Source organism: Schistocerca piceifrons, chromosome X, assembly GCF_021461385.2.
Source record: "Schistocerca piceifrons isolate TAMUIC-IGC-003096 chromosome X, iqSchPice1.1, whole genome shotgun sequence".
NCBI classification, from domain to species: domain Eukaryota; kingdom Metazoa; phylum Arthropoda; class Insecta; order Orthoptera; family Acrididae; genus Schistocerca; species Schistocerca piceifrons.
The window spans coordinates 975,720,558-975,792,646 of record NC_060149.1 but is presented as its reverse complement, the minus strand read 5'-3'; the positions used below and the strand labels follow the sequence as shown (position 1 = coordinate 975,792,646).

Here is a 72,089-nt window from a genome sequence, read left to right as displayed (position 1 = left end):
CGCAATTATGGTTGTTAATTGCTCCATCAAGTTCAAACGTCGCTTCATCTAACCAAATAATTCGATCTTGGAAACATTGCTCTTCTTCACATCTGTTAATGTGCCACTCACAAAATTCGCTTCGCCTATCAGGATCATCCTCGTTAAGAGCATGGAGAAGTCTTGGAATGTAAGGCTTAAAGTTCTGAGACGGCAAAATTGTATGAATGAACACTGCTTCTGCAGATCCCAGCCCCATGAGAGCATTGCCTCACATATTTCTTCGGGGATCGTGTGTATGCCTGGATTACTGCATCAAAACCCTCGTTGTCTGTTGAACTTCTCTTTCGTCCGCTATGTCTCTTCTTCTCATTGTGCACTGTTTTTTCGATTTCAAACTTATCTCTGATTATTAGAATTGTTACTCTTGTTGGTGGTGGTATTCCAAATTCAGCTCTCCAATGTCTCCAATTTTTCCCGAGGACATGCAGCTTTACTGTATGATTAAATGATGATGGCGTCCTCTTGGGTAAAATATTCCGGAGGTAAAATAGTCCTCCATTCGGATCTCTGGGCGGGGACTACCCAAGAGGACGTCGTTATCAGGAGAAAGAAAACAGGCGTTCTACGGATCGGAGCATGGAATGTCAGATCCCTTAATCGGGCAGGTAGGTTAGAAAATTTAAAAAGGGAAATGGATTGGTTAAAGTTAGATATAGTGGGGATTAGTGAAGTTCGGTGGCAGGAGGAACGAGACTTTTGGTCAGGTGATTACAGGGTTATAAATACAAAATCAAATAGGGGTAATGCAGGAGTAGGTTTAATAATGAATAAAAGAATAGGAGTGCGGGTTAGCTACTACAAACAGCATGGTGAACGCATTATTGTCGCCAAGATAGACACAAAGCCCATGCCTACTACAGTAGTATAAGTTTATATGCCAACTAGCTCTGCAGATGATGAAGAAATAGATGAAATGTATGACGAGATAAAAGAAGTTATTCAGGTAGTGAAGGGAGACGAAAATTTAATAGTCATGGGTGACTGGAATTCGTCAGTAGGAAAAGGGAGAGAAGGAAACATAGTAGGTGAATATGGATTGGGGGGAAGAAACGAAAGAGGAAACCGCCTTGTAGAATTTTGCACAGAGCATGATTTAATCATAGCTAACACTTGGTTCAAGAATTATAAAAGAAGGTTGTATACCTGGAAGAATCCCGGAGATACTAAAAGGTATCAGATAGATTATATAATGGTGAGATAGAGATTTAGGAACCAGGTTTTAAATTGTAAGACATTTCCAGGGGCAGATGTGCATTCTGACCACAATCTATTGGTTATAAACTGCAGATTGAAAATGAAGAAACTGCAAAAAGGTGGGAATTTAAGGAGATGGGACCTGGATAAACTGAAAGAACCAGAGGTTGTAGAGAGTTTCAGAGCATAAGGGAACAATTGACAGGAATGGGGGAAATAAATACAGTAGAAGAAGAATGAGTAGCTCTGAGGGATGAAGTAGTGAAGGCAGCAGACGATCAAGTAGGTAAAAAGACGAGGGCTAATAGAAATCCTTGGGTAACAGAAGAAATATTGAAATTAATTGATGAAAGGAGAAAATATAAAAATGCAGTAAATGAAGCAGGCAAAAAGGAATACAAACGTCTCAAAAATGAGATCGACAGAAAGTGCAAAATGTCTAAGCCGGGGGTGGCTAGAGGACAAATGTAAGGATGTAGAGGCTTGTCTCACTAGGGGTAAGATAGATACTGCCTACAGGAAAATTCAAGAGACCTTTGGAGAGAAGAGATCCACTTGTATGAATATCAAGAGCTCAGATGGCAACCCAGTTCTAAGCAAAGAAGGGAAGGCAGAAAGGTGGAAGGAGTATATAGAGGGTTTATACAAAGGCGATGTACTTGAGGACAATAGTATGGAAATGGAAGAGGATGTAGATGAAGATGAAATGGGAGATAAGATACTGCGTGAAGAGTTTGACAGAGCACTGAAAGACCTGAGTCGAAACAAGGCCCCCGGAGTAGACAACATTCCATTAGAACTACTGACAACCTTGGGAGAGCCAGTCCTGACAAAACTCTACCATCTGGTGAGCAAGATGTATGAAACAGGCGAAATACCCTCAGACTTCAAGAAGAATATAGTAATTCCAATCCCAAAGAAAGCAGGTGTTGACAGATGTGAAAATTACCGAACTATCAGCTTAATAACTCACAGCTGCAAAATACTAACGCGAATTCTTTACAGACGAATGGAAAAACTGGTAGAAGGGGACCTCAGGGAAGATCAGTTTGTATTCCATAGAAATGTTGGAACACGGGAGGCAGTACTAACCTTACGACTTATCTTAGAAGAAAGTTTAAGAAAAGGCAAACCTACGTTTCTAGCATTTGAAGACTTAGAGAAGGCTTTTGACAGTGTTAACTGGAATACTCTCTCTCAAATTCTGAAGGTGGCAGGGGTAAAATACAGGGAGCGAAGGGCTATTTACAATTTGTACAGAAACCAGATGGCAGTTATAAGAGTCGAGGGGCATGAAAGGGAAGCAGTGGTTGGGAAAGGAGTGAGACAGGGTTGTAGCCTCTCCCCAATGTTATTCAATCTGTATATTGAGCATGCAGTAAAGGAAACAGAAGAAAAATTCGGGGAAGGTATTAAAATTCATGGAGAAGAAGTAAAAACTTTGACGTTCGCTGATGACTTTGTAATTCTGTCAGAGACAGCAAAGGACTTGGAAGAGCAGTTGAACGGAATGGACAGTGTCTTGAAAGGAGGATATAAGATGAACATCAAGAAAAGCAAAACGAGGATAATGGAATGTAGTCAAATTAAATCGGTTGATGCTGAGGGAATTAGATTAGGAAATAAGACACTTAAAGTAGTAAAGGAGTTTTGCTATTTGGGGAGTAAAATAACTGATGATGGTCGAAGTAGAGAGGATATAAAATGTAGACTGGCAATGGCAAGGAAATCGTTTCTGAAGAAGAGAAATTTGTTAACATCGAGTATAGATTTAAGTGTCAGGAAGTCGTTTCTGAAAGTATTTGTATGGAGTGTAGCCATGTATGGAAGTGAAACATGGACGATAACTAGTTTGGACAAGAAGAGAATAGAAACTTTCGAAATATGGTGCTACGGAAGAATGCTGAAGATAAGGTGGGTAGATCACGTAACTAATGAGGAGGTATTGAATAGGATTGGGGAGAAGAGAAGTTTGTGGCACAACTTGACTAGAAGAAGGGATCGGTTGGTAGGACATGTTTTGAGGCATCAAGGGATCACAAATTTAGCATTGGAGGGCAGCGTGGAGGGTAAAAATCGTAGAGGGAGACCAAGAGATGAATACGTTAAGCAGATTCAGAAGGATGTAGGTTGCAGTAGGTACTGGGAGATGAAGAAGGTTGCACAGGATAAAGTAGCATGGAGAGCTGCATCAAACCAGTCTCAGGACTGAAGACCACAACTACAACAACAACATGTCAGCATACGACACTCACATTCTCTGTTTTCCAGTAACACTTTAGCGTCCATTTCCTTTGTTCAAACGATAACGCCATGTTCGCTGACAATCCTGAAACAGAAGAAATCATTGTTATGTTTTTCACCGCCTTCTTAATTATTACCCATAAAAATTGTATTTCTGTCTCCTTTAATTAAAGATATTCTCTGTTTCAAAGAGCGTATAAATTATTTTGGGACACCCTGTATATTGAGTGGTAGCTAAAAAGCTCAAAATACGTGGACAATCCTATAAAGGACAGCCTGTAATCAAAGTGTTGGTGCAGAGGATACCTTACTATGTCAAGAAAGATATATAATATTTTAGCAGATGACGGCAATCTGTTTATTGACATTTATCAAAGGTATTGATATACTGAACAAAGAATGAGGAGACTACGCACAAGGTGACAACTGCCAACCAGACAATAATGAAGAGAAAGGTATCCACACACATTTTAACGAAAAAGTAATACGAATTATTGTGAAGTAAGGATGTGGAATAACAATAGGAGAAATAATCAAGGAAGTAACGAGGCATAGACAATTCATTCTAGTAATGTAAACAACATCATCCGAAACTAGGTTGACACTTAGTGTGGTGGCTGATGTGAAGGTGGCTGATGTGAAGGTATGTCCAGCAGCTGTCGCTCTCATCAGCCACCGTGCCAAGTGTCAGCTTGTTGCGTGAACAGTAATGTAAGTACTAATATGCTGATTGACTGGAGAACACCTTGCAGTTTGTTGTTCACTTTATTGATCAGATGAACACGAGCTCAATGCAACTCACTTTGCTTATGTTGCACAATAGACAGGGCATCACACAGTTGAGTACCATCAGCTTACAGTCATGTGATGCCTTTTGATACCACTGGAAAGTTGGCGTTGTTTTGTAAACTCACGTCACTAGTTTTGTAAAGGGCTCGTCGATACTGCTGTGGAGGCCGAGTTGCCACCGTGTTACGGCAGGCTGAGTTTGAGAGTTTGTGGAATGGCTTCTGGTGCAGTACACCGCTAAGACAATTTGTCCCTGCCACTATTACACAACTGTGCCCCAGGGTCAGGTGACAGGATAGGTGAATGAAGGTTCAACAACACTCCAACAAATTAGCAACAAAGTCACACAAATTAGTTAAAAAGGTTTACTTGTCTTTGTGACTTGTTGAATGATTAAGTCTGCAATACTGCATATAATATAAGACAAAAGAGGCCCTCAATGGCTAAGTGCAAATGATTGAAGGTAAACTTCACAGTACATAGCAAATGAAATTTTTACAAGAACTGTCTGTTCACTTTTAAGAGTTCACTAAATGATGTTCCCTGTCCGAGTCAGCCCTGGACGATGATCTATAAACAAGTGGGCGAGAGCTGCTCTTCTATCGTCCGAGCAGGCTTCTTTCCGTTGTCCTCCAGTCATTGGCGGACTGTAATCGGTCAGCAATTGGCTGAGGCGAGGTCGATATCTTTACCCTCAGCGCCATGGAGGTAAGAATAAGGGGAGATGGCGCTACGTATCCCAGCCGTACTACGTTTTGAAGCCATGGGGGCGTGGCTCGCTGCCATGTCACTCTGACCAAAACATTGTCAGTGTGCTATAGCGCTGCGTGTATTACAGTGGCTAATTGCACCATATACGCATGTAACGTCATCAGATTGGTTGTTTCAAAGTTTTTGTTTAAAATAAAATCTCGTAAAGGCGAAATTCAGCATGTCTTCTGATTAAAAATAGTTTTTAATGTAATATTACGAACAGATAGCCTTCAATGTAAACGATACAATGTTGTGAATTCAGTAATATACGTGTATCACAAACTAAATAATAGAAACTGAAAACTAAGTTAGCTATACCCTCCCTCCAAAGCCCCATAAATACATCTTGTTTGTAATACGTACTGGGACATTTCAGTTACGTTACACTACTGGGAAACACTCTTCATTACCACCAATATTTACTGAAATGTGGTACATAGAATGGCAAATCTACACAGTGTCCTGTTTAGGCCAGTTAATGTAGTGTTAGCTTTTAATTTGGTACATGATGAAGACAAAGTGAGTTACTCAACACTTCGATTATCGACGATACGTACATATTATACTGAAACGTGAACTTGAAAACTAAGAATTTAATTCTTTGAATTAACATACCTTTTGCAAATGTTTTGGGTGTGTAGGGAAAACTGATGGTACAGCATTTTCTCGGAGCCTTACTGTTGAAACGGAAGTTCGGTCTATGTCCTCTTCTCGGAAATGCTGAGAACATATAGTGCTCCATTTAGACGCACACCAATTCTTCCTCCTCACGGCATTCTCCCACAGAGCTTTCCGACTTTCATTTTTAGGAAATCTACAGGAGAAAAACACGCTATAGTACAAGTACCGATGCAGCACACGTTCATTCACAATGAAGTTGTAAAATCACACTTAACGAGACAACTTACACATGAAATGTTATTCCCTTCGATTTCGCATCACAATCAGAAAGATTCGTACATCCGAACACCACACAAGTCACCATAATAGCGCAAAATCCTTCCAAAAGTGAGCGACAAGCCTATGCACACAAGCTTACAGCAGCAATGTTTCGGTCGGATTGAGATGGCTACCCTCAGCTTCACATAGCTTCACAGCTGTGACGTCACGGCGTCTCCCTCTATTCTTACCTCCATGCTCAGCGCCGACAGTGGCGCAGGTGGAACTCGCGCAAGTGGAGAGTCTCTATGGCACTGGCACCAGCTCCCATCTTTGCACCTGTGTCTTGTTCGGACGACACAGCGCGTTGATGTATGTCAAGTTTAGAGACAACGTATCTGTAAAGAACTCTTTCGCAGTTCTGATAGCACTTTATTAATCACTATCAGGCTCAGAAAAGATCGTCTTGTTTTGGTGTAATAGGTACAGTAATACTCAACAACATTAACCCAAGAACCTCATTGTGTAAGTACAAGCTGAGGGGGAAATGGAGGGAAGCTCCTGTTCTATAATTTTTGTACTCTTAGTGGAGCTTTCACATAGATTATCTTGCTAGAGGAGATCGGTTGACTCACATCAGTGCAATTTAATTTCACCTCTTCTACAGCTCTGTACAATGCGTGTGCAAGGCAAGTGATGTGTGCCACACTGGGATAGAGACTCTGAAGTCTGTAGGCTGCTACAGCCATGTATGAAGCACCATTTATTGGTCTCTATTCACACCAACTAGCGACAGTAGCTTCATTGAGTTGTCAAACGCAAAGGCAGTTGTCGAGCTGTTTATTCTGCTGAGAGCTTCACACCCTTATGAGAAACATTTCTCCAGGTCCGTCAACTTTAAGAACACCAACAAAAGTATTTACAATTTAACCCCTATCCAAATTGGTGATTTCCGATAGACGCCCTAATCTCTTGGTCAACAACTTTAGTTCGTATTTTATCGAGCACTTCCTCGTAGCACACAGATAAATAGTCGTTTCTCAGCGTAGCTTCATCTGGAACTGGATTTATTTTGTACTTCAAGAACTGTCTGAAGCGGGGATTCTTCAGCTTCTCCAATAGGACATTGCAAGACACCACCATCTTAAACAAGTTCTTGCACCTCTGAAGATGGACATGTCTACTCAAATAACAGCGTTCGTCTGCTGTCCTTTTCAGCACTTATCTTCGTGCAGCTACTGTGTTTGGAGGTGTTGCAGTGTTTTTACACGATAAAGCCGTTTCCCCCATTAACCTTAACTTCATATAGTTTATAAAATAATATTTCCTTGTCATTGCTGAAGAATTTCTCCCCTGGTTTCGTCGAATAGGACTAAGTTTGTATTCAAACTGAATGGGGCTACTACTTGTGCTATGTTTATTACGCCAGAAGCCACCCTTGTTGGGTTCGAGAATGTTTTTTAGACTCTGTGCAACAATCTTTACATCAGTGAATGGACTACATAATGTGTTACACTGCTTGTCTAATATAAACCCGATAAATAAATCTTTGTAGTAATTGTGTTTAATTGTGACAACATTACCTCAAACATTGTCATGTGAGCAAAATTTTCGTGTTTATATTCTTGTGTACTTAAAAATACGACAAATATTTGGATTTCTGGAAAAAAATTTGGTCGAAATATGATTCATTATGGAAAAAGTTGTCCGAAATTTGACCTATTACTAAAAAAGATATAAACATAATTTTTGCTACATTAAAGCTTTGTGGATGAATTGTTGTAAAATTCACCCTAAAGTTCAGGAAAAAGATTTGACACTAAGATCCATGCCAAACTAATAATAGAATAGTAGGCCCTCATTCAGAGAAGACAGTAATCCTCACATGGCTGAGACCTATTCTTGAGTAGTTGTTTAAAGAAGGAAAAGTAACAGCTAAGGAAGAACATTGTAAACCAATAGTAGTGAGTGACATTTTTGGAAAGAAAGTTGATGTTCACCTATATTCTGTGCATAAAATATCATTAATCTTACATCATGGCTAGCGCTAATGAGGAAGAAATATTGTTGCCTCCTAGTACCAGTACTGGGAGTGTGTGTTACTAGAACCACCTGTAATAAAGGGAAGCAAATTAAAAAAGAAATATGACTACCAGTTACGATTAAAAAGTGGAACTTCGATCAAACATTGTTGCTGGTGCCATAGATATCCTGTTAGGATAAGATTGGTTACTTGATAATTATTATCGATTGGATTTCAACCAGAAAATATTTGTGTGGAAAATAGGTAAAAAGGTAGCTAGCATAGCTTTCCAAAGTAATCCATTGAAATCTAAGCAAGGCCCATCATCAGAGGAGCGTATTCATTTAGTTGTGTTTACTGATATTATTGCAACAGATGAAAATAAACAAGAAAAAGAAGGGAAGTATTAAATCAAGAGGAGTTGGCATTTAATCGATAGCAAGAGAATCACCTGTAGTGCCAGAAGAACAGAAATTTTAATTAGAAGGTATTCTGTTAAAACGTAAAGATGTGGTCACAGATAACTTGGGACTAATGAAGGAATACTTCTGTAACTTTAAAGTAAAAGATGACACAGTTTTTTTCCTTTTGCAAGTCATATCCACTACCAATAAACCTTCGAATTGCAGTGAGAGATGAAATACGAAAGGAGATAGCAATATAACTCAATGTATTTTTAGGGTCTGTTGTGGGTACTTAAGAGACTTGTGGTAGGTGTTCATTTAGTTTTAGATTCATGATCACTCCATAAACACAAAGAGACAGAAAGGGTTAGAACCCTGAGTACAGAAGAGATGTTATCTAACTTTGATGAAGCTGAATTTCATATTTCCATAGATTTCATGGAAGGATACTGGCAGGTAGCATTACATGAACACTCAAGGCCATACACAGCCTTCTTATTTGAAAGAAAATCTTTACAGTTTAAAGTAAATGCCATGGAAGCATTACAATTCGCCTTGGGTTGTGAGCTGTACCAAGGAGAATGGAATCCAGGAGAGGGTGATCACAGAACAATAGCTTTCATTAGTTGAAGTCTTGGCAAGCATGATTGAATTACTCCATTACCGAATTGGACATTCCTGTGTCGGTTTTCATTCCTGCTCAATATTTATTAGGGAGGGAATTAGTGCAAGAATTAATAATGTATGTCAATGATTTATTAATAGTCTACAAGACTTGGGAAGACTGTTGACAATTATTGACATATATTTTGAGGTAACTGGAAGAAAAAGGGTTACTAATAAAAGTTTCTAAAACATACTTTTGGTGACAAGAGTTGACTTTTTGGGACACAGTGTGGGAATAATGGGAATACAACCACGTCCAGAAAGAATGCAAGTTATAAAAGACTGTCCAGAGACTAGAAATATTAAGCATCTATGATCACTTTTAGATTTGGCTGGATTCTATAGGAGCTTTGTAAGAGGCTAGGCTGTGAAAGATGCTCATTTATCGAACTTATTGAAATAGAAAACTATCTGGAACTGTGATGAAAGTACAAAAGAAGACTTTAGCAATATTAACCAAGCTACAGCAAAAGCATCATCCTAAAGTGAATCAGGTGTTCAAACTAGCCATTGATGTATAATAATTCAACTTGGGTTGTGAGCTGTACCAAGGAGAATCGAATCCAGGAGAGGGAGCTCACAGAAAAACAGCTTTCATTACCTGAAATATTGGCAAGCATGAGTTGAATTACTCAATTACCGAACAATTTGGAAGCAAGACAAGTCACTATTTTACACTGACTATGAACTTCACTACATAATAGGTGAGAATAAATATTTTATGAGTATATAGCGTCCCCAGTGCTATATTACGAAAAGACTTAAAAAACAGTATTTATAAAAGATGAGACATTTAAAAATTGAATGATGAATTTTTATCATGTAGCCGTAAAATAATAATTCCTCTGTCGAGAAATGCAATGCAGAGAAATATAACAAAGTGATCTAAAGAGACAACAAGATACGCTCTTTCATTAATTTTTTTAGTAGTCTTCACTTCTTCTCTTGTCTTGATTGTGTATAGACGGACATCTTACGAGTGCTGGCAAATGTAAGCATCTTTGTATGAGTTAAGCAGATTATATATATATATATATATATATATATATATATATATATATATATATATATATATTTAATATTATTGTGCACTTTTAATTTGTAAGAGGTGATCCCGATTTCATGTCCGCCTTCCTTGAATTAACCTGCATTCAAGTAATTTACAGTTCAACAATTGCAGCGGCTGATGCAGCCAACGACGCCATTACGTGGCGATATTAACTTATGAAAAATTAGTGGAAGCGAAATACTCGCCCGCTATTAACATAATATTAATTTTTCTCCACGGTCGCATGAAGTTGCAGAAATACGTAGCTTTAAGATTCTTATTTTCAGTACCATAGCCGAGAGCCAGAGCCAGGACTCCGACTACAATACAATGGTTAATGGATGTAAGAAAAAATACTCTCGCGCGTGTGTGGGCCGCAATTGTAATTAATAACTAAAGATCTTTTGCTTTAAAGTGAGCTGACTAGCCGAGGAAATTAATATGAAAAGTTTATTACATTGTTCAGCTTATATGCTCATGTTTTAAGATTCAGCGAGTCTAACATTCATTAACGTAACAAATAATTTGAGATTAATATTGCTAAAAAGGAGAACTTCAGGAAAGCATTTAATCGTAAATCAAAATTAAATGAAATATCATTTTTATTAAGGCCCACCACGTAAGTCGGCAACAATCAAAAAATAATAACAACAATAATAATATATTAAATTACGACGGCCGACGGACGCGAGACCAGAAAGAATGCAAGTTATAAAAGACTGTCCAGAGACTAGAAATATTAAGCATCTATGATCACTTTTAGATTTGGCTGGATTCTATAGGAGCTTTGTAAGAGGCTAGGCTGTGAAAGATGCTCATTTATCGAACTTATTGAAATAGAAAACTATCTGGAACTGTGATGAAAGTACAAAAGAAGACTTTAGCAATATTAACCAAGCTACAGCAAAAGCATCATCCTAAAGTGAATCCGGTGTTCAAACTAGCCATTGATGTATAATAATTCAACTTGGGTTGTGAGCTGTACCAAGGAGAATCGAATCCAGGAGAGGGAGCTCAAAGAAAAACAGCTTTCATTACCTGAAATATTGGCAAGCATGAGTTGAATTACTCAATTACCGAACAATTTGGAAGCAAGACAAGTCACTATTTCACACTGACTATGAACTTCACTACATAATAGATGAGAATAAATATTTTGTGAGTAATATCTAGATAAGTATGCATGAGAAGATAGCATTTACTATTAAGGAATTACTCATTACTCACAGAAGTCACCATAATTTACCACAGCTCACATTTAAAAAGAACAAGAGATCAGAAGAGACATCAGAACTGAATAGATTCTCTCTTACATGCATAGCCATCACCACATAGAGAGATGCTAATAAATGGCAAGAATATCCAGATTACATTCTAAGTCCAAAAAGGCTACTCTGTAAAAGGAACAACATATATTTTGTCAAGGACAACCTTGTTCTGTAAGTTCTAAGCTTTTCGATCTCTGATAGTGGCAGGAGCTGAAGTGGTGTAATAAATGAAGAAAATCTTAATATCGGTCTAGATGACTTTACTCAAAATAATGTTTCTTGTTCATGCTGAGTTGAACAAAGAGTAGTATATTTAAGAGACAGTCGTATATTTAAGAGACAGTAGTATATTTAAGAGGAAACTCAGTAATAAGGTGTGAGTTCAAAATACAATAGAATTAAGGTAACTAAAGTTATAAGAGGGAAGACGAGAAAGTAGTGGTTTAATGGGAGTGATGTAATAATGAACAGGCTATGATACGCATATATACATGAATTATATTATGAATAGTGCAGGTGGGATAAAGGGAGTATTACTTAAGTTTAAATGGAGGAAAAATGGAGGCATATATATATAGGGCCAATACAGCTATAAAATTTGAATGGTCTTTATGAAGGATTTTTCTGTAGGAGGAGGAGTATTTATGGGTTTCTGCAGAAGTAGGATACTATTAGCTTTGAGGATTACTCCAAAGTTGCCAAATATAGGAACGAACCTGAGTTTTGTGGTCTAATTCTTATACTCATTTCAGAAATGGATAACTAGGACAGAATTGTCTTAACTTTGTGTGCTGCTCTTAACACAGAAAGTAGGAAGTTAACGAGTTTACTACACTAGTTGTTCTCAACATTTATTACATTTGATTGTTTGGAATTGACAGATTAATATATAAACTCCGAAAAGCTCGAAGTGTCTATGGAAAACTATAATTTGCTGTCAGAACTGAATGGATACATCCAACGACTTGGGATGTTTGCGTGTTTCACAACTATTCCTTAGAATGTTTCGTACTTTTCTTATGGTTAGCAGTACCTTTGTTTGCTAGGAGCTTTTTACGAGGGGAATTTTTACTTATTTTGGATGGTTAAATCACATGATTTAGTTTATACACATTTTTAGGGAATGTTAGCTTAACTTAGAATAAGTAGGTTAACTGCCTGCTTACCTTATCCTACTTGAAGGAAGTGTAGAGGAAATAAGAAATGAGGCTCCTAAGCCTATGTTTCCTCACAAGTTTAGTTGGTAATCCAGATGAAGATACAACTATGATCAATTCATAATAGGAATTAATAATTACTCCATGTCCAGTCAGCATGACTAGGCTACGAATACTCACTGTGTCTGAATAGACCATTGATAATTAAAACAGAGGTACAGCTGGTTTACCAGCCACCATTGTGGCTGGTCCACATACATAAATAGAGACAATGAAAAAATAATATATGGTCATAACATTTTAAGACTATAACTTACTTCAAGAATTCAAATTCCTATTGAAGAATGGTTACTTTGCACCAGTGTTTATCTGACCTCAAGCATAGTATTTGAGATCAGATACATTGAAATGATAAATTTTTACTGAGTCTTTGTAAGTAATCCACAAGTAATCATTAAGTAAGGTTAGGGCTATATCATGAGTAAAGATGTTTTGAAATGGAATTATATGAAATATTACTTAGTGCAAATACCATAAGTAAAGGGTTTTTATTTTACAAAGTTTTAACAATTTTCGTTTCTGAAGACAAATGTACAATCTGAACTAGCAGTATTATTTATTTCTCTATGTCCTGTGGTTGTGATGACATCATTTACATACACAAAAAGGTGACATACAGTATAACATACCACTTGGGTAAGGTAATGTGTTGCACAATGTCTACCAGGCCGACAAATGATGAGTATCATAGTGAGCATACCGGTTTTTTATAAGTATGTTGTTCTAGAATAGCATGTTGTTTGGAAGTTTATGACTGTCTGTGCATGTACATGGGTAAGGATGGGCGCCACATGTCTGCAAGGTGGAATGACGGCAGCTGCTTTACTTTACTTTTGTGGTACTTGCTGGTTCGGCTGTTTATTCCATCGGAGATGTGACTTGCCATGAAACTGCATACTCTGTGACAATATGAATTATTGCATGCAGAGAAAAAAACAAAACAAACATTTTTTATATGTCAAAATGGATTAAGATAACTTTCATTAAGGTTAAGCAGAATGCATGTAACGTTACAGCTCATGTTTGAAAACAAACCTTTATCAAGTGTTTTTGCATCATATATGAATGGTCAGTACAATTGTACTTCCAAAGAAATGCTATCTCCTAATTAGCAGAAAGTTACTAATTTGAGAAAAATATACAGCTTACAGCACCAGAAAAGTTACAGTGAAGAGAAATCCATATTAACAAATAATTACACAGACCAACAATGGAAAACTTTTTGGTGAAAATACCTTATTCTTTTTATTGTTAGGATGGGAAATCTAAATATGATACTTCAAAAACTGTATCACCCACCATTTCTTCACACTTTACAGTTAAATTCATTAAATTAAGCGATTTTTTAAAGAATTTAACAGCTTTTGTATAGTTAAAATAATTTAAAATGAGGTGTAATAAATGTAGATGAGAAACATTTGCTGGCACAAAAGGTCAATTCTATTTTTGTGTTAACAGATGGTGGTTTGTATACTGTCAATCTAACTTCACTTTCTCGTTTCCTGTACATGTGCTCAATACAGTGTTTAATCGTGGTTGTAAAAACTCTGCTGACAGTTTTTGTTATATTTGTGCTGAATTTGTGATTAAAAACACCAAAGAAACATTGTTGACTTTTTGAAAAAGGTTTATCTATCATACTTTCGATCTAAACTTGGTGATCAAGATAAATTTTAGGCGCCACACAAGGTATATTGTGTGTGTGTTGGAGACCTGAGAAAATGGTTCAAAAAGGAGAGAAAAGCCTTTAGATTTGCTGTTCCCATGATATGGAGGAAGCCAAGAAATCATTCCGATGATTGCTACTTTTGCAGTGTTGATATTACTGGTCATTATGCAGAAAACAAAAAAGGTAATAAGCTACTCTAGCCTTTCATCTGCCATCCGACCAGTAAGGTATGGTGTAGATTTGCTGTTTCCTGACCCACCAGATGATTTAAATTCTGTTCTAACAGAAGTATTTTCTGATGCACAATGTGATTTAGATGAACCAGATGATGATGAATTCCAATGTAATACAGAAAGTCTAGAGCCCAAATAGTTTACTGAGACCGAGCTTAACGATTTGGTTAGGGATCTGGGCTTAATGAAAGAAAAAGTTGAATTGCTTGGCTTTAGATTAAAAGAAAAGAACTTATTGGCAGTTGAAACCAGCATATACATGCATAGAAAGAGTGAGCAGCAATTTTCCAACTTTTTTCAACAAGAAGGTGATTTAGTGCACTGCTCAGACATTCCAGGTCTGATGAATGAGTTTGGTATTGAATACAGCAAGGAAGACTGGAGGATGTTTATTGATTCATCCAAAACTAGTTTTAAGGCTGTTTTATTAGACAATTGTAACATGTATGCATCTATACCTGTTGGACAATCTGTACACATGAAAAAAAGCTATGAAAATCTAGAAATAATGTTAAATAAAATAGGCTATTCTGCTCATGGTTGGATGATATGTGGCGATCTAAAAGTAACATGCATGCTCCTTGGTCAGCAAGGTGGCTTTACCAAATTTCCATGTTTCTTGTGTGAATGGGACAGTAGGGCTAGGGATGAACACTGGTACAGAAAGAACTCGTCTGTGAGGAAGTCTTTAAACCCTGGTGAGAAGAACATTCTACACAAAACCTTGTAGATCCAAATAACGTCCTCCTGCCACCTCTACATATAAAGTTAGGCATAATGAAATAGTTTGTAAAGGCTTTGCCTAAAGATGGACTACTTCTTTTTCTCGATCAGTCGATAATAGCTGACGTCGAGAGATTGTGAATAAGATATTGGCCACGCCTTCTTTGCCAGCCTCCTCCACTTTCGTCTCGCACGCCGCTGCTATGTAAGACCACCTTCGTTTTACAACTTATTGTTAAACCTAAATCGCACTACACTGACTTGTGACCGCTTTGAGTTTCCCGTCATTTCGCCTCACACAAAACTCACACACAGGAGTGGGTATGATGACAGTTCGTCATACCGGATATTATCAGATTTCTAAATTACCACGATTAGTCGTAAATTTTTCTTCATACTTGGTGTTTATTCACTCATGCCGTAACTACGGCTATAATGGTTCTGCAAACAAATATGCTGCATGAGTGTGGAAAACCACAGGATGGTTGTTATTTGTCATGATTAACATTTTTTTAAAAACTTTCGAGAAATCGTGTTTTCACTAATAGAAGCAATAGATTTCTTTTATGTTGCCTCATTTGGTAAGAGGGTTTGAGTTGATTTGGGGTGAGGGGACCAAATAGCGAGATCATCGGTGGTCGCATCGGATTAGGGAAGGACGGGGGAGGTAGTCGGCCGTGCCCTTTCAAAGCTGTCACCCCGGCATTTGCCTGAAACGATTTAGGGAGATCACAGAAACTTCAATCAGGAAGGCCGAACGCGGGTTTAAACCGTCGTCCTCCCAAATGCGAGTACAGTGAGCTAACCAATGCGTCAGCTTGCCCAGTCGTATGGCAAGAGTACTGCACAAAAGAAACAGGAAGAACAAAGTCCTGTAAGCTGCCGTCATTCCGTCGGTCACGTGGTGACGTGCTGACACGGGATTGGCTGCCTTGAAGTGGCGTGATACTCTCATAGCAGTACAGAGCAGGGTGTGGTCGCATCCACGTCATCTCAGCACACAGATCGTTGGAAAGAGTGATATTGTATTTCTCTAAATACAATTTTAATAACATTCTCGGATTAACACACCAATTCAAAAATGTAAAATTAGCCTCTCAGACAGTGCAATCTTTATGGTTAAAGCCTAACACAACTGTGAAGCTAGTAGCGGTATCCATTCCCTTTGTTTCTAGCGTCTCAAGCATAGCAATAAGGAAAATATAATAATAATAATCTACCAATAAAACGTGATGTAGTTGTTGATGTGGTCTTGAATCAAAGACTGGTTTGTGCAGCTCTCCACCTTACTGTATCCTGTGCAAGCCTCCTCATGTTGGCTAAATACAGCAACCTCTAATTGAAACTGCTTAACTGTATTCATTGCTTGGCCTCCCTCTACAATTTTTACTCAGCACACTTCCCTCTACTATCAAATTACCGCTACCTTCATGCCTTAGGACATGTAGTACCAAATGGTCCCTTCTTCTAGTCAAATCCTTCTATAAATTTCTTTTCTCCCCATTTAGATTCAGTACCACCTCATTAGACACTCGATCTACCTATCTAATTTTCAGCATTATTCTGTAGTACCACATTTGGAAAACTTCTATTCTCTTCTTATTTGAACTGCTTGTAATGCACATTTCATTTCTGTAGAAGGCTACACTCCACACAAATAGCTTCAGAGAACACTTCCTGACACTGAAATTTGTATTAGATGTTAACAAATTCTGCTTCTTGAGAAATGTGTTTCTAGCTACAACCAGTCTGCATTTTATATCCTCTCTGCTTCCGCCATCCTCAGTTACTTTGCTGTCAAAACAGCAAAAATCAACTAAAACTTTTACGTGCCTCATCAGTAAACCCATCACCTGATTCTTTAAAGATTCAAACTCATATGTATGAAACACCTTCAAACGTCTGATTAATATGCGAATGAGGTAAGGTGTTAAATATTCGACACTAACCATGTAAGGGAGAAAAAATTTAACGAAGATTTAAAATTACGTTTAAAGTTATGTTTCATGCTCTTCGATTTCATAACTGCAATACGGTCTGTTCGCTAGAAGTACATAACCTTCTGCTCTCTGTATTTTATCCCAGCTATCTTTAGAATTTAAAAGACTGTATTCCAATCAACATTGTTGAAAGCTTTCTGTGGGTCTACAAAATTATAAATGTAGGTTTATCTTCATTTAAACTGTCTTCTAAGATAATTCGTAGTCTCAGTATTGCTTTGTGTGTACCTTCATACTCCAGAACCCAAACACATATTCCCCAATATCAGCTTTAATGGTTTTTTCCATTCTTCTGTGAATATTAGTGTCTGTATTTTGCAACCATGACTAAATAATTGATGGTTCGGTAATATTCGGACTTATCTGCAGCCGCCTCTTTTGAAACTGGAATTAATACATTCTTCTTGAATTCTCAAGGTATTTCGCCTGTCTCTTACATCTTGCACATCAGGTAAAATAGTTTGTCATGGTTGGCTCTCTACAGCGTCTAATAATCCACACTGAATATTGTCCACTACAAGGCCCTTGTTTCCACGTAAGTCCTCAGTGTTCTGCCAAAATTCTTCTTCCAGTGTTATATTTTCAGCTCATCTTCATCTAATTTCTTTTCCCTTTCCATAACATTACCTTCAACATAATTTACACTGCATTGCTCTTCTGTGTATATCTTCCACCTCTCAACTTTGCCTTCTTTGATTAGTACTGGCTTGCCATTGAAGTTCTTGACATTTATACAGCAGCTTCCCTTTCTCCAAAGGACTCTTTAACTTTCTGTGGGCGGAATTTATCTTTGCCTAGTTATAGATGCTTCTTAATCCTCGCATTTCTCATATAGCAGGTCCTGTTTAGCCATTTTGCACTTGCTGTCAATCTCTCTTTTTGGACATCTGTATTTCCTTTTCACGGCTGCAGTTGCCGTATTTTTATATTTTCTTCTTCGTCAATCATTTCAATATCTCGTGCATTATCCAGCTATTTCTACTGGTCCTTTTCTTTTTACTTGTTTGATACTCTACTATCTTCACCATTTTATTTCTCAGTGTTACCCATTTGCCTTCTGTTGGGTTTCTTAAGCTTCTTTCAGTCGATAGTTGCCTACTTCTTCCTTGAAATTCTCATCAACCTCTGCTTTTTTCGACTTATCTGTGTCCCATCACGTTAATTTCTTACCTTTCTGCAGTTTCCTCTGTTTTAATGTGCAATTCATAACCAATAAAAATATTTGCAGAATCCATATCTGCACCTGGAAATTTTTTGAGTTTAATATCTGGTTTCGAGATCTCTGTCCTACCATCCGGTAATGTATTTGAAATCTTTCTTGTGTCTGCAGGACTTTGCCATGTGTACAGCCATATTTCATGATTTTTAAACCATCTATTAGTGATGATTAAATTATGATCCATGCAGAATCTACCAGAATTTTTCATTCTTTCCCCCAGTCCTTGTCCTACTACTCTTTTCCCTTCTTTTCGTTTTCCTGCTACCTAATTCCAATCCTCATCAAAGTTAAATTTTACTCTCCCTCAAGTATCAGAATAATTTATTTTATCTCATCATAAATTCTTTCAATCTGTACGTCATGTGCAAAGCTAGTTGGGATATAAACATGTAATTTTGTAGTGGATGTTGGCTTCATTTTTTTCTTGACTACGATAATGTGTTCACTATACTGTTCATAGAAACTTAACCTACACCCTTATTTTCTTCTTCATCATTAGACATATCCCAGCATTATCCCCAATTGATTTCGTATTTATAACCCCGTACAGACCTGACCAGAAGTCCTGTTCTTTCTGCCACTGCACTTCACTAATTTCAAATATATCAATCTTCAAGCTATTCGTTTCCCTTTTTAAATTCTCCAAACTACCTGCTCGATGCACCCCACTTGCATACAGCACTTGGCAGACAGGGACAGTGACACATCCGAGTGCTAGCCAAGCTCTACAGCGCTTAACTTGGGTCATCCAATGGGGATCGGTGTTACCACTGTGGCAAAACCATTGCCTACATGTAGCTATAAAGTTATGAACCCTGAAGTGCAGTAGGCATGTTGCACAATATTGTGACAACCTGGGGTTAGAGTATCATCTTGTTTCTTCAGTTCTAGGCTGTTAAGTCAGTTCTACTGGTTAACTTGAGTTTTTTGGGAGCTTAGAATGCTGACTGTGGGTTGCACATTATCCAAACAAACCAAAAAAGAAGCTTCATTTTACTTTAATTATGCAGGTCAGCCCGAAACACTGGATGGTGTGAAAATAATCTAATAAATCCATTCACATGATCAGACTTTACATTTTGTAAGCCAGATGACTTCAAATTTACTATTTTAATCAGTCACTTTTTATTGTTATTTTTGTGATATTCAACAAGGTTTATGTAGCCTGTCTGACTTTTTCGTTCTATTGCAGTATTCAGTGACAATCTAAACATTATAACTATATGAACGAAAATATCTTTAGTGAATATTGTCTGCCATAATTTCCCGATTTGTTGAATCATATGCAGATGTCATTTTCGATCGTTTAATTGAAAAGAATGTATCCATATTCATTATTACTAGTACAAAAAGATTTACTTTGCATTTATTTATGAAATATGCTTGCCTTTTGGGTTATGAAAGTAGTGTGTTCTTCAAAATATACAGAGTCAACTACCAATGCTTTGAGATACAATAAAACTGATAATACCATGTTACAATTTATTCTTAGGGTATAATTGTCTGCTGAGGGCCATATCAAATACGAAAATTTTAAAACCTTGACCACTCCTGAATAAATTTCTGCAAACATCCACGTTTGTTGCATTTAAATATGGCTGCCATCAATGTTTGCACCGTATCATAGCTCAGAAAAGAAAATACACACTGTCATCTGAAGCTGTCAAACCAAACAAATGTGTCCCTTATTAGTTGGTTAGTAGATAACTGCCTATAACAGCTAATTTTACAATGGTGATGTGTAATGTCGTTCTTATGGCGTCAGGTTATAATTACACAATGACTTTTCAATCAAATTATCGTTTAAACAATTTCAAAGACAACCAAAATGATGTTCAGGTATCCTTACACTCTGTCTCTGTTGTTTGGAGGCAAATCGTGTTTGTAATATATTGACTAAACTGGTTTGGTGTGGGGACAGAAGGGCTAAAAGTTACGAAAACAATAATTACTACAAAACCAAAATTGTACATAATTTAATTGGTATATTAAAAGACTGTATCTGATTAGCACATTACGTATTAGACGTCGGATTTTGTAAGGTTGAGTTATCTCGAAATTTGCTGCTACATCCTTATTTCTGTTTTAGTTAATTAATAATGACTAAAACATCTTCTTTTAGATTAATCAGATCACTTCCATCACGGCATTTTGACCTCACAGTTTGATCAATCTATCTCATATGCTTAAAAACTATATTTAACAAAAGTACCAAAAAGCAAAGTGAAACACACTTTCGTATCAGAGTTAGTGGGATTAGTCCATAGAATCCATCCATCACACACATAATGTTACTGTGGGTGGTTCTGATTTCCACTAAGTGTTAGTAATTCTGATGATAGTTTCTAAATAAGAAAACTTAAATTACAAAGTGAAAGCTGATAAAGTAGATATAAGTGAAAAGATTTATATGAAAAGACACAATAACTTGATAGCATTTTTATGTTGTATTAGGGACTGTTTCTTATGCTATGAGTGACTGAAATCAGGAAGTACCACAGTGTGTGACTGGCATTTGCATGAAATCAGACTGTGACATGATGTCTTTCTCCCACAGTGTAATGTGCTCTTTGTCTTGACTACCACATTTATGAAAGCGCTGCTAAAGATTCGATCATAACTAAATATTTATGACAAAACGTTCAAATATGTGTGAAATCTTATGGGACTTAACTGCTAACGTCATCAGTCCCTAAGCTTACACACTACTTAACTTAAATTATCCTAAGGACAAACACACACACCCATGCCCGAGGGAGGACTCGAACCTCCGCCGGGATCAGCCGCACAGTCCATGACTGCAGCGCCTTAGACCGCTCGGCTAATCCCAAGCAGCATTTATGACAAGCAAAACTATAAATATGGTTGCTGCTCATTTCATTTGCACCAATTTAAGCTGTGCTCTTTGGTTTGTGTATAACCACACTCTCAAAAATCGTGGCTTATTACAAAGAAACCACAAAGTATTGGTAACAAGCAAGACTATACATATGATTGCTGCTCGTTTCACTCGCAGTAACTTAAGCTTTACTTGTAGGTTCCCACCTAACCACACCCTCAAGAATCATGACATATTAAAAAAAAGTCAAGTATTTGTGATAAGAAAAAATATAAATTTCATATGATGTAAATGTCTTTACTGCTTGTTTCACTAGCAGCAGTTTCATCGTTCATTTTTTAAGCTTGAAGCCATGAAAGAGAAGAAACTCATTTCATGTAAATAACATCGAATATTGTGGGACATGCTTCTATTACATAAATAAGAAGACCCAGAATGTGTTACAAAAGCAAAGCTGGAGAGAAAAGGTATTAGTGTGTTCTAGGATATTATCCTACTTCTTTCAGATCTGTAACAATACGTCTCTAACCACAGTGAATGCATTTCATCTTGAAATCTCTTAAGGACTGATGTGTCTAAGAGATATTTAATTATAACAAATCGTATATAGAGTGATGTGTTTGTGATAAATCTTCTATTTGACGTTGCCTTCAAATTGCATACTGTCAAAAAATCCAAGTTATAACATGGAAACAACGAAATATGATGGATACAATAATGTGTCTCAAAATTAGTGAGTGAGGAATGTCACATGACCGATTTCTGATTTCAACCAAACACTAGCCACTAATTTCTGATTTCAGCCAAATGCCAGCCACATAACATAATACTTCCTAATTTTAGTGACTAACGATACGTTATGTCATAACCAGTGATTAGTATGTGAAAATTTATGTTATGATGGTACCACTTTTGTTCCAGCTGGTAAAAATTGAGGAGCATTAAAGCAGTAAAGTAGGGATCATTTCAGTGCAGCCAGTAAGTGGTTCCATCTCACTGAATTTTGTATTAATACTGACAAACTGTAAATATTCTCTTTACCTTATCAATTAAAGAGGATGACAATAACTGCTTCAGCTAAACTTCTTGACTTCTGTCTTCACACGAAATTAACATGGAAGAATTATACCAAATATATCTCTACTAACTTAGTATGTGTTACATATTTGTTAGGTAAACTAAGGTCATGTGTTAATGATAAGCTATTGCTAAATGCATACTATACCTTTTTCCAAGCACAATTGACATGCCATTGTGTTATTGAGAAATTTCCCTGGAGCAAAAAAAGATCACATTTGGCAAAAATAAGGAGTTCAGATGCATCTGTGGGGCTATAAATAATGAGTCTTGGAAACCCTATTTAAAAAAAAAAATAAAAATACCAACAGCTACATTCCTCTTCATATTAAGTTGTCTAATACATACAAAAGAAAACTAGCATTATTACAAACTAAAACACTCTACCCATTGATGTTATTTTGGAAATTTGTGGTACGTTCCTATTGGGACAAACTGCTGAGGTCATGAGGTCATTGGTTTACACACTACTTAATCTAAAACTATCTCACACTAAGGATAACACACCCATCCATGCCTGAGGGAGGATCCGAACCTCTGATGGGGGGGGGGGGGGAGCTGCAGGAACTGTGGCAAGGTGCCTCGACCCCGCGGTGGTGTAGCCACGTGGCCCGTCAATATAATACACACCTAAAACAGAAGACAGACATCACAGTCGCTAGACTTAAGGAAACAGTTACAAATACATGAGGGTAAAACAGTTTAATATGTTGTCACTACAGGTACACAATGTGTCACCAATATGTTTAAAGACGTCGCACAGATGTGGCTTTGAGAGAAAAAGCATTTTATACAATAGAGGAGTTCGAAATAGGCTTTAAAAATTATCTCAGACAGTAATATAGTTTCATTACATTAAACTTATGTATGTGATTCTACAGAATACATCATACGCAGTATGATGAACAATTTAATGTCGAATAGTAATTACGTAAAATATTTTTTAGTCTGTGCTTGTTATTTATGTAATTGTATTGCTATGTCTGTGTACACAAAAGATTATGTTGGTTGCATTTTTAAAGGTGTATAATAAATAAATAAATGAAACATCCTTCATCTGAAGCACTTGATTAGATAGAAAGTGTGTATTTGTAATTGACCTTGATCTTTTTTCCTTTCAGATGATTTTGCAGTTACAGTCATCTCGAATACAGGCTGCTGTGGCAGACTTATATCCATTTATGGAATTTACCAAACTATTCTATTCGTTATGTTTGGCTGACGTAGAGACCCATAAATCTTCCTGTCTATTCCAGAAATTGGGAATCTAGCACTTTCTGCAGTGTTTGCTTATTTTTACATGACATCCATCTTCTCACTGTCGTTTCTTGGGGTGGTAGGTTTCATATTTCCACAATATTATTTTCCAACTAATGAGAACTAATCAAGTAGATATATATGCAAAACAGAACTAACAGCCCCTTGGTTTCCAGAGCTCTTACTTCCATAACATAAGGTGTGCAAAGTTAACGTATCTATAGAAATACCAGTAACTTGATGTTTTTAATTTCTGGATCTGCGTCGTTTACCAGTCATGATTGGACAGACTGTGTGAAGATTAAATATGCAAGAGTTATTTATCATTTTTCATATATATATAAGGAAATATGTATGATACACACACTGAAGAGCCAAAGAAACTGGTACACCTGCCTAATATCGGGTAGGGCCCCCGCGAGTATGCAGAAGTTTTGCAGCATGACGTGGCATGGACTCAACTAATGTCTAAAGTAGTCATGGAAGGAATGACACCATGAATCCTGCAGTGCTGCCCATAAGTCTGCTAGAGTAGAAGGGGGTCGAATCTGTTCTGAACAGCTTGTTGCAAGGCATCCCAGGTATGCCCAAACATGTTCATGTCTGGAGAGTTTGGAGGCCAGTGGAAGTGCTGGACGTGTGGGGTGTCGGATTGACCTGCTGGATTTTTCCAAGTCCGTCGGAATGCACAATGGACATGAATGGAGGCAGGTAGACATGATGTTTACATATATGTCACCTGTCAGAATCGTATCTAGAAGTATAAGGGGTCCCATTTAATTCCAACTGCACACGTCCCACACCATTACAGAGCCTCCACCAGGTCGAACAGTCGCCTGCTGACATGCAGGGTCCATGAATTCATGAGGTTGTCTCCATACTCATACATGTCCATCCGTTCGATACAATTTGAAAAGAGGCAACATGGTATCAGTCATTGTTGACGGGCCCTGGCGAGGTGTAAATCTTTGTGTTGTGCAGTTGTCAATGATACACAAGTGGGCCTTCGACTGCGAAAGCCCATATTGATGCTGTTTCATTGAATGGTTTGCACACTGATGGCCCAGCATTGAAATCTGCAGCAATTTGCAGAGGGGTTACACTTCTGTCACACTGAATGCTTCTCTTCAGTCGTCGTTTCTCCCATTCTTGTAAGATTTTTTCCAGCTACAGCGATGTCGTAAATTTGATGTTTTACTGGATTTCTTATATTCACCATATGCTCGAGAAATGGTCATATGGGGAAATCACCACTTCATCGCTACCTCAGATCTGCTGTATTCCATCTCTCTTGCACTGACTATAACACCATGTTCAAACTCACTTAACTGTTGATAAGCTGCCATTGTAGCAGTAGGTACCGATCTGATAACTGCTCCAGACACTTCTTGTCTTACATAGGCATTGACATATTCTGTCTGTTTATATATCTCTGTATTTGAAATCACATGCCTATGCCAGTTTCCTTGGCGCTTCGGTGTTTGTGTGTGTGTGTGTGTGTGTGTGTGTGTGTGAGAGAGAGAGAGAGAGAGAGAGAGAGAGAGAAGATTACTCTTTCATATCTTGTGCAGTTGTCCTTTTGAATGGTCCTGGTGACAGGAACTGCACTTCTGGGGCAATGAGTTGAATATTTTTAAAGCAACCATTGTATCAATGTTCCTTTCATGATTATGCATGTCCTGCCTCATGCAGATAACACCTTGGTTTTCTTTTACTCTGATGTGGTATAAAAACACGTAATGGATGTAGATTTCATTATTCCTAATTGGGTGAACATAGGCCTGCAGTGCTGCAGTCTTTAGCTTGATGCAAAGATTCTAACTGCTTTTTTTATGTAGCACTGCCACATTCTTGCAGCCTTCAGAATATCCCCATAACAGTAGGCCATGATTGATGCGGCTATTAAATATTGCATAATGCACTGTTATAAGGTATGGGTCAGCTAATACATCTTCTGTTCTCCTCAGAAGGTATATTACTGTACACACAAACTAAGTTGACACTCGGCGCGGTGGCTGAAGCGAGTGACAGTGGAGGCATCTCCCATTTACAGTCATTCCCATAAGCCACGGCGCCGAGTGTCAACTTACTTTCTGCAGACAGTACATCGGAGAGCTGGGAGCACACATACACTGTTTGTTCATTCATTATTAATTTGCTGTCAACCAGGAATCCCAGCAGTTTGATAGCCTCCATATTATCGGGGTATGCAGCATTCGTAAGGCTACATGTAAGATTTTGTTGTGTTATTTCTTCATTCGTTTTCATTTTATTGTCGAAGAACCATTGTTTGATGTTTTGTAAGATCACATTTGTTGTTTGCAGAGCTTGTGCAGCAGTTTTTGTTTTCGCAGATACTAACAGTGCACTGGCAAAAAAATAAGTTAAAATCTATGTGAATGATTGGTGCTGTACAAACAAAACACAGAAGGAAACGTATACTGGAGACTGCCCAACCGAATGAACTGCTGGACAAGGAAATATGCATGTGTGGTTGGACATTTAAAAAAGTAAAATTCGTAATGTCCTGTCGGTGCCGAATTCACTGAAGACATGATACATGCACGGATTGGAGAAGGATAGAACTGTCTCTGTTATTTTCCTTGAGTTATTTAGTGAGATTACAGAATGCATAAATCTGGCAAATGAGTCGAGGATTATACACTTCAGAAAAGTTGCAGTAATATTTTCAGTGATCAGACCACCGCTACGATCGCAAGTTCGAATCCTGCCTCGAGCACGGGTGTGTGTGATGTCCTTAGGTTAGTTAGGTTTAAGTAGTTCTAGGGGACTGATGACCTCAGAAGTTAAGTCCCATAGTGCTCAGAGCCTTTTGAACCATTTTTTGAAACTAGTAAAGAGTATAGGAAGGTGTTTTGTACTGAGTGACTAAAACAGTTAAACAACACTTCGAAAATGTGCCTCTGTTTAATGGTTATGTTCAAATTTAAATAAGAAACTCTCGTGTTACAATGAGACAATAATAGCAACCAAAGCATTAAGCCGTAAAAATCATATGCAAAATTTACTATAAAGATAGTGACATTTATAATAAGTATCCTTTACTTCCAAAGCAATTCGTATTTTCTCCTTGAGTTTCATTCTTCTACACATTTTTCTAACGCACACTGTGGACATTTTTATAAGCGGAGGTAAGTTTCTGGAAATTTCTTGTTTAGTTATTAGTGTAAGATCTACGGTCTCTATTGGATTGGATTGGCTTTGTCAATAATGATTTTTAATTCTGTCATCAAATGCCCCCACTTTCGAAGTCAGTACTTTAATCTAAAAAGCCATGGATTCATGTCAGCAAATAACAACTCTGCTTTTTCCTTCACATTTTAAATTAATCAAATAAACTGGCTTGTTCTAGTGCGTAGTTCTGTTGCTTTGTTGTCTTTGGTTGTCGGTATTATTAAAATCCACTGCTCCGGTATGTCTTCATTTATTAAAATACAATCTCTGAAAAGTAGTTTGTTTGGAGGCGTACGAAATCCAGTGCTGTGTTTATCTAGGTTTGTTATTTTGAGTATGCGTATGGTGTCCATTGTCATGTTATCGTATCGGGTTAAGAAGTTATTTGTGTGTTCGAAGTTTGGTTGCGCGTTGCGCGATTACTTGCTAGTTGCAAGCAGTTATTTTTATCGGTGTACTGCTACAAATTATTCGATTGTTATAAAAGACGTCTCCAGGGCTATTACGAGTCATAACATATCAAAATTGATGAAAATACGCCCTAAAATAATCTTCCCTTCGTTGTCTCATACCATTATTATATATACTGTCTGATGTTTTGGAGCATTAGTAACATCCAGTACTGATATGTAATTTCACTGATAAAATAAAACCATTACCGTCGCACCCCTCCAGTTCTGTAGGACTACGGTTTTGTTGAATACAGATTTTTTAATATTGAACTGTATTAATCATCCCTTTTATGTGTAATCATGCTTATTTCTAGACCTCGGTATATTTATTTTATTATGCATTGTATCGCAGTCATGTTTTACGTGAAGTTTCATTGCTCACATCGAAATAATTGTGACGCATTGGCATTATTTCACCTAAACCAAGTATGTAAAGATCTGTATTTACGAATACCGGTACATGAAATGTGTAGATATTGTAATTGGAATTGTGAATAAGTTTTGTTTTAATTGTAGCGTAACTATGACTGTGTAGCTAATATCTAAACCCCAGAAAGCACCAAGCTGGTATTCTGAAGGGGGTGTGGAATCTGAGAAACAACCAGTATTCAAGAATATTGCTATCAAAAAGATGTTTTTGGGAGTTAATTTGACAAACTTAACCATGATAGCCTCATGATACTTATTCAAGAAACTGGACTAAGCAATAAATGCTTGTGTGTGAAAAAATAAACGTGTTTGGAGTCCAGTGAACAACATGAGCCATAGGTAGTCTATATGAACTGTGATGTCATATGGCATCTATGATATTTTGTTTGTTTCAGTGAAATATTTTGAGTGTGTGTTTTGATCATAATATGAAGTTTATTTTTTGTGGCTGGTAGCTTAGACTGTATTGTTTGCTAGGTGTACTTTAAGTCTAGGCCTACTGGAGATGGTGTTCGACTGGGGGAATGCTTGTGGCATACAAGATGTATATATGTGTTCATTTACATTGACAGGCTGATCTGTAGACTAGTGTAAACATATATCTAGGATAAGTTGGGTTGGTAGGTCATTCCACAGATACATTTAAGGTAGGTCATTCCATAGATACATTTAAGTACCTATGTGAGGCTCCATTTTCGAATTGTGGTCTGGTATTTTCAAGTTTTTAATATATTTGAAGGACTAATAGAAAGAACATCATGGGCCCAAAACTACCTTTTCTCACAGAGATCCTGTTAGTCTCTAGCATTTTATTTCGCTAATGTTTTCGTGTTATTAGTTATGTGAGCAGTTGATCAGTTCTGTGTCTTATATCTCCACCACGTTAAGGGTGTTGTCGTTCATAAGCTTGGTATCACATTTTTAACTAATCCTGTTGTTGGCATTTCAAAGATTGATTTGGACACAACAGTTCATAACCAGTTCTTTGTCTTGCCTTTCTCCAACCAGTCAGTTATAGAGAGGTCTGTGGTTTAACATGAACTCTAAAAACAGTGCAGTTTTTATATTAACAGATTGTTGCCAGAGGTTAAAGAGTGGTAAATGACAGAAGAAAGGGGTTGTGACATTTTGAAAACTTAAAGTAAGTGCAATTTTAGGGTATGCCTTCTTAGTCACTGTCCACGTTCTCAGACTAACATGTAAAAATCTTTTTATGTACCGTGATATCATGTCTTAGAGTTGAAGTTCGTTGTCTAGATAACAATAGGGGGAACAACCTTACACGTGAGGTGATATCAGTGCAAGAATCCAAATATTAAACAATGAAGTTATTAAGGAATTGTTTTATAAAGAAACAGTATGGCTGGTCACTACTGATAGTCAAGGAAGCAAGATCCCAGGAGGCCCTACTGCTGATTAACACTTTTAAAAGTGAAACACTAATCTTATTTTTCAGAACTATTCATTCTTGTCCTCACATCCTGTCTGTCTGCGTGAGGTAGGAACTAAGTTAAGGGGCCATTGGAAGTGTTCTGTTCCACCTGTCTCCTTTGACCCATGAGATAATGGTGTTGTGTGTGTGTTTTTGAATTGGTTTGTGTTTGTTGAGTTTAACATGTGATATTGGGTTCATTATCACTATGGTAACATTGGTTTATTTGAGTCTGGGTAGCCAGTGCTGCAATGTGGATTTGGAAATCTTCATTTTTCAGTGATGGTTATTTATGTGTGTGGCATTTTGTTAGGTTTGATTAGTTTTGTGTGTGTGTGTGTGTGTGTGTGTGTGTGTGTGTGTGTGTGTGTGTGTGTGTAGCGGCGGTCAACCTAGGTGATTTTGTTGCATGCTTTTGTTGGTAATAAACTTTTATTTTTGTTTTAATCTGTAGTAATTCTGATGTTCTGTCTGTTTTACATTTATTGTACTTTGGTTGGTTTTAATTGATCTGGAGTATATACAAGTTTTTGCGTTTTCGAGTTGTTGAAGGTTTTGGTTTTTGTGGTGTTTTTTGTTATGTTGGTGTGTGAAGTTTACATTGTTTTCATTATTATTATTATTATTATTATTATTATTATTATTGCTGGTAGGTATTGAGAGCTGCATTTGAGCTACATAGGTCAAGGGAAATGTCTGATTCCACTCTTTGGGTTGTAGCTATTGGTTCCTTGGTATCTGGGCTTCCTTTCAGCTGTATTGGTTCCTTGCTATCTGGGCTTCCTTTCAGCTGTATAGGTCGAGGGAAACATCTGATTCTGCTTTTCGTGGCACTTATGCAGTCTAGGGAGTACATGCGCTGATCACGAGAAAAGTACCTATTTTTGAAGGAAACACGTGTTTCTGAAGATATAAGCATATATATGCGCTGAATACCAAAAATTTTTTTATTTCAAAACTTGAGTGTTACAGTCATATCTGACGCGCTCTTCACCAAAAAAGTACTTATTTTTCATTTGGATGCAAAAAAAAAATCAGTTAACTGTCTCAAAATTTTTTTTGTATCAAAAATGACATATTGCATATGTATGCACGGAATTTAATTTTTTTTTTTTCCTCTCTCTCTCTCTCTCTTCAAGAAAGGTGGAATTAATAACAAAATTGTGGAATGGATTTTCCCAAAACATTGACGCCAGAGAAATTCCGCCAGGTAGTTATTCAGCATAGCACGGTGAGTTCTGAAAGGCCTTATAGGATTTTTTTCTTTAGCTTTTTGCCAGACTGACTTCATGTGATTTGTGGTTGCGTTTGTAAAGGGATCGAGAAAATAAAGCGAATGATTAACAGCCAGATTATTGTAGCCCAAGTTACCTATGGTGTTGTAAGTTGCCACAAATCAGAAACTGCTGTGGTTCCAGTAGCAAAACATACTGTTGCAAAATTGGCAGCAAATGGGTAGCATCACGTTGTGGCACAGCAACCATAAAGCTTTGCTTTGTCTCAACGTCATAACCACCAAAGACCCATTGCTCTCGCACCTATGACTTCGATGGTGCTGACGAAGCAGCTCTCGTCTATTTCAACAGTATGGCTAGGGCCGCCCAAAACTATTGGCTCAATTAAGAAATATTCATGGCAGATATCTCTACAAAATTGGCACCAATCGACCACAGTGTGCTCACTGCCAATTTTGAGCTCCCTCATTAAAAACTTTTGCCTATTGAGTTCGAAAACCCACATGTAAGACAGTTGCAAAATTTTAGAAATGTCTAAATGACTGCCAGCAAAAAATGACATTTTCCTGATTGAACATTTCTTTCTACAGTCCCTGCCAATGGAGCAGCTCCACATTTCGCCATCTTTCCCTGTAGTTTTCTCCAGCTTCATCTCGTTGTATCCAACACAATACCCATTTTCACACACCATATCGTTCTTCATAAGATCTTGTTGCCTAGCCCATTGTATTGAGCTTCGGGTGTTCTCCATAACATGGTATAAATCTTCCATTACAAAGTCGCTCAAATCTGGAAAATTTCTCGCCATTTTGGCACACGCAGTAATATACGATACTTCAAAACGGACAGCCTCAACAGAAAAATATAGGTTGTTGGGCGCACTGATCAAGACGCATAACTGTGAGCAACAGGGACATATACCATATGCAACAATATGCAAAGCCAACAATAGCTATCATGGTTAGGATGTATGAAACTGTAAGCATTACCTATGGCTAAAGAACTCTGTGAAGAAATATATTAAAGTGTCTGCAGCATATTGGCATAGCAACATGAATAAGCTGGTGAAAGCAGACAGTTAATCTTTTTTTTCCCCCACCTCCATATGAAAATAAGTACTTTTTTGGTATTCCGCGCATATATATGCTCATATCTTCAGAAATATATTTGCTTCAAAAATAGGTATTTTTCTCATGATCAGCGCATGTACCCCCTAAACTGCGTAAGTGCCATTTTCGTTATTGCAGATGTTGGTTTTTTGGTATTGTGGGCTTGGTTTGAGCTATATAGGTCGAGTGAACTGTATGATTCCTGCTGGCTTTGTGGCTGTAGCATTATGTCGTAGGTTGAGACTTTTTTAGGGGTGATGTGATGTGATGTTTTGTATTGTTAAAATTAGGTTGTCCTTGCCCTAGACCCCCTATTTCCCGCGGTTGTTCTGTAGTTTCATTTTATCATTGAAGTAAGATTACTTTCACTGTTTCTATTTTCCTGCAGGTTTGTTGGCATGTGTACATAGTGACAATATTGACGACATTTTGTATACTCTGGACGTAGGCGTTTCTGTCATATGGATGACGTCATGGGTCAAAGCAGATGGATTAAATCGGATGCTTCCCTAATGCCGAGTTCCGAAGGTTTGATTGGATCTACTGACACTGCCTTTGACTGGTAGCATGCTACTGATGATGTGGTGTGTGTGATATCCATGCACAAAACTTCCACACAAACACATGGGTCGTTTCACAATGCCGTAATTAGTTTCAACCAGTCAGTGGTAGTCTTCAGACGAAAGGCATATGCTGAAGCTGACGGTAGACAGAGATTAGTTTCTGTTGTGTTCAATGTTGTTGAGAACAGAATGGAAACCAGTATGTGCCTTTACCCTAAAGGCGCTAGCTGGCTTGTCAAAATTGGATACAGCGTTGTGAAATGCTTGTGAGATTATGTCAAAAAATATATAAAAGAATTTTAGATCCCTTATCTCTAAAACAGTATGTCATTTTTTTCCATATTTATATTGCTTCTGCATTATTTTTAAATGCAAGTGGGGGAGCCTATGATTGTTTCGTTATGAGAATAGATAAAATTGTCGTTGCAGTGTGTGGCTGATTTCGATGAGTGATTTATGTCCAGCATTTTGATTATGTGATAGGTGAAAGCAGACGGTTGGTATTGATAAAAATCAAAATTTCTGTTATGTAAGCTAGGACTAGTGGGCCAGGGAAAAAAACTAACTAATCGCTCGGTCATTTCAGAAAAAAATTGATATTTGCTGGATGAATTCCCGAATGTTTAATGGGTTTAAAGACATTTTTTAAAAAATTTTATTCTCAACATTTAGAAACAGTGGCTATTTTTTGCTTTTACAGGCATCTGTTTTTCTTTTTTTTTCTTTTCTATTTTTTTTTTTTTAAAATTATTCAGTACTGAGTTGAAGAATCATTAACTGGACTATAAATTAAAAACCATGATAACCATGCTGAATGTATTCCTTAATATAGGCCCTACTTTTAATGGCTCAAACTTGTTGATTGCAAGCTAAAAAAGCGTATTCTTTAAACTATTTAATTGGATAGATAAAAATTCTACTCATCAAGCAGCGGCAGAACACATACATAAAAGACAGCTGTAATTGGCAAGCTTTTGGAGCCAGTGGCTCCTTCTTCAGGCAGAAGGGTGGAAGTGGAAGTAATCGAGTGAAGGAGAAAGACTGGAGAGGTCTAGGAAAAGGGGTAGATATTGGTTAAGTCACCCAGAACCGCGGGTCAGAGGAGACTTACCGTACGGGATGAGAAGGAAAGACATTACTTACGGTAAGTCTCCTCTGACCCGCTGTTCTGGGTGACTTTCCCGATATCTACCAATTTTCCTAGACCTCTCCAGTTCTCTTCCTTCACCCCTCTTCCGTCTTTTATGTGCGAGTTCTGCTGCCACTTGGTGAGTAGATTTTTTATCAATCCTAATTGTATTTTTCCAAAGTAAGAGTAATTTCTCAGCCTTAATATTTATTGTGCTATTACACTATACAGTATAACTACTTCTTATAGTGAGAAGCTTACACAAAATGTACACTATTTTAAAAAATTGATTTTTTGAATTTTTTCGTTCTTTGACCTACAATATCTTTGTAAGGAGAGCAGATAAAAGTCTGAAAATTACACACTTAATGGATCTTCATGATATCAAACTTAAATTGGAAGTAACAAACAGAAAATATTGTGGGGAAGGCTAACCAAAGACTGCAATTTATTGGCAGTACTAAGGAGATTGCCTACACTACGCTTGTCCGTCCTCTTTTAGAATTCTGTTGCGCGGTGTGGGATCCTTGCCACATAGGACTGACAGAAGTACATTGAAAAAGTTCAAAGAAGGGCAGCACATTTTGTATTATTGCGAAATATGAGAGAGAGTGTCACAGAAATGATAATGGATTTGGGCTGGACATCATTAAAAGGAAGGCATTTTTTGTTGCAACAGAATCTTCTCATAAAATTCCAATCACCAACTTTCTCCTCTGAATGTGAAAATATTTTGTTGACACTGACCTACATAGGGAGAAACGATCACCACAATAGAATAAGGGAAATCAGAGCTCGAATGGAAAGATATAGGTGTTCCTTCTTTCTGCGCTCTATACGAGATTGGAATAATAGAGAACTGCGAAGGTGGTTCGATGAACCCTCTGCTAGGCACTTAAATGTGATTTGCAGAGTATCCATGTAGATGTAGACAAGCCTGTACAAATCTGTGTGTTGTCATCCCCCTTCCACCAACATCTGTTCACTCACACTTAGTTAATAATGAGCCCTTGAAGTGTGCAGTTGAACAATGGAGTCTCAAAATAACGAGAATAGTTTTTTTAAGTGTTGGTTACTAACCTTGAAAACTCAATAGTGTGTCATTTAATTGCCAAAGTCAGGATAAATTTCTGAAGGGCAAAAGCAAACCTTGGCAGTTGATGAATGTATAGTTCTTGCTGACTTTTCTGAAAACTATTCCTTTGGTGTTCAAGTGAAATACAAGGGCGCCACTGGGTAAACAAACAGGCCACAGTTTGTCCATTTGTGTTCTGTTATAAAGATCCAGATAGACTAGAGTCATAGTTTTTGTGTTGCAAATGATTACTTTGAGCACAAAGCTACAGCAGTGCATGCTTTTCACCTGCAGTTAACAAACTACGTAAAACAGCACGACAGTTCCATAAACAAACTGATGAACTTCTCTGATGGTGCTGCAGGCCAATATAAAAGCAAACAAATATTAATATCTCCTTTCTCAAAGAAAAAAAGACTGTTGGCTCGGTGCAGAATAGCACTTTTTTGCATCATGTCCTGGGAAGAATGAGTGTGATGGCATAAAGGGTACAACAAAGCGAGCTGTCACAAAAGCTAGTCTGCAACGGACCTATGAGAACCAAATCTGGACACGTCAAGAAATGTTCAAATTCTTTAAAGAATAGGTAAAAGGGATTACGTATGTTTCATTAAATGTGAGGAAATATGAGAACTCTATGCCAATGTCTTGGAGGAAAGATTCAAAACTTGTCAGAAGATTAAAGGCACCCGATCTTTTCATTGTTTTATACCTCAGTCATACAACTTGCTCAACTGTAAGTTCACATCAACATCCTCTGATAGTGAATGTCATCACTGTGGAAAACTTGTACCACTGACACTTCAAAGTAAGGACATAGTGGCTTGTGTCTATGACGAACAGTGGTGGATTGCCAAAGTTGGTAACATTGCTCGTCAAAACCAAGATGTGGATGTTACATTTTACCAGCACCAAGAACCCCATTTAAAAAATTTGAAAAGGATCAACACGAGAGGCCCGTTAAAAATGCATTAAAGGAGTTGTCTTCTCCCCTGGAATTTATGACTGTGACTAGGCGAACATTTAACTCTGTGCCCAACATGAGTGAAGAAATATCTCTGTTGTTCAATAAACAATGTAGCAAAAACAAACAAGTTGAGAACGGGATAATGTAATGAATTGTCTCATTTTTTGAAGAGTTATCCTAGATATTTTTAAATTATGTAATTTATACACTGTTTCCATCAGCCCAGATATTGCAAACAGTAAGAAACATATTTTTGACTCATATTTGAAATTTTTTTTGTCCATGGAATCTCAAGGTTGAAATTTATACAGAAGTTTGATATCATAAAGGTCTATTAAATGTGTAATTTTCAGATTTATATCTGGTCCATTAACAAAGATTTGCAGACCAAAGAATGAAAAAATTCAAAAGATTTGTTTTTAAAGTGTTTCTAAGTATAAGCTTGTCATAATTGTTTCTCTAAAAAAAAAAAAGGTGTCTGTACTGAGTAGTGTAATACCACAAAATGTATTAAGGCTAAGAAACTACTCTTTGGAAAGATAGTATTAAAAATGGGTTTTTTAAATTTACAACCAACAACTTTGAGACATTAAAAGTGTATTCCCTAATACATTCAGCAGGGTGATCATGGTTTTAATTTATAGTCCAGTGTCTGCTGAAATAAATACCTCTTATATGAAAGGTCTGGGGCAATCCATTACTGAATAATTTAAAAAACCACAGACGCTTATAAAAGTGTAAGAAAGCCTGAAACAAAAATGGCTGCTCTTTCTAAACGATAACCAATAAATGTTTTTAAAAAATATTTTTGAGTCCACCAAACATGAAGGAATTCACCCAGCGAATTCTTTCTACGAGAATGCAGTTGTCTCTCTTTGTAATTTTATGGCTTTCTCAAGTATGTTTCCCTTTGGATACAATTAATTGATAGTTTTATGGTTTGGATGGTGTACGATCTTCCACGGAATGCTTGTATTTACTTAATAGGCACACGTTTAAAAATCCAAATATTAGATCATTATTTCTCTGAAGGAAACATTGTTTCCAGTATAAATCCTAGATGCAGAATTGTATTGTTTACATTGTGACTGCAGCACTATTCTTCTCTCACCTGTTGTATATAAATATTTCTGGAATAATTTTAACATCTGTTTAACAGGACACTAATGACAGCAGCAGAGAAGCTTGCCGCTGTTCCTGATGTGGATATCGACCCAGAAGGAACATTTAAGTATGTTCTAATACGTGTCTTTGGTCCAGAGGGTCCTGATGGCAAAGAACCGAGCAAATTAGTGGTCAGTAACTGGTAAACTAATATTTGGTCAACTTTGTGATACATTATTATTTGAGAGACAGTCGTTAGCATCATTTTTCAATTTTCTCAGTTGAATTTTTCTTCTGATGTCGGTGACTTGCAATGGGGAATTGTAGCCTAAGGTTGGTTGTTATCTGCATAACATAGTGTTTCAGTGTTTACTGTTAAATTGGAAGTGAGATGGTGGATGGCGATACAACTGAAAACGCACAAAAGATTTTCACTGAAACACTGTTGAACTACAGTTATGGCCCTGTGTGCTATGGTATCTTTGCCAGATAGTGTTGACAGAGGACATAAAAAAGCATTCAAAGAAGAGCAACGTATGTTGTTTTATAGCTAAGAAGGGGGAGTGCGCCATGGACATGCAGGGTGTATACGACCCGGAAGATCCGGGGAAAAACCCAGGAAATTTTTCATTGTTTTTGTTTTCAGTTAAATTTTTGTAATTTTGATTGGTAAGAACCGATACTCTAACAAAGGATATTACTGTGTCTCAATACTGCAGCAATAAAACATGAACAAGAGAAAAAACGAAAATAAAACTTAAATTTCAAGGGAAATGCACCATATACAGCAACAAAACAGTGCTCATACAAGTGTCCGCCAACAGTAAAATGTGTCAAAGGCTTTAGGAAGACTGTGCAATGCTTCGTAACAGCAAATTGCCTCCGCTGAGCGTGACGTCACAACTGTTTACATTAAATTCATTTTAGCAGTTACGAGCTCGATCATGCGCATGCACAGTTGAGTAGTACCTTCTCCCGCTTCTGGCTACAGAAATTGTTGGCTGTGTAAGCAGTCGCAGCAAGCAGCTAGATGCTACCGGGAAAAATTTTACTGGAGCGCCCAAGCTGCCAGATTTATACATGCGCAGGAGGTCCAAATCTAGGGGGGGGGGGCAAATTCATATTCTTGAGGGGCAGGGGGGGGGGGGGAGGAAACCTTGTTTCACAAAGCGACTCGCATCCAGCGCACGTTAGTTCGTTAGTTTATCGATTATTCATATTACTTTGAAACTTATCCCTGTCGGTTTTTGAACATTTTTAACACATTCTAAGTTGATTTTGAATGAATCGTAAGTTGATTTGTGAATGCGTGCGTAGTGTACATGTTTCCTCTGTCAGTGGAATCTGACAGAGCTGAGCGAAGTAAGGCTGAACGGATGAATACCAACCGCTGTCTGATTGTGTGGTTGATTGTGTTTGCAAATGATGAGCGTTGTTGTAATTACTAGCGGAATCCATAGATTCAGACTACAGGAGTGGAAATAAACGAATAACACGTAAGAATGATTATGTATTACCTTTGTGGTGTATACAAGAAAATGAAATTTTGACAAAAAATTTTTGGGCAGATCGCTATACTAGTAAGGGCGAGTTGTACAGTCCCCAGCTAGCAGCTACTTTAAGTTCTGTTCTGGAAGAAGCACGGAAAATGTGTTGTACGACCATGTAACAACGCCTAACCGGAGAATAATCACGGGATAGCTAAACCGGTGATTCTGGTAGAGTTAATGAAGTTAACCTGCAAATAAGCTTTGGCATTGGCAGGAATAGTTACAGAATTAGCGATAACAAGACTGTTTGTTAGAATGATGAAGGAGAAGAAATGGGGGCATCACACAAATTATGGAACAATATGACGATTCCAAGTTCGTATAAAAATTTCATACTACTACTTTTCGATCTCGTGCTTGAGGAACTGGAGTGTATGAATGAAGTGTGAAACTATTTCCTAACGTAAAGCTTTTTGCTTGTAGTTGGCCTAATAGGCATTTGATATTGGTACTTTGTGAATTATTTTCTGTCCTTACAAAACAGACCGTTTGTGCCAAAACAGTCTCATTTATTTTGTGTGTATTACAATTGTTGTAGTATTAGAAAGGCCTATTTTGTTTTATCTAGCAGACAGTGACAAAATAGGTGTAATCAGATCGGGAAACAACACCAGTCTTGGGTCCTATTTGTATTAGCAGCTTTTTCAGTATTAGACAACGACATTTCGACTTTTCGTGTAGCAAAATGTTTGACGAACTTTGATGAGGTAATAGATTCTTTCACAGAAGGAAAGCACTCCATGTAAAGCTGTACCAAGATTATAGAGGGTAAAAAATTCTAGGAGCTAAGGATTGAAGAAACATGATTGTCTTGCTTGTCTCATGTCTTTACTGGGTTTATATATCCTATATTTAATTTTATGTCACACAAAGCAGCAAGTTGTTAGCTGATAGGGAACAAAGAGTGCACATTTTCTGAAGAGTTCTTTTTTTTTAAAAAAAAGAGGGACAGAATGTCAAACCGGCCAACTGTAAACAGGAGAGGCACCACAGGACATTTTAATTTCCACTGTCCTGAATATGGTTTGATGGCATCCATTACAAAATATCAAAATATACACATTTCAATTCCACAGAGCGAAGTACAGTGACGTGCGATAGGAGAATGCTGTGTGAGGAGACGAGACACTGCACTTTGGCACACTTATGACATGTCTTACATTTCCTCAAACACACATGTTGCATGCATCAGACCCTTCAGAAAGACGTGCACTACAAAATGAACATATTTTTGTGTGTGTGTATATATATATAAAAAAAACAAAGATGATGTGACTTACTAAATGAAAGTGCTGGCAGGTCGACAGACACACAAACATACACACAAAATTCAAGCTTTCGCAACAAACTGTTGCTTCATCAGGAAAGAGGGAAAGACGAAAGGATGTGGGTTTTAAGGGAGAGGGTAAGGAGTCATTCCAATCCCGGGAGCGGCAAGACTTACCTTAGGGGGAAAAAAGGATGGGTATACACTCGCGCGCGCACACACACACACACACACACACACACACACATCCATCCACACATATACAGACACAAGCAGACATATTACACGTTTTTTCGAAATTTTCCCGAATTTCTCCGTCCTTTAACGTGTTTTAGCGGCAACACAACCACGTAACCTTTATGCACATCGCTGTCTACCAACCCAAGTTCACCACAGAATCAACTTAACCAACACTTTTTCGCCTTTTTTCATACCAGATTTCCAGTTGCTTTCTAGTTCACCTTTATCTCTCCCCATATATTTTTATCTTTCATTTTCATTTCAACCTCATGTTACACTTTCCACCTTCTAATACCATGTCACCCTCACAACACCCCCACAAAATAGGTCTTTAAATATGTCTGCTTGTGTCTGTATATGTGTGGATGGATATGTGTGTGTGTGCGAGTGTATACCCATCCCTTTTTCCCCCTAGATCCGGGACTGCTGCGCAGAACAGTCTGAATTACAGTTGGGAAGTGGGTAGTCTACACGTGACCCATTTTTACATTTAGTGTTTTTGCTGTTTCCTCTTTATTTACTGCTCCCACATCAAATGAAGACAAAACAGATTTCTGTGGCCGGGAGCTATCAAGTGAATTAAAATACATTCACATGATAATGGAAGGCTAAACTGTGTTATTAGTTGCAGATTTTATTTTATTTCCATCTTTCTGACAGTCAAGCGTTAATTGCCTTTTAGAACAATGAAGTTATTTTTGTTGGTTTGCCAAAGAAATTTTCTTTCATTAATCTTTTCCACTAAGGCAGACAATATATTTGAGACACTGTGTTTGCTGCATTTCAAGTGCACATTTTCAACTTCTAGCACATTTGGCATTACGCCATAATAAAGAACCAAACATGAGACAGGACAGTACTGGTACTCCAAGAAAATTTACATCCCAAAAACCACATAGAAAAGCTTAATAACAGGTCGTGGGATTCTGGACATACAAATTTGCACTTTAAATGTGAACATTTTAGTATGGGTCATGAAATTCCAATTCTCTTGGAGTATCCTCTGATGTCTTGTTTCTTACATAATGTAAGATCTTTTAATGTTTCACACGTACGAACATGCGGGCTCCCTACGACATCGTAGCTGCGCTTGCGCGGTGACGCCTGTCATCTGGCGCTCTCTGGCAACTGCAGAAACGAACCTATTTCTAACAGGTCGTGGGAAAATATTTCGAATGGTGTGTTGAAAATCGTTACCATCAAAGTACCATTCTAGCAGTTACACCAGAACTATGTGAGATAATGTACGATGAATTTCTTAAATCACAAAGTGTTTGACTCTCATTTAAAAATCAACTCTTTGATGATGAGCCATTTAGATGAATTTTGAGCCTGGAAGATCAGACATTTACGTCGTTTTTAAAAATTTTACTGGCACCTTTGTGTGATACATCTTAAATTGTAATACGCGCATAAAAGACCAACATTTTATGAGAAAGCTTAGCTTCTCTTGCAGCGTATTAATCTGATAGACCAATATTATATGTGAAGGCTTTGCGTTTCGTTTAGCAACACTATTTACATTAATTTGAGCCATTAACTTTTTCTGTTTGTGTGTTCGCGCTACTTAACAGTGATGTTGCTGTTGGTTGACTACATCACGTGTCCTAAGCTCTGAATACCTGCTGTGATCGGCTGGCGAAATTGCATGAAATGAGCTATGACTAACTTACAAAAGCGCATCCCAATCTCAATTTCAATGCTTTGGAAAGTAACATGCGGTGTTTGGTGGAATTCGAGTTTATACTTTCCTAATACAAAAATATGCAGCATACATGTTGCTGCACATCAAAGATCTTTCCAAAATGCGTGTTTTTTTTTTCCTAAAGCGCCAGGAAATTCTACGCCCGTGTATAAAACCATAATCAAAGGACTTATAAGTTATACAGTTCCAAGAGAAAATATACCGTCAGTTAACAGGGAAAAAGTATGTTTTCACTTGGGGGAAAGTGTATTTTTGACTGAGAAATCCGGGAATTTTTTTTCCTTGTACGCATATACCCTGACATGATACACAAGTTGGGGTGACAGTCATTAAAACAAAGGTGTTTTTTGTTATGATGAGATGTTTTCAGGAAATTTCCTCTGAATGGCAAAATATTTTGTTGGCACCCACCTACATAAGGAGAAATTATTATCGTGATAAAGTAAGAGAAATCAGAGCTCCCACAGAAGCTGTTGAAGAGTGGAATGTTACAGAAATAGTCTGAAGGCTTTTCGATGCATCCTCTGCCGAACACTTAAGGATACAGGATACTTATAAATGGTGGAAAAATCAAAATTTTTTAAATGACTTTATTAAATTCTATAGTCTTTCCTGATTACATTGATATATACACTGTAGGGTTTGAAATGAAAAATGACCTATACATACCAAATTTTAAAGTTACGGTCATGTACGAGGTGCGACAATAAAGTAATGAGACTGATTTTCTTTGCAAGATGTGGCACCCCTGCAGGCTTGCGTAGGCACAATATCTGTGACCTTGGTCTATAAGCCGCTTCTAGTTCAAGCGGCATGTTGAAGCAACTGCTCAGTCATTAGTTGTGCTGTAATAAGTTAACACGTGTTAGTGTCTCTCATCACGGAAATGGAACTGCATAATATTGCGCAACAGTATGCCATTTCTTTTTGCATTAAATTGAGTGAAAACGCGATGACAACTTACGGTAAGCTTAAGAAGGCTTTTGGAGAGGAGGTTATGTCAAAAGCTCAAGTTTTTGATTGGCATAAAATGTTTAGTGAAGGCAGAACAAATGTTGAAGATGAAGACTGTCAACCTCACGGACGGATGTCAACTTGGCCAGGGTGCATGAACTCATAAAATCTGATAGAAGGTTATCCATGAAAATGATTACAGGAGAACTGCACATCAATCGAGGAACGGTTTGTCTAATAATAACATTGCTGATAATTGGATTCTGCATCACGATAATGCACCATCCCATACTGCTCTGTCAGTACAGTAATTTTTTACCTCAAAACAAATTTCGGTACTGCCAGAGCCACCTTATTCACCAAATATTGCTCCGTGCAACTTTTTTCTCTGTCCAAGAATCAAAATGGCGGTCAAGGACACCATTTTCAAACAACGCAAGATGTCCCAAAAGCTGTGACGAAGGTCTTGGAGGATATTACAGAAGATGAGTTCCAGAAATGTTACCATCAATGGCAGAAGTGCTAAAAAAAGTGTGTGCAATCAGAAGGGAACTTTGAAGGAGACAACATGAAAATTGACTAAAACTGTAAGCAACATTTTTTTTCACATCAGTGTCATTACTTTACATTCGCACCTTGTATACTGCCATGCCCCCTTTATTTCTGTTACAGAAACCAGTATTATTTTGAAAAGAACTGTGCACTTTCTTTCTGTTTCCAGCGATTATATGTATGATACATTGTATATGTTGGTAACAGTGCAGGTTTCTAGCGTCTGTAAATGATTATCTTTGCAAGTATTTACTTTTGTGTTCTGAAGCAGTTTGTTCACATGTTAATAAACGTTTGTTTCCCAAGCGCTACATATATTTGTGAAAATACATATTTTTTAGTGTGCCACACATCAAGAAATTCAATAAAAGGAAATTCTGTGGTAACCAGTTCACAAACAAAACAAGCCACACTGTTGAAAGTAACCTATGTGTCAGTTCTTCAGTGAAGAAATTCGCACATGGCACGCCTCATGGTGATTCAAATTTTTGTGTTAAAAATGACGCTGTTTGTAGTGGATTTGTTGTTGTTGGTGTGGGTATCTTATCTTCTTTGATAAAGGAAGTGGAAAAATGTAAACAATGTGATGGTGTAGGCTGTCTGGAAATAACTGAACAACAAAGTAGCAGGAAGGGTTTAGCGTCAAAATTAGTTGGTCTGTGTAGATCCTGCAATAAATCTACCTCGAAAATGACTTTGAACATTGTGCATAATTCATATGATGTGAATTTGAGGTTAGTGTACGCAATGCGTGCAATAGAAAAAGGAAGAAAAGGCTGCACAAACGTTTTGTCATTTGATTGACCTTCCTCCTCCCAGTAGGTTCAGCAAGTACATAAGAATACTTTTAGGTGCCTTGACGGTTGTGTCTAAAGCATCTATGAAATGTGCAGTAGAAAAAACTGTTAATATTAGTGAAACAAGGGACATTGCTGTTGCACTTGATGGGACATGGCAACATCGAGGACATCGTTCCTTGAATGGTGTTTTAAGTGCTACTTCTGTGGAGAATGGAAAAGTTGTTGATGTTGAGTGCTTATCTAATTATTGCCACATCTGACATAGTAACACTGAAGGACATATTGAACATCAGTGTTATAATAATTATGATGGTTACAGTAGAGGTATGGAGTGTGATGGAGCTCTAAAATTATTTCAGAGGTCAGTGCCCGTTTATAACGTTAGATATACAAAGTACCTAGGTGATGGGTACTCTAAAGCTTTCAATAAAATTAATGAGTTCAATGTTTATGGTGATAGCTTCGTAACAAAACTGGAGTGTTGTGGACATGTGCAAAAGAGGATGGGTGCTAGATTGAGGAAGCTAAGAAGAAAAATGAAAGGAAAATTGCTATCTGATTGAAAATCTCTGTCTGCTGAGACAGATTGACAGAAACTGAAACAGACCTCTTTCAGAGGTATTAAGGACTGGCCATTAGACAAAATGCACCTCTGAATGATGATACAGCAATGAGGAAAGCTGTATGAGCCACCTACTTTCATAAGTTGTCCACAGATGACCACACTGTTCATGGACTTTGCCCTAAAGGAGCAGATTCTTAGGTGTGGTTACCAAAAAGCAAAGGAAAGTGGTCAAATATACTATCAAAATATCATAAGCATTATCTTCTTGAGCCTGTTATGAATGAAATAAAACCAATTTTTAGAGATCTGAGTGGACCCTGTTTTGCTTAGTACCACATTTACTCGAATCTAAGACGCACCTGAAAAATGAGACTCGAAATCCAGGAAAAAAAATTTTCCCGAATCTAAGCCGCACCTGAAATTTGAGACTTGAAATTCAAGGGGAGAGAAAAGTTTTAGGCCGCACCTCCAAATCGAAACAAACTTGGTCCATTGTAATATGAGACACAATTTAGGTCAAATGAATGACGATACAGCTACAGTAGTTTGGTTCGAGTCGTAAGCTCAGTAGTTAAGCTTTACCAGGTAGCCATTGCTATGCGTCAGGCGCTCCGTCCGTATTATACGGGTACCCTTCCTCTTTCGCGTACTTCGTTAGCGAAACAATGGCAAGAGACTGCTATTTGCTGTTACCTACACTCCTGCTTTCTTTGAGAATGATCAACAAGAACCAAATAATAGACAGCGTATGATAGAAGATATTCTGAACGGGAGTTTAGCGAAAAATTTTCTCCGTTTGAAAATCTTTGCAGGCACCTCTTTAGTACATTACATTCTGCACTGAAATTAGTCATCTTAGATTTAAAAATCTAGTCAATTGCCGTGCTTCATTTCTGACTGTATCACTATTAGGCATAAGAATAATACAAATATAAACATGGGATGATATCTATATTTTTCCGCGTTTGCTGTTGTCTCACTCTAGTTTCGTAGTTTATTAGGCAGACAGGATTTAAATGAGTTAGCAGCAAACACGAAAGAATACATGGCAAAATGTTTATATTCTAATTATTCTTATGTGAAGAGAATACTGCATGCTATTCACAATTCATAAAAGTTCCTATAAGGAACCATCTCTTCTCACAGTTAGGAAAAAATTCAGAACGTAAAGTTGGCCATATTGACAAACATCCCAAACAGTCTTGCCAGTCGGATTTTCGTAGTGCATTGAAATGCTGCTACATTCAAAGGTGCACAATACGGAATTTGTATTTACTTCGTTGGATAATGTATGAAAATGCAGTGGTCGAAACTCAAGACGGAGGAAAAACTTGTCTGCCACCCCCCCCCCCCCCTTTTTTTTTTTTTTTTTTTTTTTTTTTTTTTTTTTTTTTTTTTTTTTTTTTTTTTTTTAATGCACTCATGCAGAGGGTTTGGCGCCAGTATTTATCTTTGTGCCTGCAAAGCATGCCTGTGTAGCGCTACATATATTCGACAGCAGAAGTTAGTTGTGGCGGCACCTACCAACATTTTCCAGAACTTCCGCTTACTTTGCACTCGATTCTAAGCCGCAGGCTGTTTTTTGGATTACAAAAACCGGAAAAGAAGTGCGGCTCAGATTCGAGTAAATACGGTAAATGTCTTCATGGGGGCACTCAGAAAACAAATGAAAGTTTCAACCATTCCATACGGGAAAGATTACTCAAGAATGTTTTTGTAGGACTAAATACATTAAAAGTTGGTGTACTAGATGGTGTGCTATGTTTCAATGACGGAGTGATAGGAAGGTAGGAAGTCCTGAGAAATTTAGGTATAAAATGTGGCTCTAATATGAAAGATCAATTTCTTCTGTGTGACAGACAATGGGTGCATGAAGCTGAAAGATTCGCTCTTCAAGTTACCAAAGAAGCAAGAAGTGCTAAAAGGAATGCCAAGAGGAAGCTTGAAGATGAAGAAAGGCTGCAGGATGTAGACTATGCTTCAGGAATGTTCTGAGGCACAGTTTAATTGGACTCATATGTTCATTCGCAATTTCCCGCTAGTTGTTTTCTTCAGAATTCAGGTACAAATATTTCCTAAAGTTTATAAAGCATTGCTCTAATTTTTTCTGTAACTTTTGGTAGTCCATACTTATGTAGTAGACCTAAGCTTTATTGCAGAATCAGCTAAATCATAGAAAAAATAACATTTTTATTTGGAAAAAATTATAAATATTAAAATGTAAGATGTGATACTTTTTTATCCTTGTAATATACGTAATAGGTGGAATTAAATAGGTCTAGTATCTCAGCCATGTCATGCATGTCTGGTAAAAATTTGGTCTCCTTCAAATGTATAACATTGGATTAAATGGTACCTCAGTTTGAGGAAGAATTTCCTTGTTACTTTTTTTAAATAACTCTAAGCAGGTTCAAAAATATTCAAAATACTTCTAATTTGTTTAGAAAGTGTGCTCTATTACCTGATATCAACAAAAAATCTTAAAACATATACATTATAAACAGTGCCTGAAAGAAATATAATATTGAGCTGGAGAAATGCCCTGTATCCTTAAGTGTGAACTGCCAGATAGCCGTGTAGATTTACACGAGAAATATCGTCTGGTTTGCACTGATGATGTAATGATGTGAGGGGGCTGAATGCAATTTTTTTTTTTTTTTTTTTTTACGCCTGCTTTGGTGACGGAAGCAATGCATTCAACTTCCAGAAAGAAATTATCTCACAAAACAGGCCTTTGACTAAACTTCATAAAGTGCCGTACTGTGCTGGTTTATGGTATAGAGCAGATGTTACCAACAAGTATTCCATTGGTTCTCCATCATTTGAAAAAACGTCGTTTTCACTAAAACACAGCTACATTTACAACTCCATTTTTCCTGTTCAGTGTTCTATAATACATACAATTGTGACTTTAAATGACAGCTTTGAATTATCAAGGGCATCAGTTTTTTTTTCCAAATTTAATGTGCCATTATCAACAGAATGATTGCATGCAGATCATTATATTGGCGTGTGAGGTTTTGGGATTGACATTTATTTTTTTTATCGCGTATCTTGAGACTTTGAGCCAAAGCTCGTGGGATGAGGTGGTACCTAGTTTACAGAAAGCTGAATATAAAATTTATAAACAAAAAATTACAGAATTAATAAAATATGAAATTAAGAGAAATTAGGATAAATTACATGTTGCATAGAGAAGTTCTCATGTATTGTGAGGGTCTCTTGTGCAGAATTGTAGCATACCACAAGGTAACCTTTGTGTGTGGATTTGAATACTTACGTGTATCACTCTTTTTTTCTGCCCTGCTGGGAAATTTGGAAAAAAAACCTGGAGAAATCTTGTTTTTTGTCTCAGTAGATGAAACAGTTTGTTTACTGGGATTTCCTGCATCGTCGCTGGCTGGATGCAGCTTAATACATGCACCGCTTCCCTAATCCCTCATTCTTACTGCTTCTCCACTTCCTACCACTCCCCTCAGCTTGCAGTCAGTGCTGCCACCACTTCTTGCCACTAGCCTAGTAGCTGCCGATGGGAGGCGTGAGGGGTGGTTTGTTTTGATATGATTCTTGGAGATTGTTGACCCAGTGGCTGGAGACAACGGTCATATGTGCACGAGTTGTGTCTGAGTGATTTTTTTTTGTGTGTGTGTGTGTGTGTGTGTGTGTGTGTGTGTGTGTGTGTGTGTGTGTTATTTTCTAAGAAAGGCTATGGCCGAAAATTTAGTTATGAGAGTGTGATTGTCTTTTCTACGTGTCTGTCCATGGTTCAGCAATCATCTTTACGGTGAGTTGCTACCTATCTTCATTAGCATTAATTCTCAGAGTATTTGCACAAATTGATGGATTTATCACCACCATCTCATTTCGTCAACATAATGTCAGTGACTTGTGTAAAGCTGGCCACATGAATGGACTTCCATGATGGGCCAAAACCGCAGGCCGTTTCTGTGGGTCTCTCTAACGGATTGGGGCTGCCGATTTGAAGCCCATCGTTTCCCAATAATGTGCAAGCCCTGCCCATTGGATCTAGTCTCGCCGATCTGCTCCCAGGCCGGCTCTGTTTGTGTGTGGTATAATGCAGTGGGTTTTCGTGATTTATCCGAGGACTCAGGACTGTGGTGCTCCTCGGCAGGCCAGAGGCCACGGGCGATGGAGTTCAGGAATTGTGACTTTCTCACTGCAAGTACATTGTGCGGTACATTGTTTTATAAACATTTTATTTATTCTAGTACATTTTGGGGCTTAGAAAATAATTTATACAGGATGTACATATCTTTTTTTTTACGAACATTCAGTACGCGAAACATGAGTGTCCCGGCAGACATCAATACAGTAATCGAATTCGTGTCATACCTGTCCCAGCATGGCATCGTCAATTGCGATATTTGTTTCTCGTATGCTCTCCCGGAGCTCTGCTACATCACGTGGTAGAGACCATACATACACCCGATCTTTAATGTGTCCCCACAGAAAAAAAGTCACACGGAGTGAGATCTGGTGATCAGGGAGGCCATTTCATGAAACAGCTGTTCCCTTCTGTAGCACGGCCAGTTCATCGATGCGGCAGCTCCGTATTCAGGTACCCACAAACTTCACGATGAAAATGGGGTGGAGCCCCATCCTGCTAAAAGATGAACGGAGAGCCCAATTGCATCTGAGGCATCAGCCATTGCTGCAACATATCCGAGTAGGAATATCCAGTGACAATGCTCTTGGCGAAGAAGAATGGCCCGTACAGTTTTCGACACGACAAAGCACAAAAAAACATTTACATTTAGCGAATCACACCCAAATTCAATGCATTCGTGTGGATGCTTTGTACCCCAGATTCGACAATTATGCCTGTACACTTTCCCATTAGTGTCAAAAGTGGCTTCATTGCTAAAACTTAAGCGATCAAAATTCCATCCCCGTCCTTATTCAATTGTTGCAACTGTGAACAAAACTCAAAACACTTGTCTTTGTCGTCGTTATTGACCTTCTACCCTAGCTCCAATTTGAATGGTTTCATAGACAACTTCTGTCGCATGACTTGCCACAGTCAGTGGAGCCATTTCGAGTTCATGGGATGCACGACGCACCAATTTCTTTGGACTCCTTATGAATGTCTCTCGTATGCAATCCAAATTCACTTCACTCACACTGGGATGTCTGCTTCTCTGTGCTGGGCACAAGCAACCCATCATAATAAATTTGTTGTGCCTTCCTTGTTGGTGGTTTCTTACCGTACTTTGTTCTAAACATCCATTGAACAGCTGTAGCACACACTTTTTTTGTTGAACTCCAACACACAGAAAGTTCTCTCCGCACCTGAACTTGCCATATTTATGACTGGTGCTATTGGCAAATCACCAAAGTATGCTGTGGTGGTATACATGAAAAAGAACTTTCAGGGTTTCTCTTCAAAATGACATATGTGTGATATCTGTGCTATGTTTGGTTCTTGTGCAATAAATAATTGAAAGTGTTCCCAGATGTAATGTACACCCTGTATATTAGAAAGTATGAGCGATAGGAAGAACAACTTGTGGCAGTCACAGGTGGTTTGTATGCTATGTACCTGTATATTTTGGCCTGCCTTATATACTTCTTTCAATAGGCCTACTTTTTTCTGAGGTTATTTCTGAAATCAGTGTAGGTATTTTAAATCTGTCTTGTGACTCCAAGGAAATGCGTATTTGTGTCACCAAATATGTTTAGTTTTATTGAAATAAAATAACATCAGTGGTCTTAATGGAATATTATATACCATTGTCTTTCTTTCTCCATCTAAAAACTGTTCATTACAAAAGATGCTGAAATTAGTACTTAAGATTTTTGCTCATGAGGGGAAGAAATACAGAAGTCCTTACATTTTTTTTTTTTTTTTTTTTTTTTTTTTTTTTTTTTTTTTTTTTTTTTTTGTGAACTTGTCTTTACTTGCCCTTGAGACCTCGAAATTTGTCAGGGAAAAATGCTAAAACTTGCTGGAAATCGGGGAACGTCACTTGGGGGAACTTGCGGCAACCCTGAATGTTCACAAGCTGGCACTGCAGAGCTTACTGACTGCATTTTTCAGGGATGAGAAAATCCTTGCCAAGTGCACAGAATTGGCCCAAACTATAACACCATATGAGATAACAGAGCAAAAGTAAACAAGCTTTTGTGTTTGTGTCCAAGACATAGTGTATAGTGAAGACAGAAGTGTTCATTTTCTGCTTAGGGTGTTGAACATGATACTTCTGAGAGAGCTTTTCATCTATCTTCAGTCTTAAGAATTTAAAATGTCTGTTCGACCAGCTCAGGACAAGACTATTTCTATTTTACAAGAGTTCAGTTGTTGGCAGTGAAGTATTAATCCGTTCTCCAAAAGCCATGTGCTGATGTTGCCAACTACCTTGTCAGCTAGATGATTTACGTTATGTTCAGTGTTTTCCGAGAGAACACATGTCTGAATATACAAAAGCTTTCATTTGCATTTGCAGCAGAAGCTCCTGTGTGTGTTTCCTATAGATAGTGGATATAACAACAGCTCCGTTAAGTTATGTTTTCAGATTATTTTTGATGCCACAATTTCCACTCACGTTGCTACTTTTGTGTTTTCTTCTTGCTTAGTACTCTTGATACATTTTGTTCAAAGTTTGACTATGGTTCCTGTTACTAGGTGCGAGGATACAAGTGAGTTGGCTTCCATTCGGACGTCTATGATGAGACGATGGACAGGGTGAATGGCCTCGGCGTTGATACAGAGTGCACTGGTGGTGGCAGAATACAGCACGACCCCAGTGCCAAGGTCATCAAAGTGTACAGCTACTCACAGGTAGTACCAAAAGCAGTGAGTTGTAGAAATGACAGTATGTGTCATCTTGAGCTGTTATTCAACTTAATTTTTTACTGTGTGACTGGTTTCAGTTGAAGACCATAATGGTTTCAGTTGAAGACCATTTTCAGGCACCTGTTGTATATACAGCGCGGATACGGGAAAATTTGGGATGAAAAGAATGTTTGAAAATTATAGTAACAATACAAGCAACACTTACAGAATTTGATTACCAGCAAAAACTATATATATCAAAAGAATACAATGTCAGAAATATAAATTAAATATCCACAAGCATTGTATGTATTGTTACTACAATTTTGAAATATCCTTTTTGCCTGAATTTTTCCTGTTTCTATGCTGTGGGAACAACAGGTGCTCGAAAATGGTCTTGACCAAAACTGGTTGCATCGTAAAAAAAAATTATCAACAGCTTAAAGTGTTACATGATGTCATTTCTACAATTCGTATAAGCTGCAGACCACAGTTAACAAAAGATATTTTAAGAACAGTGAAGTTTCTGTTCATATGTTGTGTGCCCTATAATTCAAGTATTTTTAAAGCTTTTAAGAATGTTATACGCCAAGCTCCTCCATGGGAAAGCAGTTTCTGCTTTGGTTACATGGCACAAATTATAGAATACCTTGTTAGATGGTCAGAAGTAAATGTCACCAGATGTTAATACCTGTAAATCATCATCATGCTTCTTACAACCGTGTACAATAATTTGGGTGTGGTGTTGTGGACAAGTGTTATGGTTGAAATGGCTACTGTTGTTCTGGGTAGCAGCCATGATTATGAAACTTCCTGACAAATTAAAACTATGTGCCGGGCCAGGACTACATCCTGAAACCTTGCCTTCCGTGGACAATGCTGATACCAACTGTGCTGTTCAATCTGATTCAGGATTTTTTCTTACACCTTTCAGATTACTTTTGAGGCCACAATCCTTGCTTCCACTTGTATATTTAGTGAGAGAGAGTTGTATATGTAGCGAGAGAGAGAGAGAGAGAGAGAGAGAGAGAGAGAGAGAGAGAGAGAGGATCTTCTGTCCCATAATTTTATAACATTATTATTATTAATATTATTATTATTATTATTATTATTATTATTATTATCAGCTTCTGTATCTTTTGATTGAGTATAGTTACGGCAGCACATGAATTGTGGTGAGCCTGGTGTTTTTACAAGACTTTTTCCAGTTGCCAGGACAGTTGTCATAATTACTCAAATCAACAATTCCTTGCACTTGGAGCAGACCAAATGATTCCTCTGTACCCCTCGCACCTATTTTATACTTTTCAGACTGTGTTTCACACATTTTGTGACCTACCTGTTTCATTTAACACAGTTAATACAGTTGCAGATTGTGGGTACGTGTTTAATTTTTTTGCACGGTTACTGCTGCTTGTGTTTCAGTGTTGTGTACAATGCCAGACCCATCAATAGAAAAATTAATTCTGATGCTGCATCTTGCACATCTGTTCTGAAGGTCTTTACACACTCCCTTTTTCTGCTGCTTTTGTGTTGTGATGTGTGGTGTAGAAAATTTCAGATTGCTTTACGGTTTCATGTGCTCTGTATTAGATGCAGTTTTAGTGTACGTACAAGCACATTGTTTACCTATGATGTAGTTGTAGTTAAGAGTTCTCGTTTTAGTGTTTAATTATTATTGTGATATGTAGCACACTGTTTAATTGTACTTTAGTTTTAAAATACCCAAGGACTGCTTCATTTCAGGGGTTTGGGAAGGCAGACCACAGCAAGACTGTAGAAATTCTGAAGACTGCATATCCTGTTTACAACATTACTTGGAGTGATGAAGGATACTGATCTGCTCAGGTAATTAAATTTACATATGTGTGATACATTCAAAATGTCTCTGACATTACGACAACCTTCATAATGAATGAAGGTGATATTTTTTCCATTTAAGCTGTTGTATTTTAATAAGACCTCTCCTTAATTATACAGGGTGATTCAAAAAGAATACCACAACTTTAGGAATTTAAAACTCTGCAACGACAAAAGGCAGAGCTAAGCACTATCTGTCGGCGAATTAAGGGAGCTATAAAGTTTCATTTAATTGTACATTTGTTCGCTTGAGGCGCTGTTGACTAGGCGTCAGCGTCAGTTGATGCTAAGATGGCGACCGCTCAACAGAAAGCTTTTTGTGTTATTGAGTATGGCAGAAGTGAATCGACGACAGTTGTTCAGCGTGCATTTTGAATGAAGTATGGTGTTAAACCTCCTGATAGGTGGTCTATTAAACGTTGGTATAAACAGTTTACAGAGAATGGGTGTTTGTACAAAGGGAAAAGTTCTGGACGGCCGAGAATGAGTGATGAAAATGTAGCACGCATCCAGCAAGCATTTGTTCGCAGCCCAGGAAAATAGACTCACAGAGCTAGCAGAGAGCTGCAAATTCCACATTCAACTGTATGGAGAGTCCTACGAAAAAGGTTAGTTATGAAACCTTATCGTCTGAAATTGGTTCAAGCACTGTCTGCAGCTGATAAGATTAAAAGAATCGATTTCTGTGATTTTATCCTTGCTCAAATGGAAACAGATGAATCTTTCGTTTCAAAGATTGTGTTTAGTGATGAAGCAACTTTCCACACTAACGGGAAAGTCAACCGTCACAATGTCTGTATATGGGGCACTGAGAATCCGCGGGAAGCAACTCAGTATGAACGTGACTCGCCTAAGGTGAACGTTTTCTGTGCCATTTCAGCCAATAAAGATTTTGGTCCCTTTTTCTTCGAAGGTGCTACTGTAACTGGACTACAGTATCTGGAGATGTTAGAGAATTGGCTGTTCCCTCAGCTCGAACAAGAAGCACAATAATTCGTATTTCAGCAGGATGGAGCGCCACCACATTGGCACTTATCTGTCCGTAACTACCTGAACGTCAACTACCCGAGGCGATGGATCGGCCGCCAGGCAGCCCGTGACGGAGCACTTCATCACTGGCCTCCAAGAAGCGCTGATCTTACCCCCTGCGATTTTAATATATATATATGGGGGTATGTTAAGGATATGGTGTTTCGGCCACTTCTCCCAGCCACCATTGATGATTTGAAACGAGAAATAACAGCAGCTATCCAAACTGTTACGCCTGATATGCTACAGAGAGTGTGGAACGAGTTGGAGTATCGGGTTGATATTGCTCGAGTGTCTGGAGGGGGCCATATTGAACATCTCTGAACTCGTTTTTGAGTGAAAAAAAACCTTTTTAAATACTCTTTGTAATGATGTATAACAGAAGGTTATATTATGTTTCTTTCATTAAATACACATTTTTTAAAGTTGTGGTATTCTTTTTGAATCACCCTGTACAGTTAGTTCTGGCCCAAAAAGCCATTTTAAATGTTTTTAAAGTACAACAAACAGTAGCATTTCTACTGTAATTTGTAAGCCATGATGAACAGCAGCACATAGTGTGAGTTTGCTGCCTTTTTATTTCTGTGAGACCTCGCTATGTGTGTAAACCGAAAAATGGCTTTTCGAGCTGAAACTAGTTGCTTAACTAAAAATATTTTTAGTAACTATATTATCTTAAGTTGAAAAGTATCGTTTTCATCCAATGACATTAATAATTTTTGTGTCCTCTTTTTCACTTTTGCCATGTGGGTGTGTTCTGAGAAGGTCTATCACATGTTTGTTTCTAAGATTGGTACAGTTGTTTTCTGTCATTAGTTATTGTATGCTGCTTTTGACCACTGAGAATCAAATTTTTCAACTGTTTAATATCAGGATTTAGCAGCAAGTTTTTTTACTCAAGTGTTAAAAGGTGTTGTATCTAACAACTATTTTTCTGATCTGAAGATTGCCATGCAGGAACTCAACAAACTAGTTCTGATCTGATTCAAAGATTGCATTCATTTTGTTTGTAGAGACAGTGGGGAGCTGTCCTCTTCAGTCATCATTATCCAGAGGTGAAGCTAGTTTCCTTCAGTAGTGGCTGTCATTATTGACTTCAGTCTTCAAGAGTGTGTCTCAGAAATCATTAAATCAGCAGCAGACTGTTGGTTTATTGCATGAAGAGATTCCAAATACTGCTTTAAATTCACTTCTGTCTTAAATTCAGTGCCATGTATGAATGTCTGATGTGTGTACAAAAGGAGTGAACAAGTGGCCCGTGTAATATGCCTAGTGTGTTAACAGTGTACACCACTACACTGTCTATTTTAGAAAATGAATCACTCTGCAGCAACCCAGAATGTCTCAGAATTCCCACACTATGCAGTACAGTATCCAAAGATTGTTATTCTGTGAAAAGAAATCCATTGGTGTTAATTAGATGTGTACTGTACTCTCCATTTAATGTACAAAAGCAGTTGTCCAGTAGCAATCCATTGCAAGAGGAGGGACAATTTCCAGTTTTGTTATTTATTTTATTTACCCATTTAAATAAAGCTGACTTAGGAATTTTCCCTTATGTGGGGACCGTTTGTACTAGATAATGTGTCTATTTGGAGTTCTATATTAGTATATTTTGCTGTTCATGTCACTTCTGCGTAATTTTTCATTGATTGTATCGATACTTGTTTGAATTCTGATATGTTGTGAAATTTCAAACATTTGGGAATCCCGTGATAAACTAGTACTATTAGCGTCAATTGTAGGCTTAAACTAAATTGTGCTCTTTCAAAATTTTTTAGAACAGTATGCCTATCATCCTCATTCAAAATAGTCTGTCTCTTATTTTGTTGTCCAATTATGTGAGAAATAGTTTAGTTTCAGAATTTTGAGATGCCTGCAAAACTATACTTTGTAAGTTAGTGCTACCAGTGTTTTGTATACGTAATTTACGTAGCAAATCAATGCTTTGTGGTTCACAGCTCAGCCAAAATATACATCACCCCTGAATTTCATTGTATATCAATGCAAATAAATGTGTATTTTTGAGAATTTTTGGAAGTTACCATTGTCCTTTGCATAATCTGTGAGCAGTCGGGGTTTGTGATGTAGTTCCTGTAGCAGATTTTCTGCCAGACATTTTGTGTTACATCTGGTTTTCCCTTAACGCTCTACCGGCCAGAACTCTATTGGATCTTTTTTTTGCAAACTTTTATACATAAATATGTTACATTGAGTGATAAATTGAATAAAAAGTTGTTTTGAAAAGTTTCAGTTTATTAGAACAAAAACTACAGACGTCCCATTTTTGGGACGTTGGCCAAATGCGCTATCCAAATTCACAGTCTTATTCTCCATGCATAATATTTTAAGAAGCAACACAAACATTAAATAAAGAATATTTTAATATTATGGAATGTATATTCAGTATGAAATGAAGCAAAACACTTGTCATGTACACCAACATTGCACCTATCACAAATTTTTGTTGTTTTTTCCTTGCAGTAAGCACATCTCTTCTGTGTTTTACTTGGCACAAAGAAATGATTTCCTGGATCTAGTCGTACATCTGTGCTCACCCATCCTCCCATCAATTTGCTGTCCGCCCTGGTAGCTGAGTGGTCAGCGTGACAGACTGTCAATCCTAAGGGCCCGGGTTCGATTCCCGGCTGGGTCGGAAATTTTCTCTGCTCAGGGACTGGGTGTTGTGTTGTCCTAATCATCATCATTTCATCCCCATCGACGCGCAGGTCGCCGAAGTGGCGTCAAATCGAAAGACCTGCACTAGGCGAACGGTCTACCCGACGGGAGGCCCTAGCCACACGACATTTCCATTTCCATCAATTTGCTTCCTTGTGGTCGTCTTTGTTTTGGTACTGATCCTTTTTTCTTTGATAGAAAAAACATCACTATTCTCTGTCGGACATCCAGAAGTAAGAGCTTCTCATTAGAGTTAGCAATTTGGTATGCACGCCATGTGTTTACTACGCAGATATATATCATCTGTGTGAATAATGGCCACCACCATTTCTTTGACCTTATCCTCGTCCTATAAAGTGATATCTGCTTGTCCAGTAGATATATGCCACCCATATGGGCATTGTATTCTTCAATGATATGTGGCAGTGTCACAGATATTTCCTTTTTCTTTGCCCGTGAGTATCTTTTAGTAGAACTCGAGGAATAATAGTACTGTTATTTGTCACTACACATACTGGTTTGTTGTCACTCCATTTCACAACCAGAACTTCATTCTCTTTGTCAAATATGTAGTCATAGAATCCTCGTTCCTTCCTTTTGCCATTCTTTTTGAGTCAATCAAAGGACATGCATTAGTTCGGATCTCTGTTATTGTTCCTGCAGCTTTTATTTTACTCTTTCCGAGTGTGATCAGTGTGTCAACACTGGTGAAAAAGTCGTCAAAGAAAAGCTTATAATTCGGATACTCTGATTCTGGAATCATGCTGGTTAGTTCATTTATTACCCTTGCACCTAAAGGCTCCTGTTTGTTGTCAGTCTTGCCACAGTATGGTGAAAAATTATAAAGAAAGCCATTGGAACTTGTAAGACACCAAATTTTATATCCAAATTTCATAGGCTTTCCCCTCAGAAACATTTTAGCTGAATGTTTGCCATAATAATATACCATTATTTCATCAGTTGAGAGTTCTGAATGAAATACGCCAAATTTACCAAATTCCTATTTCAGCATTTCAAATTATAACCTCAGTTTGTACATCTTGTCGTTTCTGTCTATTTTGGAGTTGTCATTGAGATGAATGAATCTCTTTATTTCCCAAAACCTATTTCTTGACCCGGAGTTGAAGACTAAAGGAACACCGACATAAGGAACCTGTTCCCAGTACTTATTCTTGTGGGGAAGCTTATGATAACCACTCAGAAGTAGTACGCCAATAAATAATTTTAGTTCTTCTTCGGTTAGCAGAAAATTTATTCTGTTATGTTGGCAAGCATAAATTTCGCTTTGTTCAATAATAGTATCCATTAGTTTCTCAGAAAAAAAAAAAAAATCCTCAAACACCTGGGGCACTGTGTTACTTGCTAGACATTCCGCATCATAATGTTTGTTGCTCTTCCCTGGTTCACTATTGTTTGTGTACATTGGTTGACATTTATACCACTTACATATATATTTTTTTGTAGATAACATACCACTTTCTCCTCCACCTCCCAATGCTTTCCTTCTTTTGGCTTCTGGATGTACAACTGTAGCATTAACTTCATCTCAGCTGGTTGTGAGCTCTAAAGTACCGGCGTCATCTTGTACAACAGTACATTTTCGTCAGTGTCTTCTTCATCTGTTATTACATCTGCATCGGGTGGAATAATCGCCAATTCTATATATCATCTTCATCGTCACTCTCTTGATGGTTCTCTAGTTCTGCTAGAATTTCTTCAAATATAAGTTCACACGGCATGTTTTTATCCTGTTGGAATCGTAAAATTCGAACAGAGAGAGAGAGAGAGAGAGAGAGAGAGAGAGAGAGAGAGAGAGAGAGAGAGAGAGAGAGTGTGTGTGTGTGTGTGTGTGTGTGTGTGTGTGTATATATATATATATGAAAGTGCTGGCAGGTCAACAGACACACAAACATACACACGAAATTCAAGCTTTCGCAACAAACTGTTGCCTCATCAGGAAAGAGGGAAGGAGAGGGAAAGACAAAAGGATGTGGGTTTTAAGGGAGAGGGTAAGGAGTCATTCCAATCCCGGGAGCGGAAAGACTTACTGTAGGCGGAAAAGAGAACAGGTATACACTTGCGCACACACCCATATCCAACCACACATACACAGACACAAGCACATTTGTAAAGGCAAAGAGATTCGGCAGAGATGTCAGTCGAGGCAGAAGTACAGAGGCAAAAATGATGTTGAAAGACAGGTGAGGTACGAGTGGCGGCAACTTGAAATTAGCGGAGGTTGAGGCCTGGCGGATAACGAGAAGAGAGGATATACTGAAGGGCAAGTTCCCATCTCCGGAGTTCTGACAGGTTGGTGTTAGTGGGAAGTATCCAGATAACCCGGACGGTGTAACACTGTGCCAAGATGTGCTGGCCGTGCACCAAGGCATGTTTAGCCACAGGGTGATCCTCATTACCAACAATCACTGTCTGCCTGTGTCCATTTCCCCCATGCGGGTTCAGGGGTTAGAATAGGCCCGCGGTATTCCTGCCTGTCGTAAGAGGCGACTAAAAGGAGTCTCAACTGTTTCGGCCTTTAATGTGATGGTCCCCATTAGGGTTTGACCTCCATTTTTCCAAATTCAACAGAAGTAAGGCCTTTTGGGGAAGGACCCCTTACATGGTGCACCATCAGTCCTCTGTGCCCTAAGACCTTGGCACTCTTTATCGTCTGGGTGTCGTAACTGCACCCTCCATCCCTCATTTTGGGCATACACACCTGATGGATTGTGTAAGTTACGCCCTTAGTGCATCATAATCTGCACCCACGATCACTATGGACTACCCATGGCACCCAAAATCCAGCACGGTAGCCAGCCCGTTGTGGTGGGGTCGTCATGTACCCTCTAGGTTGTAGCCCCCTGACAACACAGGGATCTTACTGCCGATGCCTGCGCTGCCGCCTCCCCACGTAAGCCAAGGAGTAGATGCCCGTCTCTCCGGGGCATCAGGACTCCCGGCAACGACCATCCTGCTAGGTGGCCTTTGCTGTGGCTGGATGGCACCCGTGGGGAGAGCCCCTGGTCGGAGTGGGTGGCATCGGGGCGGATACCCCGCAATGAAGCGGGTACAATCTCAATCCGGTGGTCGCACGACCACCAACGTCTCTAAGCGCGGTAAAATAGACTTTAATGCTGTGGCATATAACCCCAAATCGTTCCCTTCCCTAGCCACGCCCTGGGAGGGACGCAGGGCTGCGGACAGACAGGAGCCATATTCACCGCGATATCTTGTGTGCAGCAGAACTGATGGGGATTCATTTTTGGGGACTAAGCCTCTGTTCTTTGTGACCCATCTTGAAGATAAGTTCGGGGAAGTGGCCTCTCTTTCCAAAATGCGGAGCGGGGCCATTTTGATACAAGCACCTTCCTCTGCACAGTCAAGGGCGTTGCTCGCCTGTGAGAAGCTTGGTGACATACCTGTTAACGTCACTCCCCATAAGTCACTAAATTTGGTCCAGGGGATTATCTTTCATAAAGATCTTCTGCTACCGTCTGATGACGAGCTACGGGAGAACCTGGCACGACGAGGTGCACACTTCGTTCGTCGTGTCTTTAGGGGACCCAAGGATAATAGGATCGCTACCGGTGCTTTCATCCTGGCCTTCGAGGGCGACTGCTTGCCTGAGAAGGTCAAGGTCATGATCTACCAGTGCGATTTCAAGCCCTATGTCCCGCCCCCTATGCGATGCTTCCAGTGCTGGAAATTCGGACACGTGTCCTCCAGATGCACTGCCAGCCCCACGTGTCGTGATTGTGGACGACCTTCGCATCCAAATGCTCCGTGTGCTCCACCTCCCACCTGCGTTAACTGTGGGGAGCATCATTCTCCCTGCTCGCCAGACTGTGCAGCCTACCAACGAGAGCGGAAGATACAAGAAATTAAGACCCTGGACCGTTTAACTTACCAAGAGGCGAGGAAGAAATTAGAATGGCTCAACCCCACACCTATGTTGAAGAGTTATGCTGCTGTAACACTGCAGCCACCAGTTCCTGCAAAGACTCCTTTCACAGTTGGCCCACCGAACAGTCACGTTTCGCCTGCCCCACCACCGGTGGGGGCCACTCTCTCTTCCACTGCTCCCAAAACACCCAGTTTGGGAGCAGTGCACCCCAAGCAACCGGGGACGTCGGTCCCCACCTCTCAGCCGGAGTGGCGACAGCCCTCTCCGGCTCCTCAGCCGGGGAAGCGACAGCTCTCTCTGGCTGCTCAGCCGGAGACGCAACAGCCTCCTCCGGCCTCACTTGTTCGGGAGGGATCCCTTGGGGGAGTCCCTTCCATGGACTTCCCCAGTGTCTCACAAGACACTAGCCAGTGGCTGAAGAAGCCACCAGCTGCTGGTCGAAGGGCTTCATGCTCTTCCTCTGTTCCTGATAATGCGTCAGGAAAGCCCTCCCAGCATGCCAACCCTCCTCCCAAAGACAAGAGAGAGAAGAGGAAGCTCTCCAAGAAGGATAAGGACCCAGTGGTTCCCGCACCAACGCTTCCTGTCAGCTTAGCCTCTGAGGATGAGGTCGAGCTCTTTGCGTCCCCTGATGACCATGGGTCTCGCCGTCTTCTCAGAAACGATGGCCGTAGCGACGTCCGTCACTCAGTCGGTGGCAGCATGTGACCCTGCCCAGTAATTTGCATTTTCGGTGCCTGAATGCCTCTACAGGACACACTTTGTACAATCCTCCAGTGGAATTGTGGTGGTTATTTTAGCCATCTACCTGAGCTACGTCAGCTTGTAAGCATGACACCTGCTTTATGCATTGCTCTCCAGGAAACCTGGTTCCCGGCAATGCGGACCCCTGTCCTCTGTGGATACAGGGGTTATTACTGCAACCGTAGCACTTACAATAGTGTGTCAGGTGGAGCCTGCGTGTATGTCCTTACCTCTGTATATAGTGCTCCTGTGCCCCTTCAAACATCTTCGGAAGCTGTGGCTGTCCGCATAAGGACTACCCAGGACATAACCGTCTGCAGTGTCTATCTCCCTCCAGGTGGTACAGTCTCCCTGACCGAACTGGCTGCACTTGTCGCCCAACTTCCCACGCCTTTTCTTCTCCTTGGGGATTTTAACGCCCACAATCCCCTGTGGGGTGGATCGAAGATTACTGGCCGAGGCAGAGATGTCGAGAATCTCATCTCCCAACTCGACCTCTGCCTCTTAAACACTGGTGCTGCCACGCATTTCAGTGTGGCGCATGGCACGTTCTAGGCCATAGATCTGTCGTTGGGCAGCCCAGGGCTTGTACCATCGGTCCACTGGAGAGTCCATGACGACTTTTTTGTGGTAGTGACCATTTTCCCATCTTCCTTTCACTACCCCAGTGTCGATCCCATGAACGCCTGCCTAGATGGGCATTTAGCAAGGCAAACTGGGAAACATTCTCTGCTGCCACTGTTGCATCTCTCCCCCACGGTACCATCGATGTGGCGGTTGAGACACTGACTGCAGCGATTGTTTCCGCTGCGGAACGTACCATTCCTCGTTTGTTAGGGTGCCCCCGGCGAAAGGCAGTGCCTTGGTGTTCTCCGGAGGTCGCTGAAGCCATTAAAGAACGTCGGCGGGCTCTTCAGCGACATAAGCGGCACCCGTCTTTGGAGAACCTCATTTTCTTCAAACGTCTCCGTGCTCAGGCACGGCGGCTCATCAAGAGGCGGAAACAGGAGTGCTGGGAGAGGTACGTTTCCACCATTGGTTCCCGTACTTCACCCTCCCAGGTGTGGATGAAGATTCGGTGCACCTTTGGAGTGCAGCACTCTACAGGTGTCCCAGGGCTTACCATCAACGGGGCGGTATCCACCGATGCTGATGCAATCGCCGAGCATTTCGCACAGCACTATGTTCGGGCCTCTGCGTCGGGGAATTACCCGCCTGCGTTTCGCGCGCTTAAACGCCGGGAGGAAGGCAAACGGCTTTCTTTTGCTTCTCGCCACCCTGAGACGTATAACGCCCCATTTAGTTTGTGGGAACTCCAAAGTGCCCTGGCACAGTGCCCCGATACAGCCTCTGGGCCAGATGGCGTCAACAATCAGATGCTCAAACACCTGTCCCCGGACTGTCAGCGATGTGTTCTTGTCATCTTCAACCGCATATGGAGCGATGGTGTCTTTCCGTCGCAGTGGCGAGAAAGTACCATCATTCCGGTGCTGAAGCCTGGTAAGGACCCGCTTACTGTGGATAGCTATCGGCCCATCAGCTTGACAAATACTCTGTGCAAGCTACTGGAACGTATGGTGAGTCGACGGCTGTGTTGGCTGCTCGAGTCTCGGGTCTTCTGGCTCAGTGCCAGAGCGGCTTCCGTCAGGGCCGTTCCACCGCCAATACTTTGGTCTTTCTTGAGTCTGCAATCCGCACTGCTATTTCCAGGCGCCAACACCTTGTTTCCAGAACATATGACACGACGTGGCGGCACCATATACTTGCCACGTTGCACGGGTGGGGTCTCCGGGGCTCTCTCCCCATTTTTATTCAGAATTTATTATCTGTTCGGACATTCCGCGTTTTAATTAGCACATCCCATAGTTCACTTCATATCCAGGAGAACGGCGTTCCACAGGGCTCAGTATTGAGCGTGCCCCTTTTCCTTGTGGCCATTAATGGCCTTGCAGCAGCAGTAGGGTCGTCTGTCTCACCCACGTTATATGCTGATGATTTCTGCATCTTGTTCAGCTCCTCCACCATTAGTGTTGCAGAACGTAGGTTGCAGGGAGCCATACGCAAGGCGCAGGCATGGGCCCTAGCTCATGGGTTTCAATTTTCTCCTGCGAAGACTTGTTTTATGCACTTTTGTTGGTGTCGAACTGTCCATCCCCACCCTGAGCTCTATCTTCAGGATGCCATGCTCAGGGTTGTTGACACTTACCATTTTCTGGGATTGCTGTTTGATGCCCGGCTTACTTGGCTTCCACATATTCGTCAGCTCAAGCGTCAGTGCTGGCAGCATCTGAATGCCCTTCGCTGCCTCAGCAACACAACTTGGGGTGCCGATCGTAATACGCTGCTGCAGCTCTACAAAGCCCTTGTGCTGTCCCGGCTTGATTATGGGAGTGTGGCGTATGGCTCAGCGTCGCCCTCAGCGTTGCAACTGCTGGACCCCGTTCACCACTGTGGGGTTCGACAGGCGACAGGAGCATTCCGCACCAGCCCTGTGGACAGCATACTTGCGGAGGCAGGTGTCCCTCCACTGCGATTGAGGCGCCAACATTTACTGGTCTCTTATGCTGCCCATGTTTTTAGCTTGCCCGGGCATCCAAACTATCGTCTCCTGTTCCCGCAATCGGTTGTCAATCTTCCTGAACATCGGCCCCGGTCAGGTTGTACGATCGCGGTCCGCGTCAAAGAGCTTCTCTCCGGGCTTAGGGTTTTTACAGTTCCACCTCGTTTCCGGGCCACTTTGCGGACACCCCCATGGTGTGTTCCTCGCCCTTGCCTTCGGCTCGACTTGGCACAGGGCCCAAAGGACTCCGTCCCTCCAGAGGCCTTCCGCCGCCGTTTTTATTCCATCTTGGCCACGTATCAGGGCTCTGGCGTTGTATACACTGATGGTTCGATGGTTGCTGGTCGTGTCGGATATGCGCTTACTCTAGGGGACCATTCTGAACAACGTTCCTTGCTGGATGGCTGCAGCGTTTACACAGCCGAGCTGGTCGCCATCTTTTGTGCCCTAGAGTATATCCGCTCCTGCTCAGGTGAGTCCTTCGTTATCTGTAGCAATTCCCTGAGCAGTTTACGAGCTCTCGACCAGTATTTCCCTCGTTTTCGTCTGGTGATGGCTGTCCATGAGTCCCTGCATACTCTTGCATGTAGCGGCCGCTCTGTGGTCTTTGTGTGGACCCCAGGCCATGTTGGGATCCCCGGCAATGAGAATGTTGACCGCCTGGCGAAAGAGGCCACCAGTAAACCACCTCTGGAGATTGGCCTCCCGGCGACTGATTTGCGGGCACTATTACGCCGCAAAGTTTTCGATTTCTGGGACACTGAATGGCGCAACCTGCCTGTGTCAAACAAACTCCGTCGTATCAAGGAGACGACGACTGTTTGGCGGTCATCCCTGCGAGCCACCCACAGGGACTCAGTCGTCGTTTGTCGGCTCCGCATTGGCCACACCCAACTGACGCACAGTTATTTACTGTGTCGTGAGGATCCACCTCTTTGTCGTTGTGGGGCGTCCTTGACGGTGGTCCATATTCTGTTGGAGTGCACCCTTTTAACTGTGCTCAGGCAGACTTTTGCGCTGCCTGATAGGCTCCCTGCGCTTTTAACTGACGACTCTGCCATAGCGGACTTAGTTTTGCGTTTTATTCAGGCAGGGGGATTTCATCGCTTAATATAAATGCGTGTGTTTTATTTGTTGATTTTGGCCTTTGGCCTACGGTTTTAAACTCAGTTTTTAATGTGTTTTCGGTGGTTGACTTTTCCTTTTTTTTGTTCCTATGGTCGGCTGACCACCGTCGCACTCTGTGTGATTTTATTTTGTTTTGTCTGGTCCTTGTCTACGTTTCTTTTGTTCTGTGTCGTCTGTCTCCTATTCTGTTGAACATTTTTTAATCTCTGTGGGTATTTTTAGTATTTTGGAAAAAGGGACCGATGACCTCTGCAGTTTGGTCCCTTTCATCCTTAAACCAACCAACCTGTGTCCATTCATGCGAATGGACAGTTTCGTTGGTAAATCACGTGGGTGCTTTCACACGTGGCTCTGCCTTTGATCATGTACACCTTCGGGTTACAGGACTGGAGTAGGTGGTGGTAGGAGGGTGCATGGGACAGGTTTTACACCGGGGGCGGTTACAAGGGTAGGAGCCAGAGGGTAGGGAAGGTGGTTTGGGGATTTCATAGGGATGAACTAAGAGGTTACGAAGGTTAGGTGGACGGCGGAAAGACACGCTTGGTGGAGTGGGGAGGATTTCATGAAGGATGGATCTCATTTCAGGGCGGGATTTGAGGAAGTCGTATCCCTGCTGGAGAGCCACATTCAGAGTCTGATCCAGTCCCAGAAAGTATCCTGTTACAAGTGGGGCACTTTTGTGGTTCTTCTGTGGGAGGTTCTGGGTTTGAGGGGATGAGGAAGTGGCTCTGGTTATTTGCTTCTGTACCAGGTCGGGAGGGTAGTTGCGGGATGCGAAAGCTGTTTTCAGGTTGTTGGTGTAATGGTTCAGGGATTCAGGACTGGAGCAGATTCATTTGCCACGAAGACCTAGGCTGTAGGGAAGGGACCGTTCGATGTGGAATGGGTGGCAGCTGTCATAATGGAGGTACTGTTGCTTGTTGGTGGGTTTGATGTGGACGGACGTGTGAAGCTGGCCATTGGACAGATGGAGGTCAATGTCAAGGAAAGTGGCATGGGATTTGGAGTAGGACCAGGTGAATCTGATGAAACCAAAGGAGTTGAGGTTGGAGAGGAAATTCTGTAGTTCTTCACTGTGAGTCCAGATCATGAAGATGTCATCAATAAATCTGTACCAAACTTTGGGTTGGCAGGCCTGGGTAACCAAGAAGGCTTCCTCTAAGCGACCCATGAATAGGTTGGCGTACGAAGGGGCCATCCTGGTACCCATGGCTGTTCCCTTTAATTGTTGGTGTGTCTGGCCTTCAAAAGTGAAGAAGTTGTGTCAGGTTGAAGCTGGCTAAGGTAATGAGGAAAGAGGTTTTAGGTAGGGCGGCAGGTGATGGGCGTGAAAGGAAGTGCTCCATCGCAGCGAGGCCCTGGACGTGCGGAATATTTGTGTATAAGGAAGTGGCATCAATGGTTACAAGGATCATCCCAGCCACTCCATTGTAGCTGGTTACCAAGCCCCCACAGAACATATCTCTGCATACGTAGATCAACACCTTCAACTCATTACATGCAGTCTCCCATCCTTCATCAAAGACACCAACCACTTTCTCGAACGCCTGGAATCCTTACCCAATCTGTTACCCCTGGAAACCATCCTTGTAACCATTGACGCCACTTCCTTATACACAAATATCCCGCACGTCCAGGGCCGCAATGCGATGGAGCACTTCATTTCACGCCGATCACCTGCCGCCCTACCTAAAACCTCTTTCCTCATTACCTTAGCCAGCTTCATCCTGACTCACAACTTCTTCACTTTTGAAGGCCAGACATACTAACAATTAAAGGGAACAGCCATGGGTACCAGGATGGCCCCCCTGTACGCTAACCTGTTCATGGGTCGCTTAGAGGTAGCCTTCTTGGTTACCCAGGCCTGCCAACCCAAAGTTTGGTACAGATTTATTGATGACATCGTCATGATCTGGACTCTCAGTGAAGAACTACAGAATTTCCTCTCCAACCTCAACTCCTTTGGTTCCATCAGATTCACCTGGTCCTACTCCAAATCCCATGCCACTTTCCTTGATGTTGACCTCCATCTGTCCAATGGCCAGCTTCACACGTCAGTCCACATCAAACCCACCAACAAGCAACAGTACCTCCATTATGACAGCTGCCACCCATTCCACATCAAACGGTCCCTTCCCTACAGCCTAGGTCTTCGTGGCAAACGAATCTGCTCCAGTCCGGAATCCCTGAACCATTACACCAACAACCTGAAAACAGCTTTCGCGTCCCGCAATACCCTCCCGACCTGGTACAGAAGCAAATAACCAGAGCCACTTCCTCATCCCCTCAAACCCAGAACCTCCCACAGAAGAACCACAAAAGTGCCCCACTTGTAACAGGATACTTTCCAGGACTGGATCAGACTCTGAATGTGGCTCTCCAGCAGGGATACGACTTCCTCAAATCCTGCCCTGAAATGAGATCCATCCTTCATGAAATCCTCCCCACTCCACCAAGAGTGTCTTTCCGCCGTCCACCTAACCTTCGTAACCTCTTAGTTCCGTATGAAATCCCCAAACCACCTTCCCTACCCTCTGGCTCCTACCCTTGTAACCGCCCCCGGTGTAAAACCTGTCCCATGCACCCTCCTACCACCACCTACTCCAGTCCTGTAACCCGAAGGTGTACATGATCAAAGGCAGAGCCACGTGTGAAGGCACCCACGTGATTTACCAACTGACCTGCCTACACTGTGAAGCTTTCTATGTGGGAATGGCCAGCAACAAACTGTCCATTCGCATGAATGGACACAGGCAGACAGTGTTTGTTGGTAATGAGGATCACCCTGTGGCTAAACATGCCTTGGTGCACGGCCAGCACATCTTGGCACAGTGTTACACCCTCCGGGTTATCTGGATACTTCCCACTAACACGAACCTGACAGAACACCGGAGATGGGAACTTGCCCTTCAGTATATCCTCTCTTCTCGTTATCCACCAGGCCTCAACCTCTGCTAATTTCAAGTTGCCGCTGCTCATAGCTCACCTGTCATTCAACAACATCTTTGCCGCTGTACTTCTGCCTCGACTGACATCTCTGCCGAATCTCTTTGCCTTTACAAATGTGCTTGTGTCTGTGTATGTGTGGTTGGATATGGGTGTTTGTGCAAGTGTATACCTGTTCTTTTTCCCCCCTAAGGTAAGTCAAGAGGATGTCGTTATCAGGAGAAAGAAAACTGGCGTTCTACGGATCGGAGCATGGAATGTCAGATCCCTTAATCGGGCAGGTAGGTTAGAAAATTTAAAAAGGGAAATGGATAGGTTGAAGTTAGATATAGTGGGAATTAGTGAAGTTCGGTGGCAGGAGGAACAAGACTTCTGGTCAGGTGACTACAGGGTTATAAATACAAAATCAAATAGGGGTAATGCAGGAGTAGGTTTAATAATGAATAGGAAAATAGGAATGCGGGTAAGCTACTACAAACAGCATAGTGAACGCATTATTGTGGCCAAGATAGATACGAAGCCCACGCCTACTACAGTAGTACAAGTTTATATGCCAACTAGCTCTGCAGCTGACGAAGAAATTGAAGAAATGTATGATGAAATAAAAGAAATTATTCAGATTGTGAAGGGAGACGAAAATTTAATAGTAATGGGTGACTGGAATTCGAGTGTAGGAAAAGGGAGAGAAGGAAACATAGTAGGTGAATATGGATTGGGGGACAGAAATGAAAGAGGAAGCCGCCTGGTCGAATTTTGCACAGAGCACAACATAATCATAACTAACACTTGGTTTAAGAATCATGAAAGAAGGTTGTATACATGGAAGAACCCTGGAGATACTAAAAGGTATCAGATAGATTATATAATGGTAAGACAGAGATTTAGGAACCAGGTTTTAAATTGTAAGACATTTCCAGGGGCAGATGTGGACTCTGACCACAATCTATTGGTTATGACCTGTAGATTAAAACTGAAGAAACTGCAAAAAGGTGGGAATTTAAGGAGATGGGACCTGGATAAACTAAAAGAACCAGAGGTTGTACAGAGATTCAGGGAGAGCATAAGGGAGCAATTGACAGGAATGGGGGAAATAAATACAGTAGAAGAAGAATGGGTAGCTTTGAGGGATGAAGTAGTGAAGGCAGCAGAGGATCAAGTAGGTAAAAAGACGAGGGCTAGTAGAAATCCTTGGGTAACAGAAGAAATATTGAATTTAATTGATGAAAGGAGAAAATATAAAAATGCAGTAAGTGAAACAGGCAAAAAGGAATACAAAGTCTCAAAAATGAGATCGACAGGAAGTGCAAAATAGCTAAGCAGGGATGGCTAGAGGACAAATGTAAGGATGTAGAGGCCTATCTCACTAGGGGTAAGATAGATACCGCCTACAGGAAAATTAAAGAGACCTTTGGAGATAAGAGAACGACTTGTATGAATATCAAGAGCTCAGATGGAAACCCAGTTCTAAGCAAAGAAGGGAAAGCAGAAAGGTGGAAGGAGTATATAGAGGGTCTATACAAGGGCGATGTACTTGAGGACAATATTATGGAAATGGAAGAGGATGTAGATGAAGATGAAATGGGAGATACGATACTGCGTGAAGAGTTTGATAGAGCACTGAAAGACCTGAGTCGAAACAAGGCCCCCGGAGTAGACAATATTCCATTGGAACTACTGACGGCCGTGGGAGAGCCAGTCCTGACAAAACTCTACCATCTGGTGAGCAAGGTGTATGAAACAGGCGAAATACCCTCAGACTTCAAGAAGAATATAATAATTCCAATCCCAAAGAAAGCAGGTGTTGACAGGTGTGAAAATTACCGAACTATCAGCTTAATAAGTCACAGCTGCAAAATACTAACACGAATTCTTTACAGACGAATGGAAAAACTAGCAGAAGCCAACCTCGGGGAAGATCAGTTTGGATTCCGTAGAAACACTGGAACACGTGAGGCAATACTGACCTTACGACTTATCTTAGAAGAAAGATTAAGGAAAGGCAAACCTACGTTTCTAGCATTTGTAGACTTAGAGAAAGCTTTTGACAATGTTGATTGGAATACTCTCTTTCAAACTCTAAAGGTGGCAGGGGTAAAATACAGGGAGCGAAAGGCTATTTACAATTTGTACAGAAACCAGATGGCAGTTATAAGAGTCGAGGAACATGAAAGGGAAGCAGTGGTTGGGAAGGGAGTAAGACAGGGTTGTAGCCTGTCCCCAATGTTGTTCAATCTGTATATTGAGCAAGCAGTAAAGGAAACAAAAGAAAAATTTGGAGTAGGTATTAAAATTCATGGAGAAGAAATAAAAACTTTGAGGTTCGCCGATGACATTGTAATTCTGTCAGAGACAGCAAAGGACTTGGAAGAGCAGTTGAATGGAATGGACAGTGTCTTGAAAGGAGGATATAAGATGAACATCAACAAAAGCAAAACAAGGATAATGGAATGTAGTCTAATTAAGTCGGGTGATGCTGAGGGAATTAGATTAGGAAATGAGGCACTTAAAGTAGTAAAGGAGTTTTGCTATTTGGGGAGCAAAATAACTGATGATGGTGGAAGTAGAGAGGATATAAAATGTAGGCTGGCAATGGCAAGGAAAGCGTTTCTGAAGAAGAGAAATTTGTAACATCCAGTATTGATTTAAGTGTCAGGAAGTCATTGCTGAAAGTATTCGTATGGAGTGTAACCATGTATGGAAGTGAAACATGGACGATAAATAGTTTGGACAAGAAGAGAATAGAAGCTTTCGAAATGTGGTGCTACAGAAGAATGCTGAAGATTAGATGGGTAGATCACATAACTAATGAGGAAGTATTGAATAGGATTGGGGAGAAGAGAAGTTTGTGTGCACAACTTGACCAGAAGAAGGGATCGGTTGGTAGGACATGTTCTGAGGCATCAAGGGATCACCAATTTAGTATTAGAGGGCAGCGTGGAGGGTAAAAATCGTAGAGGGAGACAAAGAGATGAATACACTAAGCAGATTCAGAAGGATGTAGGTTGCAGTAGGTACTGGGAGATGAAAAAGCTTGCACAGGATAGAGTAGCATGGAGAGCTGCATCAAACCAGTCTCAGGACTGAAGACCACAACAACAACAAGGTAAGTCTTTCCGCTCCCGGGATTGGAATGATTCCTTACCCTCTCCCTTAAAACCCACATCCTTTCGTCTTTCCCTCTTTCCTGATGAAGCAACCGTTGGTTGCGAAAGCTAGAATTTTGTGTGTATGTTTGTGTTTGTTTGTGTGTCTATCGACCTGCCAGCGCTTTCGTATGGTAAGTCACATCATTTTTGTTTTTAGATATATTTTCCTGCGTGGAATGTTTCCCTCTTATTATGCGTTCAGTTATCTAAGTAGAAATCAGTAATATCTTATCTCAGTGAGGAACTTGAAACTTTCAGCGCAGGTCAGGAGCATGTAGAGGTGCTTTTCCTCTACTTGAAAAGAACAGTTGACCATGCACTGAGTAGATAGGTTCCTAATAGAACAGTTCATAATGGGATGGAACCTCCGTGGTATACAGTCACTGTAAAGAAAACTTCTAAAGGAACAGAGATTACTGCGTAATAGGTGTAAAACAAAGTGTAGGATTATAGATTGAGAGACGCTGGATGAAACATGTTTGGCTGTCAAGAGAGCAATGCATGAAGCCTTCAATGACTACTGTAGCAGAATATTGTCAAATAACATTTCACAAAATCCAAATAAATTCTGGTCGTATGTAAGGGCTGTTAGTGGCACAAAAGTTAGTGTCCAGTCGAACTCGATTTTCAAATGTTCCTTTGCAAATAAAAACCCAGAACTGCCCCAATTCAATCCTCGTACACTGAAAAAATGAACGAAATAGGTATTAGTGTCAGTTGTGTTGAGAAACAGTTGAAATCATTAAACAAAGCTCCAGACCCCGATGGAATCGCAGTCAGATTCAATATTGAATTTGTGGCTGAGTTATCCTCTCTTCTCACTGTAATCTATCCAAAAAACCTTACCCAGTTTTTGGAAAAAGTTACAGATCACACCTGTCTGCAAGAAGGGTTGTAGGAGTGACAAAACTACCATCCAGTAGCCTTGACATCGATTTGTTGTAGATTCTTAGAAAATATTTTGAGCTCAAACATAATGAAGTATCTCCAACGGAACTACCTTCTCAATATCAACCAGCATGGTTTTCAAAAACATAGATGATATGAAATCCAACTCTCACTTTTCTCACATAACTTGCTGAAAGCGTTGGATCAAGGCAACAGGTAGATAGTGTTTCTTGATTTCCTAACAGTATTTGATTCTGTTCCACACTTACACTGTCTGTGAAAAGTATGGTCATATGGTGTATCAAGTGAAATTCGTGACTGAATTGAGGACTTTTTGATAGGAAGGACACAGCATGTTACCTTGGACGGAGAGTCATCATCAGATGTAGAAGTAACTTCAGGTGTGCCCCAGGGAAGTGTGTTGGGGCCCTTGCAGTTCTTGTCCATTAATGACCTTGCTGTAAATCAGGATTTTTGCAGATGATGCAGTTATCTGTAATGAAGTGCTATTTCATAGAAGCTGCATATATATATTCAGTCAGATC

The 72,089-nt window shown here is 39.8% G+C and overlaps 2 protein-coding genes and 1 pseudogene across 2 annotated transcripts; 1 reads left to right on the top strand and 2 right to left on the bottom strand.

Annotated features, from left to right (window-relative positions):
• The first annotated feature begins 26,905 nt into the window (after nucleotides 1–26,905).
• Nucleotides 26,906–52,499, top strand: LOC124721907 (annotated as a pseudogene).
• Nucleotides 52,500–55,915: 3,416 nt separating this feature from the next.
• Nucleotides 55,916–57,177, bottom strand: LOC124722834 (piggyBac transposable element-derived protein 3-like). The gene is made up of 3 exons (XM_047247955.1): nucleotides 56,771–57,177; nucleotides 56,378–56,703; nucleotides 55,916–56,142 (listed from the first exon to the last, which is right to left on the bottom strand). Exons 1-3 carry the CDS (start codon nucleotides 57,175–57,177, stop codon nucleotides 55,916–55,918), a joined length of 960 nt encoding a protein of 319 aa, XP_047103911.1.
• Nucleotides 57,178–57,246: 69 nt separating this feature from the next.
• Nucleotides 57,247–57,699, bottom strand: LOC124722833 (piggyBac transposable element-derived protein 2-like). Its single transcript, XM_047247954.1, has one exon. The coding sequence runs from the start codon at nucleotides 57,697–57,699 to the stop codon at nucleotides 57,247–57,249; it is 453 nt and encodes a 150-aa protein (XP_047103910.1).
• Between the last annotated feature and the right edge of the window lie 14,390 nt (nucleotides 57,700–72,089).

Coding starts and splice junctions, on each gene's coding strand:
- LOC124722834 (XM_047247955.1), bottom strand. CDS start 57,177: ATGGTATATTATTATGGCAAACATTCAGCTAAAATGTTTCTGAGGGGA. Junction 56,704..56,770: donor ACAAAGAGAATGAAGTTCTG/GTTGTGAAATGG, acceptor TTATTCCTCGAG/TTCTACTAAAAGATACTCAC. Junction 56,143..56,377: donor ACAAAGACGACCACAAGGAA/GCAAATTGATGG, acceptor CTGACCACTCAG/CTACCAGGGCGGACAGCAAA.
- LOC124722833 (XM_047247954.1), bottom strand. CDS start 57,699: ATGTTATCTACAAAAAAATATATATGTAAGTGGTATAAATGTCAACCA.